The following is a 70,366-nucleotide window of genomic DNA, read 5'->3' as shown; positions in this document are numbered from 1 at the left end:
GCCCTCTAGAACATGACTCAGAGGACAGAAAAAAGCCGAAAGGGCTTTGGCAAAGTCAAAGCTATTGTCATCACCAACCGCACCCACCAAAGCCTCTGCTCCAAGCCAGGACTCATATCTGAGACGGAATTTTAACAAAGTGAGTCGTCTGATATCCCAGATCACAATGGATTAGAAGTAACGCACCGAGAAGGGGCAGAAATCAGAGGCAGCTGATAGTGGCAAGAAGTGACAGTTGACAGTGAGGGAAGAAATGGAAAAGCTACTAAAAGTAGCCCAAAGACTCAAAACCACAGCAATCTGGGGTCCCATGATCACAGGGGCAAGGCAGAAAGTATGCCGAGAGGGGTGAGGGCCACCAACGAGCCAGAGCACAGTTTCAATTAGCGTGGGACTGAGCTGGGTCTCCACTGCCCAAGGTTCCAGGGGTGAAATGACCTCCCCAAGAACACACAGCAAGTAGCGCACATGCAGGATGAGGGCAGAGCCTTGAGTCCCCAACCACTGGTCAGAGCACCCTGATCCTTTCCCCACCTCCTCTGCTTCCCCACACTCAGGGTCATGTTCAGACATGCAAATGGGCTGGGGCAGCCCCAGAGGGAGGAGCATGTGTGAGCTAGAGCTGACATTCCAACCAGATGCCCCTGGAGCCTGAGGGTCAGAGAAGTTCAGCAGAGGCTGAACATGACCCAGGCAACAGGGACCAGCCAGGACCCCTGCTCCTCTCACAGTCCTCGGCTCCACCCACAGCCTGACTCGGAGGCATTTCTCAACCCTCTAACCCCGCCACTCAGCTATCAAGTGAAGATTTTAGTCCCTGTCCAACCTCATGGGCAATCTCAATGATGACATTTGCTAACGTGTGAGAGAGCTTTAGAAACCGTAATTGCTGTGTGAGTAGACGGTGCAGCAGTGGGACAGGCCTGGACCTGGCTCGCAAAAGCAAGACCATGCTGTGTGTCGCACCTCAGCATCCTGCCAGCCTGTGGGTGTCCGCAAAGTGTGCTCAGTGAGAAACGGATGCTAGAACAGCTTTGTTCTAAAACAGAGCAAAAGGAAAACTACAAAGCAGACACTAGTCGGTTACTCTATCAAATAGGAAGTCTGGAGTTATCATTTTTGCCAAGCAAGTTTTATGATAAAATATATTATTTTTTCACCTTTTCCAAGAGTTGCAATCTTTATAAACATTGGGTGCGATTTTTACTTAGCTTATGTGCAACCCGCTGTGCCCTGTCGAAGTGCCTTTTGCTTTCACCCTGAGGAGGGCTGCCCGTGAACACTCCCCCATCTCTGTTACTTGGGTCAGCTGAAGACTAGGTGAGAAAATTGAGGTCCAAAAAGGTGAAGGTGATGCAGGGTCGGTGAGCCGAGCAGTGGAAAGAAAGATTTCTTAGACTCTCAAGATCTGGCAGTAGTGCTCTTTTATTTAGAGAATAGTGTGGAATAGCATGGGGACAGGGCCCATGGGCAGTCAGAGCTGCTGCTGCCCTGAGTTGAGGGTTAGGGCTAATTTTATAAGGCATGGGTATGTGAGTTATCTCTTTACAGAAAAAAGGAAAGAATATGAAAAAATGTTAAAATGGTATCAGTGCAGGTGGGGTCTGGTGATTGGGTGATCCCGTGACTTTTAGATAAGAATCAAATCGAACTAAGTAAAGGTCAGAAGCCACCACCCTAAATCAGTTACATGAGATTGCCAGACAGTAACCAACTTAAGTTCTTGCCTTCGCATTAAGAGTTTCTAGAGACAAGGTCATCTCCCTTTCTTCACAAACGCAAATGTCTCTCCAAGGGCAAGCAAATTCCAGTCCTGTGAGCCTGCTTCTCATCTGCAGTTTTTAAAATTAACCAGCCTAAAATCCTCATCAAAGGGACTTGCCCACCAGGCAACTGAGTGGCAGATGAGATTCAGACCCAACCGTGCATCCCTTCGCAGCCTTTGCAAGCACAATGGCGGCTCTAACAAGGCACAGGGGCTTGGAGAGGCCAGGCCGGGGCCGAAGACTTGGGCCTTCTCATTGCCACTGTCCATCTAAAGGGGGGTGAAAAATTTATCCTCCTAATGAGGACCTAGGTTTATTTAGGAAAGCATCTTGAGACATTTGGGGAGAAGAGGGGTCACATGAGTCCATGAGGGTAGAAGAAAGGGAGACCCAAGCTGCCATTCCTTGAAATTGCCCAAGAACACGCAGACAAGGGAGGAAGGGAAAGAGAAACGTAGACGAGACGGCCGAACGGGGGGCTCTAGAAATGGTAGGACGCGCTGTGTAAACCGCCTGCAGGGGGCGCCCCACAGACACATGCAGAGAGACCCGCTGCCTGTTCAAAGTCGTATGCAGCAGTCCAGCCCCGCCCCTCGCTCCTCCCACATCTTCAATCTTCACCAGGGAACGCCTGCCCCATTCGCAAACTGTCGTGCGTGCATGGGATTTTCATCAGGAGAGATTCAAGTTTTACGTCAGAGCCCCTTAAGTCCAAAGCAGAGAAAGCGGGGTGATCTATATGTTAAAGAAGCAGGAGCTCGGAAATAAAAGTCACCGTAAGGAGGAATCCCCCCGGGGACTCGCCGAGACTTTGGGGAGGGGTTTAGACTTCGACAGGGAACGGTGGAGATGGGGCTCCAAGTTCATATTGTCTCCATGATAAGGGACAAAGGACCCCTCTGGGCACAAGGTGTTCTGCAAAGAATGTGATCGTCAGCTCCGTGGTTTCGACGTGCAGTGGAGGAAGCAAACACACAAACCGCCCAGTCAGATGGTCCCTGAAGCATCCCCAACCCACACCAGCCTCGCCAGCCGACGGGACTCCTCTTCAATTCTGCACACACTGTCCGCTGAAGGAGCTCCCACCCTTGATTCCAGAGTGGCATTTGGGATGGATAGACATGCATCTCAGGAACCTTTGTTTTTGAGGAAGTTTAGCCCTGAGCTAACTACTGCCAATCCTCCTCTTTTTGCTGAGGAAGAATGGCCTGAGCTAACATCTGTGCCCATCTTCCTCTACTTTCTATGTGGGACGCCTACCGCAGCATGGCGTGCCAAGCGGTGCCATGTCCACACCCGGGATCCAAAGCGGCAAACCCCGGCCGACCGAAGCAGAACGTGTGCACTTAACCGCTGCACCACGGGCCGGCCCTCAGGAACCTATTTTAAAGCTAATTCTAAATAAATGTTACATCTGCAAGAGAAACAGGAATTTAAGAGTGGTGGCTCTGAGAACTGAGCATTATCCTTTGGTGAGTGACGGGAGGTCTCTTTAAGGAGGTGAGATGGGAGCAGGGCTGCGGAAGGCAGACAGATTTAGGAGAATCGCACGCTCGGCTCCATGGAAGGGCCCTGGGCCAGGCTCTCTGCGGCCTGGGCTCTGGTCCCGCCTCTGCCTCACCCCTGCTGAATGACCTTGGGAAAGTCGCTTTAGGCCTCAGTTTCCTCTTCTGTAAAATAGATACAATAACATCTCCTCTCCTTAATTCGAAGCAAATTCAGAAGTGAAGTTGCAGTGCAGAATGGCGATGTTTGAAGCGGTGACAAGGAGGCAGGCTTGCAAAGTGTGCCCGCCCTGCTCACCTCCAGCTTGGCAGATGAATGGAGGAAAGAGTCGGGGAAAGCCCTGGGCCTGTGTTCTGAACGCCCCTATGTGTCAAGGACAGACAGGGAGCAAGATGTGGAACACCACGCTCCAGGCCAAAGGGGGAACCTTTAAAGGAATAACGATGCTGGTGGCAGTTGTGATCACATAATTAAATGTGTGCAGCACACTCGCTGTTAAAGCCTGCTGCTTGTATTGTCTCCTTTACGCCTCCCGAAGATCCTAAAAGGCTGGTACTACGATTATTATCGCCGTTTTGCAGATGAGAAAACTGAGGCACTTGCTCAAAGTCATGCAGGTAGTAAGTGTCAGATCCAAGATCTGAACCCGGACGTCTGCCTCCAGCATCCATGCTCTTAGCTACTATGCTATAATAATTATTATTATAAGTGATAATATTGCTATTATAGTTATTAATATAATTATACTATCATAATACTATAATAATAATTATTATTATCCGCCATTGCATTTGGTTCTCCCCACAGCCCAATAAGGAGGGCATTTTATCCCCATTTTATCAAGGGGGAAACTGAGCTCAGAGAATCACTGAGAGTCCTAGGGGCAAAGCCAAGATGTGACCCCCTGAACAGATGCACTTCAGGAGGTGTGGTCAGCAGACACAAGCTCACAAAAGATTTTAAAATAATATAAAAATTACGAGCCTGGAGATACCGCCCAGCTCAGGGTGACCTGCCCTCAGCTGGGCCGAGTCTTGCAGGCTTGAAATCAAAATGTAGGAAGGCAGGTTCCTCCTGGCTTTCATGGCATATTTCTCCGTGACAGGAAGCACAAAACAGGATCTCTGACTCTCAGAACCCCGGTGGAGATGGAAGGGTTGAGAGGAAATTTAAAAGCACAAGCGAGCGATGAGAATAAAAGAAAGTTTAAGTCCAATGAGGAAAAATTAACATGATCTGAAGGGTGAGAAGCGAAGAATAAACAATATCTTCAGTTGTAAACATTTAAAACATTTTTTTAAATAGAAAAGATGCTGGCCAATTGTTTTCTCCAGGGACCCAAAGAAGTAAACAAAGGGAAAAGATTTCAGCTGGCCAAGAGGGACCGTGTCTTCCAGATGAGCTGATAAAATGCTAGGAAAGCAACCAAAGTAACAGCTAGATTTAAGCAGAGAACTGATACATTAAGAGGTTATTCGGTAGCTCACAGAATCTCCAGGAGGGTCAGAAAATCAGCTTTGCCCAGCTAGGATCATGTTTGTTTGAAATCATGCTTTGAAAACTGGTCCAATGCAAGTGCTCCTGCAGCTGCCACTGAGCACAGGCACTCCTGTTACACCCCAAAGCCACACAGGAGAGGGGACAGTGCTGAGAGAATCGCTGCCACTGGGAATGGGATGTGGCCATGGCCACTGCTGCCTGCCCTGCTCCTCCAGTTGCCAGCCTGCAAATCAAAGGTGCGGCTGCATCTGATTGGAGGGTCTCAGGTCATGTGCCCACCCCTTAGCTGCAAGGGAGGCTGGGGAGTGAGTGGCATAGAATGACCAACTCATCCTGATTCACCTGCAAAAGTTCCAGTTTTTAAACTGCCAGTCCCACGTCCTGGGGCTCCCTCAGCCCCAGGCAAACTAGGACGATTAATCATTTGAGGGAAATGGTGGTCTCTGGCCCATGAGGGAGGGAGGGCATGATGCTCTCAAATATAAGAAGTTCAGATTCTGAGTGGCCAGTCACAGAACCCCATTGCCCAGACCCGAGCCAGCCAATCAGGCCCTTCCCTGGGGTTTCCCGATTTGGAGCTGGGACAGGAGGAGCCCTGCCACTGGGCTCTTGGTGCTGGAAGGACTTAAAGCTAACACCCACACGGCCATCTCCTGGCTCTGTGGGGAAAGCCTGTTGGCAGGAGGAAGAAATGGAGCCCTCTGGAGACTGGCAGAGACCTGAGCAAGCTGGGGAGTGAGACAACGAGCATCCTAGCGGCATCAGCCCCCTGCTCTGATCCCTGAGGCCCTGGTTCCTGCAAACCTCTCCCCATCCCTTCCCAGCATGGGAGCCCACAAAGTCCCCTTGCTTCTGATAAAGTCCTTGGCTAACACGCAAACTAAAGGTATGGGAGTAATAAAGCTGCCCATCACCAATGGCTACCATAGGTGTGCTCTAGGAACTGCTCTGGGAATGTCCTCACTCACGTTGCTCCTCTTAACCTCTCTAAAACTGAGTCACCTCCGCTGTAAATGGTTGTGTGACTTCCGTGGAATAATGCGTGAGGAGTCCTTCCAGCTTACAGACCTGATGACTTTAGGTTATAATCCAGACTCTCGATGTGAGGTGGCGGAGGTCCAGAGACGTCGTCAGGGACCCTCTCAGGTTACACGGCTGGTAAGGACGGGCAGGCCTCTCAGCCTGGCTCCAGGTCCGGTGCTCCTTCTCCGCCAGCACAACCTCAAAGATGGAAGGAGATGCCCAGGTGGTCTGGCGCCGGTGGAGGAGGAAACTGATGAACTGACAAGGAACACAATTCAGGGAGCCATCATTTTGAAAGCCACCTGCTAAGGGTTGTTGCTTGCCTGACTCAACGAGTTCTTTGGCCAAACAGACAACCCAGGAGGATGCCCTGAGGAGCAGTGGGAGTGTCCCGACAGATCATGAAAGGACTCAGATCCCCAGGGTCACTCTTTTTGCAGTGACAGCAGCAGCAAAGCTCACTGTCTGCTTGAGAGATGCTTATTTAGGTTTCTCTCCAGCTACAGAGCGAGAAAAAATGAGAGGAAAAGGGGGAAACAGGGCAGGGGAGGAAGATTGACACACTGCGCAGCTGGCGCCGGACTTGAGACATCAGGCTCTCGAGACCCGCTCCTGCCGACACTGCAGACGGAATCTTCAGCCGGTTCGTTTCCCTGCAAATTAAACTGCCAGTGTTCCAAGTGCTCAGCCTCCGGCAACACCGTGAACTAATCAAGCATCACAAGCGAGAGGTACAGAGAGTTATGTGATAAGCGAGAGGTACAGAGAGTTACAGCCTCCAGTTTAAAAGCCAGGTTGAGCCGGGGAAAAACATTAACGATGCATAAGCAAGCAAACCTATCAGAGAGTTAACACCTATAGAAAGAGCTGGTACAAATCAGTAAAATGTGAAGATGAATGTGAAAAAGACAGGAGGAGGAGACTTCCCCAGGAGAGAATAGAAACAATAAAATAACATAGAAATGTTCAGCATCACCAACTACCAAAGAAAGGAAGTAGGAACCATGATGTGCCACATGATATCTATTAAATTAGCAAAAATAATAAATCACAATAATGCCCAATGATGGCAAGGTTGCAGGAAAGCTGGGAAGTTCAGATATTGCTAGTGGCAGAGTATTTGGGAAAGAAATTTGGAAGTGTTTCTTGAGGCATAAAATTACTGACATCCAATGATCACACTCCACGGAATATTTTCTGAAAGAATTTGAAAGCCCAGAGTCCAAAGATGGTGGGACCGCAGCATAATTTAGCGGTGCACCAAAAAAAGTTTTAAAATAACCTGAATGTCCACAGAATGGAAATAGTTCAACAAATTATAATATGTCCACTGAAGGAAATATTTTGCAGCCATTTACAATTATAATTGTGAGGATTATGTAACAACTGAAAATGTTTTTCGTATGCCCAGTGCAAAAAGAATCACATAGAGAGGCTAGCGTTACAATTAGGGAAAAAATATTTTCAGGGGGACGCGAATAAAAGAAGCCCAGAATGAGAAGTGCTGTTAACTCAGTTGTGTTGGGGAGTGGGTGATGTTCAGCCTCAGCTTCCTCATCAAGGAATTTGGGCCGTGTCCCCTCTCTCTCTCTGCAACTGAGGAGCAGGAAGGAGAGAACATACTGGAAGGTTCGGGTATGGTGTAGGCTCGGTCCATGCTCTTCTCCTCTCCCTTCAGCTCAGGGTTCCAGGAGGCTGTGACGCGCAGGGGTGGGTTGCTGCCTAAGGAGCCCGAGGTGAGAGCGAAAATTGCCTTATGGGAAGTCAGATGTGGGGGGCGCCTCGTGGCCAGCGCTGCTCACACCCCACATGCCTTCAAACCCGCTTTCCCAGCTGGGCCTGCACCCTCTCCCCAACTCTGTTCTGGTCAATGGGAGACCCAGGCTTTCAGCACCCAGAGATGTGTTCAGGGGAAAGGAGAGAGACCACTGGAGCCCCAGCAGGGGTGAAGGCTGAAAGTGAGGAGCTAACCCCACACTCTCTGAGGAGTACAGTTTACAAAGGCCCTCTGCGTCTTTCATCTTCTCTGAGACTAAACGAGAACCCTGGAGGAGGTAGAACGGAGAATATCATTTGAGAAAGAAACTGAAGCTCAGAGAGGTGAACCATCCTCCCCAGGGTTGCACAGCCTCTAAGTGGCAGAGACGGCAGAACCCAGGCCTGGTGACTCCAAAGCCCACGTCCTGTTGGCTAAATAGGGAGGTCACTGGCAGAAGCAGAGCTGCCTCCCCAAAAGCCCAACTCCCCTTGAAACCCTCATAACAAGGAGAAGAAATTTTTATCCACCAGAAGCCTCCCAAGGTAAAGAACACTGGTCATCTAGACCAGAGGTTCCCAAACTTGAGCGCATGTCAGAACCACCTGGAGGGCATTAAAACACGGATCACAGGATCCCACCCTGAGTTTCCAAGTCAGTGGGTCTGAGGGGAGGGCCCAAGAATTTGCGTGTCTGACAAGCTCCCAGGTGATGCTCATGCTGCTGGTCTGCGGACCACACTTTGAGAACCGCTGGTCTGGAAGTCTTGCTAAGTGCTTCAGCTTCAAGATGCACTTGGGGCAGAAGGGGAGAAATGGTCTATGTGAAAACCAGAGAGAAAAATGTGTCCTTTTGCTCCCAATAGGGAAGTGAAATGAGAAAAGAGGATGGAGCCGATGGGAGGAAGGCCGTGGGCTCTGAGCAGTAGCCTTGCCTGCAGCTCCACCGACAACTTCCATTAAAGCGATTAGAACGATGCGTGCTCAGGGTTAGTGGCTTGGACAGTGTGGAAATCGAGGGGGCGAGTGATTGAGTGTCTCATGGGAGTAGGGTGGGACACGTGGCCAACAACGGCCAGAGGGACAGGCTGGCGATCTGGATTCCTGCCATCTGAAAGTTGGTGGAAAGGGCTTTGGACGTCCAAGGCTGTGCTAGCAGGGGACTGAGGATATGTCAGAAGCTCCCGTGGGCAGAGCCGGCTGACATAAATCTGGTGAACTAATGATGAGAGCAGCCTCTTGCGGCTCTGTCATGCACTGGCATGATGTTATTATCATGCATTTATGAAGACGATATGAATGCCACGATCTCATTCAATGGCCATACCACCCTCCGAGGTGGGAGAGGCACCTGGGCACAGGGAGGCGAGGGTGCAGAACCTGGCCAGCACCCTAAACCGCAGAGGCCAGCACGACGCCTGAGGTTCCACCGCAGGAGATTAATTCCTTGAGGGAAGGCATTAGCATCTTCCAGAATCCTGCGTTAAAATGTCCTTGGAAAGTTGACTTACCCATTATCTCAAGAAACATTTACAGAGCACCTACCAGGTGCCGATGATATAAAACCTTTGGACAGTCGTGAGCTAAAGCTTTAGTGGGTTTTAATTGGCAACCGGCCTGTCTCATTTTAATTTCAAATTGTCCACAGAGTGAAGAAGCAGGGAGCTGAATTAACCTGGTGAACTGGGATTTTAATTCTAGCGGTTAGCAGACTGGTGCTGTTGTTATGAACGGGGGCACATCTCAGAGAGGCCAGCGTGGTCCAGAGCTGTCCATGGGCTCCTCCCCTCTGGGGAGCCAGAGCCCTCGTGCCAAATGTGCCGCCCAAGGATGGAGGAGTAATGGGGTGTGAAGATAGCGGGGTGGAGCCAGCAGGGGGCACGGGAAAGATGGGGACCCAGATGGCCTGGGTGCTCCCTCGTGCCAAATGTGCCGCCCAAGGATGGAGGAGTAATGGGGTGTGAAGATAGCGGGGTGGAGCCAGCAGGGGGCACGGGAAAGATGGGGACCCAGATGGCCTGGGTGCTCCGGCCTCGGAAAATGCTCACTCTGACAAGAGCAACAGAGAAGCACGTGTAGGACAAACCCCAGCCTGTCCTTGTTATAGGACCCCAAGGGGGTGGTGGAGAATGGGGCCAGTTCTTCTGGAAGCCCACCCAAGACATCCCAGAGGCCTCCGTTGTTAAGGAAAGCGTGTTTGCAGTTAGAGTAGTTGTGTTCTGCGTGACTCAGTGTGCTTGAAAGTTTTCAAAAGCCCAAATGGCGGGAGAAGGGGTGAGGAAGAACCCTTTACCACACAGCCCGGGGCAGAGGAAATGGAGGGCTGATCATCATTTCTACTGTAAATGGGGCTAATAATCATTTCCGTCTGACAGGATTCCTATAAGAATTCAATACAACAATATGCGTAAACCTAGGACAACTTCTGGCATTAGCGAGTGCTGTAGAAGTGTCCGTTTATTTAAAAGCTGACCCAGTAGGATATGTAATTGTCAAGCCCGTCACCTGCCACTACCTATGGAAGGGAAGCGCGTGATTTTTGAGGGAATTTGCTGCAGTGCAGGTACCCTGGCATCTCCCCGAGGGCGAGGGAAGAGGGGTCCTTCCTGTGCCTCCCAAGCCAAGCGGGGGGAGCCCAGGAGAACCATTTGGGCGGGCTGGGGAGGGCAGGCAGGATGAGGGCATGGGCGTCCCCACCTTGGCTGGATCTCTGCCGAGCTGCAGAATCTCAGAGGCCACCCTAAGTGCTAATGGAGTAGCACCCGACAGGAGGTCCCAAGAGTTGGGGGTTTGCAAGGACAGGCCTGGCGCTGGCCCTTCAGAGAAGCCTAAGGCGGCAGCTGGCAGGAGCAGCCTGCAATGGCAGAGCACGGAGAGCAGCCTGCATGTATGGAGAGCCCACTGCTCTGGACTGAACGGCATCTTCCCCCAAATTCATATGGTGAAGCCTTAACCCTCAGTGTGACTATTTGGAGTAAGGAAGTAACAAAGGTTAAATGAGGTCATAAGGGTGGCCCTGATCTAACAGGATTACTGTCCTTATCAGAGGAGACAGCAGAAAGCTCACTTTGTCTTCATGTGTAGGGATGCAGCAAGAAGGCAGCCATCTGCAAGCCAGGAAGACAACCCTCACCTGAAACCATATCAGCCTGCACCTTGACCTTGGACTTCCAGCCTCCACAACTGTGAGAAATGTGTCTGCTGTGTAAGCCACCCAGTCCATGGCACATTGTTAAGGCAGCTCAAACTAGGACACCCAGGATGCCTGCATGTCCCCAGGCACCAAGGGGACTCTGGAGGGCTGCCTGCCAGGGCGAGGGAGCCCCAGGGGTGTGCGCCAGGGCAGGACCCAAGATCAGGCAGAGAGTGCAGCTGGGAGGCCAGGGCAGAGGCCCCTATGGAACATTCTCCAGACAGCACAGTCAGGGCTTCCGCCGTCTGTCCACCCAGAAGGGACAGCCACAGACAGCACTAGCTTTGTAAAAGGGCCTTTGAGCTCTTCCCTGAACAGCCCATCTTCACTTCCAGGGTGTTGGTGGTGGGGTGACAGGGCACTTGGAAGCCAAACCGTGGCCCGGACTCTAGTCAGCCAGGGTCAGCCTCAACTGAGTAGAGGAGAGAAGCTTTGTGTTAGAAATGAAATTAAAGTTGCATTTACATTGGGCTTTCTTTCCTCTGTTGTTGTTTTGTTTGTATTTTTAATTGAGGTATAACACTTTGCTACCCACACTGTGGTCCCCAGATGGGGCATGGGCATCATCTGAGACCTGTCAGAAATGCAGACTCTCAACCCCCCCACCCCCCCAGACCTGCTGAGTCAGAGGCTGCATTTTAACGAGACCCTGGGTGATTTGCATGCCTGCAGAAGTTTAAGAAGCGCCGGTATCATATACACCCAGCTCAAAGAATGTTTACATATGGACACACCCAAGGAACCACCACCCACGTCTGTACCATCTCTCCAGCACCCCACAGGATAATTCCCCAAAGAGAACCAAAGGCTAGCGGCTCTGCCCAGGGCATCTACAGGAGGGCAGGGGTGACCCTGCAGAGACGTCAGAAGGTAGTGGTGCGGAGAAAAAGCCAGCCCTGGAATGCACCCAGCTGGTCCAGCTCCTGCAGAGACCGGCACCCTCCCCTCCAGCTCTGCCTCAGGCCCTGCACACCTGGCCTGGTGTCCAGGTTTACCTTCGCGGCCACCTGGACTCTGGACTCATACAAATGCACACGGTGGAGCTCCTGGGCTGGGGGAGTCTGGGCCGCTGGGGCCATTATGGCTGTGGCTCCAACAGCTGCTGTTCTCTTTCCATTCCGGACAAGGACACGCCATTTCCTTCTCATAACTTGTGATTCCTGGAGTTTGCCACTCTTGTCTGTGCCGTCAGGCAGCCAAGACAGAGCTGGTTCAGATGCTGCTTCTCTGAGGTTCTTTCCGGTTGACTTATTAACTCCTTGAAGATGCTGGCAGGTTCTCAACAAGAAATTGGTCTCCTCTGTTCCCAGCAGCCTTGCCGTGTGCTGTCAGTGAGTCTCCAGGGCTGGGTCTACTCTGGAGGGTCTGTCCTGGGGGATGCGACTCCCTCCTGCCAAAGAATCGTGCCAGGGTGACTGACTGCCTTTGTCTGAAGCAAGTTTCTGAGCTTCGACACTGTGGACTTTTGGGCCAGTTCTTCCTTTGCTGTGGGGAGCTGTGCTGTGCATTGTGGCATGTCCAGCAGCATCCCTGCCTCTGCCTACCAGATGCCAGGAGCACCCCCGTGACAATCAAAAGTGTCTCCAGACATTGCCAAAGTCCCCTGGGAATCAAAATTGCTCCTGGCTGAGAAGCACTGGACTCAATGGATAGCAGAGGCCCTGTGTGCTGGACGGGCTGGAGGAACTGGGAGGGCCTGTGACAGGCTTGCCCAGGAAGAAAGAATCCAGGTCCCCAAGTCAACAGTGAGAGGAGGTTCCAGCACACCTATGTCCCAAAGAAGGGTTAAATGCCAACGGGGCACTTCAAGGTGAATCCGTGGTCAGGCCCTGGGATAGGAGGGGGTCTGAGTTTGGGTTTCCCAGAAGGAGACACTGAAACAAGGATTTTAGTACAATAGCTTATGTGGGAGATGCAAGGAAGAGCGGTGGGGGTGTGGGGAAGCGATACAGCAAAAGACAGGTGCCAAGAGAGGGTGTGATACGGAGCCAGCTGCCACTGTGGGCAACTGGAGTGGGATTCTGCTGGGGACCTCTAGGAGGCAGTGTCGACACCCTCCTCCCAGTCACTGCTCCCCCTGCTCCAGAAGCTGAGGGAGCTGGGGTATTTATACACCACCTCCCGTCAGTCAATGCTTGCTGACAGGGCGCTAATTCCCCAAAGCAGGCTCCAGGGGCCAGGGAAAGCTCTCAGGCAAGAAAACTCGGGGGCCAGCAGTGGGGAGTCAGGTGTCAGTGTGGGAGGGGATGTGAGCACGACACCCATGGCGTCTGCTACCGTCAAATAGCTGTCAACTCTCCATGCCTGGCAGACTCAGCCACCTGGCACCTTGTGCATCTCCAGGTCTCGCCCACCAGGGACAGGGTACTCTCACTGCCCCGGCCTTCAGACTTTTTGTAGTTGCAACTCTTCCTTCAAACACACTCCTAAAAGAAAGCTCAATGTCAATTATATCTCAATAAAAATGGAAAACATAAAGTGGAAGCTCAAGAGGCCAAGAGACTTGGAAAGAAATAGCAGTCAGGGATCCAAGCTCGTTATGCTTAGCTGGAAAGCCGGCCCTCCTAACCGCTCCCCTAGCATGTTTGCAAATAAATGTGGCTTGCAAGCAAATTTCAGGAGCACAAACGTTTCATAAAGAGATTTCAAGATTTTAAAAATGCTTCTCTTATAGACCTAAAATTTAAGTTAGTTCATGCAAAATAAGAGCATTTTCTCCAGCACCATTTAGATTATATAGTGTATCATTCTTACAAAACGCATTATTTCTCCTTTGAAGCACAGTCTCTAGCATCATTGAGATTAGTAAAATAAATCAACAAGTTTGTCTTGGAAAAAAATAAAATCTTTTAAATCATTTAATGCCTGATTGGTTTTTTTCTCATTTTGACACCAGATTAATGAATTTACTTTTTCAACATTGAGGAAGCTAATCTAATGCAGCATAAAGGAGGGCCGCTCTGGTTGACTGAGGGGGCAGGGAGGAGGGTAGGAAGCAGCGGTGAAGGGCCAGAACCCCACAAAATGCTCCCCTCCCTCACCCCGTCCCCCTCCCCCAGACGCTGTTACACAACTTCTGGGTCTCTGCAGAAGACTATTCCCAGATACCAAGAGTGCAGCTCCATCACTCGTTAGCCCTGAGACCTTAGATGAGACACTTACCATCTCTGAATCCCAGTTTCCTCATCCAAGAAATGGGGCCATTTGTGGTCCACGCCTGAAGTGACTTAAATGAGGATTAAATGAGATTGATGAGGATCGAGGCTGCCCCGGGGAGAGAAGCCCAAGGCGTCCTGCCCTACATACAGATCCGTATCATCCTCCGGGAAGCACAGGACGTCCTGACGTGATCTGACCTGATTTGTATCCAAAGTTATAGGACCACCTGATAACCAGACCCCACCTGCCCTGATACCATTTTAATGATTTTTTTCACGATCTTTGTCTTGTAAAGAAATAACTCACATACCTGTGCCTTATAAATTTAGCCCTGCCCTCAACCCGGGTTTGCAGCCCTTGCCTGCCCACGGGTCCTGTCCCCATGCTGTTCTCTGAGTAAAGGAGCACTACTACCAGACCTTGAGAGTCCAAGAAATCTTTCTTTCGACTCCTCAGCTCCGCATCAAGATCACATGGGTGATCTCGGAGTGGGCAATGGACCCTGTTCAGATGTGCTTCCCTGCCTGCTCTCCGGCTGGGCTGCTTTAAAAATTAAAACGAGTGTCTCCACCGGCCACATTTTGAAGCTGAGTATTAATTTTTGCTTCTTAGCTCTGGAAAGAATCATTTCTGTTTTTGCTGTGTGGTTGGGAAATGTCTGCCAAGCTAATTCATCAACCTGCACGGCCTGCTGGGTCCCCTGTGGACCCTCCCAGGGTGTATGATAAGCTCCCTCATCTTTAATGCTTCCTCTCAGGTTTCTTTCAGACCGAATTCCTGCACCCCGCTTCCTGCACCACCGGCACCAAGCCTGGCCCTGGCTCCACCCCCGTCACTGGCGGGAGTTCTTCTCCCAAACAGGGTGGACCACCCATGGACCTTGAACATGTCCATCATCTCAACTTGTCCATCATGACCTGCTTGAGCCTGAACATGGCCGTCACCTGGAGACTCCAGCCACCCTGGCCACCCACCAGCTCAGACTCCGAGTACCACCCGTTGCCTGGAATGAGCCGATATGGCCTTTCTGTTGTTTCTCTTTCCCCTTCTTGTAATAAGAAAACCCCTATTTCCTGTGGGAAACCCATTCTACTGATTACAAGGAGACTGAATTCTTCTCTTTCCTCTTCCTGCCACAGGGGTCAGGTGAACCCAGGACCCAGGCCCTGCTGACAGGGTTTTCCTGGGGACCTTTGCGCCTTTCTGGGAGACAGGGGTGGGGTGGGAGATGTTCTCTTTCGGTTGGGGTTGGTGAGCTGATAATGTGATTCCTGCCCTGTGGAGAGATGGAGCAAGAGCCTGTCTGGGAGGCAAAGCCCAAGTGAATTCTCCTGACTCCTGGACCAAGGATGCCTGAAGCTGGGCCCATCCCTGGACTCTTCAGTTCCAGGAGCCAAGAAAGTCCACCACCTCCTTTCTTTTGTCCCTAAACCAGCTTGAGTTAGATTTTCTGTCATTTGCAACTGAAAGAGCACTGCTGACGTAGAACCCAAGCCCCTCTGAGATAGGATCACATCCATTCTACTCCCCCCTCTCAGGGAGGGAGGGTGGAAGACGCAAACCCACGAGAGCGAGTCTCAGCTTCTAATCCACTTCCCCTTAGAAGCAATTCAGGTGATAAGAGTGTATCACATTTTAATCCGCATCCAAGTATGCCCCCGCCCTGCTTGGATCCATACATTAATCTGAGTGTGTGACCCTGCTGAGTGGATTTACTGCCGATCACGAGGTGGGAAGAACGTGGGCTTGATTTACAGGAAGCCGGCCCTTCCATTTCTACCACATTGACCTTGGGTGGGGTGCGTTCACTCTCAGAGCCTTTATTTCTTGATCTGTGAAAGGAGACAAGAATACCTTCCACGTTTCTCTGGTATTGCCTGGTCTTGTGGATGCCAGCCCCCCAACCTCCATCCCGAAATTTCTGGGACTCCCCAGAGGAAATCTCACCTCTGTCCAAAAAAATGTTATCATCAACCAACACCTGGGCTCTGCAGGATTTGGTGGTTGTTGTGGTTGTTTAAAGTTCACCTCCGGCCTCCTGCCAGCCTGCTGTTCACCCCATGTCCCCTCCCTGGTGCAGGCTCACCACACAAGCTTCACTCCCAGGCTTGATGCACAGGCAGCTCGGACACAGCCTCCAGGCTCTCGCGTTGCTGACCCTGTTACAGGTTTCAGCTCCACCCACTAGGACCTCTCCCCAGCACTTCTGTCCTGCTGCACCCCAAGGTACCCCCTGTGACGCCACCTCCCCCAAAAGAGAGTCAGATTCAATAAGCAGAAAGTCTAGAGACTGCTCACGCCGTTAGACCCAGGACCTCTCATCTCAGACTCCAACGAGGACCCTCCAAGGATCCTCACAAAAATAGTCCGAGAATCCATATGTAGCATCTCTGCAAGGCTGGTCCCCACTCTCCACTGAAAGGCCATCTCAGGTTGCAAACCACAGGTCATCCTACTCTCTTTCAGGACCACCCTGTGGCCCAAGGGAAAGCTTTGGCATCGCTGAGTTCAAATCTCAGCACCGCTATGCAGCTGTGGGACCTCAGGCACATTACCGCACCTCTCTGAACCTCAGTAGCTCCCACTGTCTTCTGAGAGTTATGATGGAGATCCAGTGAGAGTGGCTACAGTGTCCCTAGCACAGCGCCTGGTATCTAGTCCTCACAGTGCACTCCTTCAACAAACATGTAACTAACAAATGTTACTCCTCCCTCTGCTTGAAAAAACATTACTACCATTGATTAACAACAATAAAAACGAATATATCAAGCTCGTGCCGTGTTGTGCACTGTTGTGCTTTCCATGCATTAATTCATGTGTTCACTCACTTAATCCTAGGAGTTAGGACATAACTCCCCCATTTACAGAGGAGGCAACTGAGACACGGTGACATTAAGTAGCCTGCTGAAGTCACACTGGAGACGCAGCACAGTCAGGATGCATCTGAAGTTATAGAGCCCAATTTACATCCCGTCTTTTCAAAAACACACGTCTCAAGATTTTCAGTGTTTAACAGAAGTATAATGGCCTTAAACGTCAATTCAAAAGTACTAGAAACCCAGCTGAGAACTGCTTGTATTTCTTGACCCAGCTCTGACATGAGTCATTCTGTGTGCATAGCAACAGCCACTCCTAATAGCTTCCAGAGAGCCAAGAGCGAGCAAACACAATGGCTTGATTTGCTGTCAGCTGCTTTCCTCCTGTTGGAGCAGACGTTCAACAGCAGAACCCAGGCACAGTCCTTGCCCCGTCTCCGTAGGAAACTAGTCAGGGATGCCAGGGTCCTAGACCCAGACAGCTCACATGAACACAGATAACATAGCAATTTTTTTCTATCACCTTCCATTCGAAGAATTTTCTGGCCGAGCATTTCTGCTCCTTTCCTCCTCCCAGACACAAATCAGTGTGGGATTACCTCCATTTATTCATTCCATAATATCTATAGATTGGGCGCCAGGCATTATTCTCCAAAAAACTAAATTCAAAGGAACAACTTATTCCCAGTTCTTGCTCATTTCCATGAATCAATTTCTTCCAGAAGTCCTTTTAGTTCTCAGAACATATGTTCAGAAACCTTGAGGGTACTGTAGGCTCAATAACTCCACAGAGAATCTAACTCCATCAAAGGAAAGACTGGCCTGTTCCAACCCCTTTAGGTAAGTCCACCCACTCTGCCAAGCCTGCCCTGGGGCGGCGCACGAGGCCACTGCTTGTCCCTCCACGTGGCCTCTCCTTTCCTGGTTCCATCCCCCTCTCTGTTTGAAAGCTTTCTTCCCTCATCTCCTTTGGTCTCCTTGCCGCAAGTCCAAAGCCGCTTTTTCCTCAGCACCTCCCCAGGGCGAGATCTAGTACCTGCCTCCAGTGTGTGGGGTTTTTTCACGCCACCAAGCAATTCTGTGACGCCAGCTGGGTGTCCTGCAATCCGACTCAATTCTGACACTGTCTACCCAGAGAAAGTATCAGATCCCACAGGGTGAGGTTCAGTCCCACAGGACTCTCTGCCCTGCCCCCTACAGACGCCAATCACAAGTCCAGGTTGTCACCTGTGCTTTAGATTGACCAGCTCTAAATCAGAGGTTCCCACGACCCCCACACAAGTTGATTGATTTGATAGAGCGGCTCATAGAACTCAGGAAGACATTTTACTTAATAAATCACTGGTTTATTATAAAAAGATAAAACAAATGAACAGCCAGAGATGCACAGGGCACGGTGTGGGGAAGGGGCGTGGAGTGTCCATGCCCTCTCCAGGCACCTCCCTCTCCCACATTGCTGTGTGCTCGCCAACCCAAAGCTCTCCAAAGCCCCCCTCTCCAGTTTGTACAGGGGCTTCATTAGATAGTCGTGATTAATTCAATCATTGGCCATTGGAGAGCTCAATGTCTAGCCCCTCAACCATCCAAGGAGGTAAGGGTGGGCGACGGGGGACTGAAAGTTCCAACCCTCTAATCGCATGGTTGACTCCCCTGGAAACCAGCCTCCGTCCTTAGGTGACGTAGGGGGTTTCCAAAAGTCACCTCATTAACATAACAAGAGATAACTTTTATCACTCTCTTCACTTGGGAAATTCCAAGAGTTTTAGGAACTCTGTGCCAAGAACCAGAAGACCAAATATATCTCTGTAATTATAAATCACAGTATCACCCTGCCACTTACTTCTTCCCCAACTTCCTTGGCTCCAGGGGACCAACCAACCAGACCTCTTTGCCTGGTCCACTAAATGGGGATAAAGTTAAGGTCTAGCAAAAGGGCATCCTATTTCCCCTAATAAGATTAATGCCTCCTACACAAATAAACAGTTGATGTAAATATGCATGTCAGCAAAAATTAAAACTTCTCCCAACAAACTGGACAACCTAGAAGAAACAGAAAAATTTCGAGAAACATATACAGTCTGAAAACTGTACGACATTGATGAAAGAAATTGAAGACAACACAAATAAATGGAAAGATATACCGTGTTCATGGATTGGAAGAATTAATATTGGTAAAATGTCCACACTACCCAAAGCAATCTACAGATCCCTATCAAAATGCCAATGGCATCTTTCACAAAACTAGAACAAATAATCCTAAAATTTGTATGGAACCACAAAAGACCCCGAATAGCCAAAGCAATCTTGAGAAAGAAGAATAAAACTGGAAGTATCACACTTCCTGATTTCAAACTACAGTACAAAGCCATAGTAATCAAAACAGTAAGGTATTGGCACAAAAACAGACACACAGACCAGTGGAATAGAATAGAGAGCCCAGAAATAAACCCATGCATATATGGTCAATTAATCTACAACAAAAGGGACATACACAATGGAGAAAGGACAGTCTCTTCAATAAATGATGCTGGGAAAGATGGACAGCCCAATGCAAAAGAATGAAACAAGATCTCTACCTTACACTATCTTACACCATATACAAAATCAACTCAAAAAGATTAAAGACTTGAATTTAAGACCTAAAACCAATAAAACTCCTAGAAGAAAACAGAGGCAGTCAGCTCTTTGACATCAGTTTTAGTGATATTTCTTTGGATCTGTCTCCTCAGGCAAGGGCAACAAAATTAAAAAATGAACAATAAAAAATAAAATTAACAATAGGGCAACAAAATAAAAAATAAACAAACGGGACAACATCAAACTAAAAAGCTTTTGCACAGAGAAGGAAACCATCAATGAAACAAAAAGGCAGCCTACTGAATGAGAAAAAATACTTGCAAATCATATATCCAATAAGGGGTCAATATCCGAAATATATAAAGAACTCATACAACTTAATATCAAAAAACAACTCAATTTAAAAATGGGCAGAGGACCTGAGGAGACATTTTTCCAAAAAAGATATACAGATGGACAACAGGCACATGAAAAGATGCTCAACATCACTAATCAGGGAAATGCAAATCACAATGAGCTCTCTTAATCCCCTTCACCTATTAGAGGGATATCAAATGCAAAACCACAATGCGATATCACCTCACACCTGTCAGAATGGCCATTATCAAAAAGACAAAAATCACCAGGATGTGGAGAAGGGGAACCCCCTTGCTCTGTTGGTGGGAATGTAAATTGGTGCCACCAATTTGATAGTGCCTCAGCCACTATCAAAAACAGTATTGGGATTCCTCAAAAAATTAAAAATAGAACTACTAGACAATCCAGCAATTCCACTTCTGACCATTTATGCGAAGAAGATGAAAACACTAATTTGAAAAGATCTGCGGCCCTATGTTCATCACAGCGTTATACACAATAGCCAAGATACGGAAACAACCTAAGTGTCCATTAATAGAGAAATGGATAAAGAAGATGTGATACACACACACACACCACGCACACACACTGGAATACTAATCAGCCATAAAAAAGAATGAAATCTTGCCATTTGCAACAGCATGGATAGACCTGGAGGGTATTACGCTAAGAGAACTAAGTCAGACAGAGAGAGACAAATACTGTATGTGGAATCTAAAAAACAAAACAAATGTACAAACAAAATAAAACAGGAACAGACTCATATATACAGAGAACAAACTGGTGTTGCCAGAGCAGAGTGGGGTGAGAGATGGGTGAAATAGGTAAAAGGGATTAAGAGGTACAGACTTTCAGTTACAAAATAAATAAGTCACAGGATGCAATGTACAGCATAGGGAATACAGTCAGTAATATTGTAACAACTTTGTAGGGTGACAGATGGTAACTAGACTTACAATAGTGAGCATTTTGTAATGTATATGAATATCAAATTGTTATATTGTACATCTGAAAATAAAATAGTCTATGTCAACTATATTTTAATTTAAAATAATTAAAACTTCTCTACAACCCATGCCAGCTCTACAGCATATTAAAATGAAATATTACAGTGATATGCTCACATATCTGAGCAAAACAAAGACCTCGTACATCTGAACAAAATAAAAACCAGTCGCAAACCCAAAAGTTCTATTTCACTAAGAATGGCTTTCGTTGCACAGGCAGAGGTGCCCAGTCCATCGATACACACAACCTCAGGATGCAGCCTCCCTTGCTGCCTCCTACTGAACGTCTCGAGTGTTTTTCCTGGGCTCATCAAGGACTCTTGTCGTCACCACACTCTATTAAACTGCTTGACAGTCGTTTCCTGCACATCCTACTATCTTCGGCTCCTTTGAGCTGTGGTTAAGTTTTAAGCTAAAGTTTATACCAAGCTTGAAGCTGTTGGGACATTTTCTTCCATTTCGGATCCTCAGCAGCTACCCCAGCATCTCTACTCCCGACACAGGCCACCTCCTCTGTAACCCCAAAGGCCATCTTCCTCATTTCCAGTCTGTCAAGCTCTTTTCTCATTATAAATATACATTCTGTAACTCTTCTTACCCGAGTTCTGAAAAGGGTTGTGCTGTTTCCTGTGAGAGACCGACCACAACTAAGCAATTTCACAAGAATATCAGCCTTTCCATCCTCAGTAAGTCAGCCGCTCTCCTCATTCACAGCAGCTGGGTTAGCCCGTGTCGTTTTCATCTTAAACTCGGCCCCTCCCTCCAAATTCCATGACAACAGGTACACTGGGAACATACGAAGCTTTAGGATGACAGTGAGGGGTCACGGGAGGAGTCGCACTCTACAGAAGATGGCACTCACCCCCAATCCCTACCATGAATTCCTCCTCGCACTCAGTCTCTCTCCCTGGCCTCAGTCACCAGGGGGCCCCTTGGCCCTGACCTCCCCCCACTGCCAGACTGCTGGTTGTTCTAAAACTGGGAATCCCTGAGAGGAGGAACTTTAAAAATTATCAATGCCAGGTTCTAACCTAGAGATAGTGCCATAATTGGTGTGGGGTGTGGCCTGAGCATTGGGATTCTTCACAGCCCATGAAGACGACAGCCCCAGGCTATGGCCCCTCAGCCCTCCTCACCAAGGCTAAGCCGGTCACCTCCATCCCCAAGCTTGAACACCCTACTCCACTCAGAGGCAGCAGAGCATGTGAACTCTGGTTTTCCACAGTCCCCACCACCCCTTATTGTCTCCCCACCCTGAGGCTGAGCATCCTTTGCTATCATCATTAATGTTTGCCCTGTCAGTTTCCCTATAGCTAAGAGGAATGGGTGTGTTTCTTGTCCCCGGGTCAATCAGAAGAGAGATGGTCACCAAGGCTCTGTGTTTCTTTCACCTGGCCTGCTTCAGTCACTTCCCTTGAGGGCATTTAAGTTTGTGACCCTGGCGTGGTCCTCATTTCACCCTATTATGATTATTCCTGCTTTACAGGCGAGAAAATGAAGGCTCGAGCTCATAGAGCTCGTGACGGGTAGATTCTCTCAGCCAATTTGACTCAGCAGCCCAAGCTCTAAAGATCTACAGGATTCCGCCTTCTCCGGGTGAGCGACCTTCACCCCCTCCCTACTCAGTTCCCAGAGAGCTCTGCTGTTGGACAGTCTCTCCTTACACAGAGTCCCCAATCTACTTTCCATCCGCAAACATAACATTCACGTAGAAAGAGAGGGAGGGGGGAGAGTCGGGGGTCTCAATGCCTTTGGGCTGCCCAGCAGCTTCTGCTCAGGGGGGCCAGCAGCGTCCTTGCGGTCTGGAAAGGCTGCTCCAGCAGGTGGCAGGTGGGGCCCCGGAACTCCCACAGGGCCAGACGCTGTGGCTCGAAAGGAATCTAGGTCAGAGGTTGAAGGGGGCGTGGAAGGCAGAGGGGAGGCAAGAGCCTGGAACCCAGCCCCTGGTTTGGAGCAGAGGTCGAAGAGAAGGGCCACCAACCAAGGACTCCATGTGGTCTCTAGAAGCTAGAGAAAGTGGGGAAACGGGCTGTCCCCCGGAGCCTCCAGGGGGAAGGCTGGCCTGCCGACACCTTGAGTTTAGGTCTTCTGGCCTCCAGGACCGTAAGAGAATAAATTTTTGTGCTATTTTAAAATAAACTGTGGGCATTTGTTACAGCAGCAAAGGGAAGCTACTGCAGTTAGAAGTCTGGTCCCTCCATCGTGAACTAGTTTGCTAAGGCTCCTGTAACAAAGTCACAAACCGAGGGACTTAAACAACAGACGTTTGTCGTCCTACAGTTCTGGGGACCACAAGCCTGAGGTCAGGGGTCTGCAAGGCCACACTCCCTCTGAAGCCTGCAGGGAAGGACCTGGTCCAGACCACTCCCCTGACTTCTGGTGGCTCCTTGGCTTGTAGCACCATAACTGCAACCTTCCACGGCGTTCTCCCTGTGCGCGCATCTGTTTCTGCATCCAAATGACCCCTTTTCCCAAGGACACAGTCACGCAGGATGAGAGCCCACCCCAACGACTTCATCTTAACGTGATCATCGGCAAAGACCCTATTTCTAAATACGGTCACGTTTGCGGGAACTGGGGGCCGGGACTGCAACATCTTTTGTGGGGGACACAGTTCAACCCATACACAACACTGCTCCTAAAAGTTGCCCTCCTTTGCAAAACCTGGGAGAGGAGGGCAATGACTCCTTACTTGAAAAAACAGACGATCCCAGCTTCGCCCGGCAGCTCCGGCCTGGCTCGCAGCAACTGCCCAAGAAGGAAGGGCCCGAAGCTTGGGGACAGCGTCCAGCCACTCACTCACTGGAACTTCACCACACTCTGCGGGCCTGTGGGTGCTCCCGGGCCTCTCTCATCCTCTGCATCGGTCCCCCCTCCTGTGGTCTCCTTCCAGTGGTCACCGGCTGCCTGCCACGTGCAGGCACGATGCCCGGCCCTCCGTGGATCGTTGTCCTTTCTCGTCTGCCTCCCCAGCAGAACTGTGCCCTCTGCCAGGTTGGGGTCCAGGTCTTCTTCTCTATTGTCCCCCCAGCACCTGCCACGTGCCACACACTCAGCAAGTGGTTGTTGAAATAATTCATTATTCATCTTTGTTTCCCACCTGCTGAGCCCAGCAAAGTCACCAGCACCAAGTCAATGCGCGTTGAATGAAAAAATGGCCCTGGGAAAGCTTCCCTTGGAAGCTGAGCTGAGCTCAGTCTGTTTTCAAACAAGGTGTTGTTTGTGAAGTGGGGGTCTCTCTGAATTAGTGATAGACGTCTCTGTGAATTAATGATTGATGTCTCTGTGAATTAGTGGAGGCATCCTGATGCAGAAGCTCCAGCTGTTGTCGGAGATCAAGGCCTGCTCTGGGTCTGAAAGAAAGCAGCAGACACTGCTCCCCTGCACAGGCACACACACTCAGCCCTTCCCCTGAGCCCGCGCCGCGTGGTTTCTGAACAGCGTCTCGCTGTGGATCCTGGAGGCTGGCAAAGCTTCCGTCTCTTGTCTCTCACCTGGGATGCAAGCGGATCCCCCTGAGCAATGGCAGGGGCCAGTCTCCCTGTTTTGGCAACTACCCCTGCAGGAAATACGGCCACGTGGATTCATTTACTCGCCCTCACTCTGATGGAAACAGAAGGATGGATTCAAGGAACGCCACTGAGGTGTGCGGCTCATGGCAGAGCTGTTCTCCCCTGGTGGGAGGAGACAGTAGGAGAGCAAACCTGGAGGCTCAAACACGGGCAGAGGCAGGCCAGACTCGACTCAGGGGCAGTGCCTTCCCGAGGTGGCCCTGATCGCTATCTCAGGTCGCGGAAGCAGTGTCTGCAAACCCCAGCCTGTGGGCCAAAATCTGGCCACCACCTATTTCTATAAATAAAGTTTTATGGGAATGTAACGCCCCCATCTGCCCTTGATTTACGTCCTGTCTGTGGCTGCTTTTGTGGGACAATGGCAGAGTTGAATCGCTGTGACAGAGACTGTGGCCACAGAGCTAAAAGCAGGGTCAGCTTCACGGGCCTGCAACCCGCAAGATCCGGGGCTCAGAAGACGCCCCGAGCTTGGTTTAGCGCTCTGCTGCCACCGTCTCGAAATTCTTAATCATTTTTCACAAGGAACTCCCATTTTTGTTTTTCTCCTGGCCCTGTAAATTACGTAACCAGTCCTGCCTGAAATATTCACTATCTGGACCCAAAGTCCGCCCGTCCCTCTGCTTTTCCAATCTTCGACTCCTTCTCACTCTCTGCCTTAACAGCTCTGGCCTCAGGAAGCTCGCCCCTTTCTGAAGCAGCCTATTACACTTCTGGAAAACTGAGTCAGCTCTTCCTGCTCCCCTTCACAGAAACCCTAACCCTAACCCTAACCGTCATTATCAAGGGGGCCTACTGTGAGCCAAGCACGGGCTGAATGAAGCCAAAGCCACCAGCCCTTGGGACCATCCAGAATGAATCTCACCCCTTCAGCCTTCAGAGATTTGAGCAAAGTTCTTCCTCCTTCCCCACGAAGTCTCCTTGTCTCCAACCCAACATTGCTGTTTCTCACAAGACGTGTTTCAAACTCCTGCACCATCTTGCTCACCCTCCCTAGATAGGATCTAGTTTTCCAAGACCCCTCTTAAAGCATGGAGCCCAAACAAGGCTCCAAGTGTAGTCTGACCAGCAGGGAGTTGAGTACAACAGTCACCTCCATCATTCTAGATAGTATATCTCTATTAATACATCCTGAGATCACATTGCCCTTTTTGGAAAACCATTCCAAAAATTTCCAAAATCTCTGGTAGGAATCAGGTACCAAAATCTGGTAAGAAGAGATAGTTTTCTTAACCTCTTTACATAGATGAATAAACTGAAGTTTGGAGGGGAGTGACCTGCTGATTGGCACACAGCTAATTACTCCTGGTTCTTCTGTCTCCAAATCCCAAGCTCTCCCTTCTACCAACCAAGACCCTTAGGTCTCTCAGTTTCTTCATCTGTAAATCTAGAAACTGGGTCTTGTCCGGCTCTGGAGTGCTGTGACTTTTCTTCTAAATGCGACTCTAAGAGCCAAGGGAGGTCAGGACACGGGATCCTCTGCCTGGATCTGAACACCGAGGGAAAACAGAAAGCCTCCTTCCCACTCCTCGCCTGCCGTCCCTGTCTCGGGAGCTCGAGCATCAGTAATGAACCTGGCTGGTTCACGGTGGCGCTGACTTTGACAGATCTCAGGGCTACAGCTTGCTTGGCATCTCCATCCTCTTTCCTGTTGCTGCCCGTCCTCCTACCCCACGGACTCACGTCCTCCTGCACATCTCACTTTCAAAGACTTTTTCTCCCTCTCTCTTAGCACGCCCAACAACAACAGCAAAATGCCTTTAAAGTAAGAACGCAGAGTCCCGCATAAAACCCCAGGCAGAAAATGGGCTTCAGAAAGCCTCTCTCCCTCCTCGACCGCTTTCTCCTGTCAGGAGCATCGCCCCAGCCTTGCCCTGAAAGCTTCCTCTTTCAGTGTGTTCTTCGTCGCATTTTCTCCCCGGGTACACAGGTCCCTGGGGCCCATGAGCTTTTCCCCCGGGATGTGAGGTACAGAGTCGTGGCGTGAGGACCGTGGCAGGTTTCGCCATCCACGTTTGACAGGTGAGGACACTCGGCACAGAGAAGGCAAATAGCTGACCCAAGGTCGCAAAGTTGGTTAGTGATGGGGCCAAGAAAGGACCTCAGGAGGAGCGGCTCCCGAGTCAAATGCTCTTTCCACGACATCGTCTTTGGAAACAGGATTGTCACGATGAAATGAGAGACAGCTCTCTGCCTCTGGCATCGGGCAATTTCCACTCTGCCTCTCTGATTCCAGTGATCCTTCTGGTCCAGCTGAAGGGTCGCCACCTCCAGAAACCACTCCGTGGTCACCTCGGGCCGCAGCATTTCCTTCCTCTGAAATCCAAAATGTGTCTTAGCTGCCCCACAACCTCGGCCCTCAGCATCAAGATCCCCAGCTCAAGGCCCCTTTACATGACAAATGAGCCAATTTACGGGCACCGAGGGTGCCTCAGCACGGCGCCAGCACAGAGTGGACCTCGACAATCAGTAGCTGGTTACTGCCGTTATCACTCATTGTTCCAGTTACGATGACTGTGAAACAGGCTATCCCAAAATTTAGTGACATAAAAGAAAGTATTATGCTCCTGGAGTCACTGGTTTTGATACTCAGACAGGGCACTGAGAAAACAGCTTGTCCCTGTTCCATGATGTCTGGGCTTCACCTAGAAGGCGCGACGATTTAGGGGCGACTTGAAGACTGGGGACTGGAGTCCTCTGAAGCCTTGTTCACACATGTCACGCTGGCTGACAGCTCGGGGCCTCAGTCCCTTGGCAGGTGGTCTTGCCACATGGGCTGGTGGGCACTACCTCGCCCCACGGCATCTGGGCTCCAAAGGCAAGGATCCCGAGAGGAGACAGCCAGGAAGCTGTACCCTCCTTATGGCCTGGCCCAAAGCTCACCCAGCCCGGGTTCTGCTGCACCCTGTGAATGAGAACCATCCAAAGCCCTGCCCAGATGAAGGGAGCAACGCAGACCCAGCTCCTGGTGGAAGGAGGGTCAGTCCCATCATGAGAGCACAGACGCGGCCACCTTTGGAAAAGGCAACCTTCCAGGGTCATTACCATTCTCTGTTCCCATCACTTCTCCTTGATGAGTCTCTTCTAGGCAGCTCCTCCACCCCTTGTGACAATACTGCCGGCCCAGCTGCCCCAGCTTTCACCAGATGCACCTGGTGCTGCGGTGGACAATGCTCAAGCTCAGGCTCAGACGCCCGCTGCATCCCACATGGAGGCAGGCAGCAACACGTCTTCTTCGTCCCAGTCTCTTTGCAGGAGGAGGGACATGTCCCCAGGACCTGGGACCTGGGACCCAGGCAAGGAGATAAAAAAACAAACAAACAGGTAATTCCTAAGAGATTTAGTGACAGAGTTTTCTTGTTGCCTACCATTTAACCCTAGTGACACAGTGAGGGCCGACCACGAGCCCAGCTAAAAATCTACATTTCCTAGCATCCTTTACCAAGAGGGGTGGCCAAAGAGAGCAAACAGTAATTGTCAAGTGGGACTTCTGGGAAAACTGTCTAACAGAGCTAACTCACCTGGCAGATGCCTTTTCCTGCCTTCACCCTTTCCTCTTTCTTCTTGTCTAGACTCAGATACGATGGCTGGAAGAGCAGCAGCCATCTTTTGCCTATGAGGTGGCTCTCAGAAGAGCAGAACAGAGAGATGGAAGTCTGGGTGCCTGATGACATCACAAACTACCTATTTGTGTTATGTGACAGAGAGAAAAAAATCCCCAGCTTTTACAAGCCACTATCATTTTGCATCTTTTTTATTAGTAGCCAAGTACAATTACTGATACAGCCCCTATTTTATTATTTATTTATTTTTGATAAGGAAGATTGGCCCTGAGCTAAGATCTGTTGCCAATCGTCCTCCTTTTGCTTGAGGAAGATTGGTGCTGAGCTAACATCTGTGCCAATCTTCCTCTACTTTTTACGTGGGTTGCTGCCACAGCATGGCTTGATGAGCGGTGTGTAGGTCCACACCCAGGATCTGAAACTGCAAACCCTGGACTCCAGAAGGGGAGCACGCAACATAACCACTACACTACTGGTCCAGCCCCAGAGCCCTTATTTTATTGCCACCAGCTTTTCAATTAGTCTTCCTGCCTCAAACCTTGCCCAGCTCCAATCCACCAGTGGTCTTCCTCACATGCAAATCTGATAGAGACCTTCTGCGGCTTTGAAGTCTTCAATGGCTTCCCAGGACCTCTAGATAAAATCCACACTGTTTAGTGGCATTCGGGATCCTTCACACCCATGCCTGAGCTGGGCCATATCTCCTGCCTCACCCCCCACACAGCCAGAGCCCCAGCCACGGCACACTTCTCAGCATTCTGGTTCTCACCAGTCCCCTGGTTGCTATAGTCTTGCTACCTGAAACGTTCTATGTGGCGAACTCCTGCTTGTCTTTCAACACCTAACTCTAAAGCCACCTCTTCCAGGAAGCCTTCCCTGATGCCTTCAGAGTAAGCTGTCGCCTCCTATGAGCTTCTAAGGCAAGTTCTTTGAGAAATATCTCTAATCTGTGGCACTTGCCATGCTGTACTATAACTACTTATTTTTTGATCAGTCTGTCCTGTTAGACGGCGAGCTCCTCAAGGTAGGGACCAAGCCTAATTTGTCTGTTTATCTCCAGGTGGTTGTAAATCCTGAATGAATGAGTGGGTGGATGGACGAATGGATGAACAGACGCTGGCACCCAGGGACTCAGAGTCTCCGTCCTTCGTGCTGTGGAGGCCTTGAGTGACGGTGAGCTGGAAGAAGACACAGGAAAACTGAGCAAGCCCGCAAGAGAGATGCTCCCCACTGACACCCCCGCTGTGTCTGGGGCCCATGGATACGCTGGAAGCTGTCACTAGAGGCAGGGCGAAAGGCAGCAAAAATGTGGATTCTGCGTCCCCTCCACGTGGCAACAAGAAAGCAGAGGAGGTGGGCAACCCCATCAGTGGTCTCCTCCCCTGTCTCACCCCCAGGCCCCCCCGCCAGCCCATCAGCTCCCCTTCCAGGGGAAAACCCCAGAAACAGGAAAACCTCAGCCCTGCTCAGGGCCACCAAACAGCAGGGCCGGGACTAACGACTCCAAGGAGAATCCCTAGCACGGCCTTTCCCACACAGGAGCTCGTCTCCTGCTCTCTGCAAGGACAGGCAGAGCCTGATGGTTATCAGACGGTCCCGTCTTACAGGTAGGGAAGTGGTGGCCCAGAGAGGGGAGGTGTGCCCACACTCACACAGCCAGCAAGAGCCAGGGCTGGGGACCAACCCCACCACCCCTGGGTGGCAGCCTGACCGCTGATGGCGGTGAGCAAATACCAGCGCCCTGCCCACCAACAGCAGAGCCCCTGGGCAGCCCGCAGCGGGGGCCAGGCCCTCCGCCCTCTGCAGGGCCAGCGCCGTGGCAGCCCCCTTTAAGGAGTGCCCGCCTCCAGCAGGGCTCCAGGCTTAATTTTAGCTTGGAGGCCTGCCACCCAAGGCTTTAGCGAGAGCAGGCCGGAGTTATGTGGGACAGCTGTCAGCCGGCACGCAGGGTGGGGCCTGCTTAGCCGGCAGGGGCACAAGTCTGGGGACACTGAACGGGTGTCCCTGCCCCAAGTCCTCAGCCCCGCCGGCCACGCAGCTCCGGTCTCCTCCCGCGGGTCCCCCCAGCTCTGCGATGATGGCCGAGGAGCACACAGACCTGGAGGCCCAGATCGTCAAGGACATTCACTTCAAGGAGATCGACTTGGTGAACCGGGACCCCAAGAACATTAACGAGGACATAGTGAAGGTAGGCTGGGGGCCCCCAGGGGCTCTGCTCCCCGTTCCATCAGCTTCCCTGAAAAGGGACCTGTTCCCCGGGCTCCTCCAAGTCCCCCCCTCAAAACCCAGCTGGTACAAGCCCCAAAGGACCTTTGGCACAAACCAGAGCCGAAAGGGAGCTGGCCAGACAGGGCCCAGGTGTTGACGGGTTGGGAGGAAAGCCCTCCCGACTGTTCCCACGCTCTTCCCATGGGCTCCTGGCCTCGTCCCAGGCCAGCGATGAGGTGGCCAAGCTGGGCTCTTTTCCGGGCCAGGGCCATTTCTGCGGGCTCCACAGTGGGCACAGGTTAATCCCAGGCACGGCTTCCTGCAGGGCTGGCGGTTATCGCAGGTGCACCCTGTCCCCTGACACTGCCCATGTCCCCTGCCCACAGTGGGACCATGCCACGCTCACCCGGCTCCCGCGACCCCAGGCCCAGTGGCCGGCCAGGGCAGAGGCCTCTCGCAGGGTGCCCGGGCCGCAAGGGGTGGCTCAGAGGAGAGCTGTGTCCCCCGGCTGCTGCCGGAGTCAGGCCTATGTCCTCGCCGGGTGCCCTGGCTGCCTGTGCCTCCAGGCCCACACCCTCCCTCCAACCTCCACCCGTAGCCACAGGGATCTTTCTACAGCAGAATCCCCTCCAGGGATCAAGGGAGCAGGGCGCCCACCCGCCCGCAGCAGAGTCCCTGCAAAGGGCTGCAGAAAAGGCAGGAGCCAGGGGCCTCCCGGGTCCTATGGGCTGCGTCGGACTCTCACACCAGCACCGCCCAATAAAAATACAACGCAACCCCTCACACACTCCCCCCACGGAACCATAAATTTTCTAGCAGCCACAATTTTGAAAAGGAAAAACAAACAGGTGAAATTAATTTTCATGATGTTTAACCCAACATATCCAAAACAGTATCATTTCCTTGTGTAGTCAATATAAAACGCTTATTAATGAACCAGTGTACAGCCTTGCTACACCTTCAAAATCCAGTGTGTGTCTTAGACCAAGGCTGCCTCTCGGTTCAGACTCCACATTTCCATCCAAAATCCTTGTTGTGTGTTGAGATTTCCTAAAATGTACAGTCAAAGAACGATTCACATGCACTTATGGTTCCAAATATTCTTAAATGTTTTCCACTCATAGAATGGAGAACCAGTTTCTACATTTTAATTAAAATTAAGCAAGATTTCGAATTCTTCAGGTGCACTGGCCACAGGTCAAGTACTCAAAGCTCACAGCCACTGGATCAGATGCGTGGCGAAGGGCTTGCTCTGAAACTCAGCCCCTACCCTGTCCCCCTTCAGTGGGACACCTCCCGTGCTGGATGAAGTCTAACTTCTCCCCACGGCTTTCAAATCCCACCACAACCCAGCCCCAACCTGCTTCTTCTGCCCAGTTTGTTCCCAGCTTCCAGCCCCAACAACAGGAGTCGGCCACACCAACCAGAACACACTCCTGTGTCTTTGCCAGGAGCCCCTGCCTCCTCTCCTCCACGTGGTGAAGGCCCCACTCAGCCTACAAGACCCAACTCAAACATCACCTCCTCCAGGAAGCCTTCCCCAACTCCTCCAGGCAATTGGTAGCTCCCTCCTCTGTGCCCCCACTTCACCCCGGGCATTTGTCATAACAGCTCATCTTATGCTATTAGTGAATTTATAAATATCATCAGTGATGGAAATAGGTTAATTACAGCACAGGTGAAAAGTGCTGCAATGGGGAAAATGAGGAAGCGAATTTTGCAAACCAAAAAGCACTATATAAACCTAAAATAATGTTTGTCGTGATTTGTGCAATATGCTCTAGCGGGAATAGTCCTGGACATGATGCTACCAGATCTAGTTTCAAATCTAGACTCTTCTAACCTAAAAAAGATGAGCGTGATATCATTCACCCCCACCGGGTCAATGAGTCTCAGAGCAGCGCTGAACAATAGAACGGCAACGTGAGGATTGAAGGGAGATAAAGGGTTTGAAAGTGCCTAATACGGTCCCTGGCACACAGCAAGGGTGTGACAAATGTGAGCTGATTAGGAGCTGAAATGTGAGCCTGGAGGAGCTTGCAGGACGAGAGGACTCTGCCACAGGCCAGCTCTCACGCCCGTGCTCCCCCTGGTGGTCCCTAGCCAGCTGCTGGGGATGGAGGAGGGGACCCCAAGAGAATGTGGTTTCTGAGGGACACTCACACTAGGCGACAAGTAGAGAGAGGCTCTCGGGTCCTGCTGAGCCAGGAGGGAGCCGGCCAGGCTCCAGGCCCAGACGGTAATCCAAGGAAGGGACGGGGGCGGCCACAGAGACGCAGCTGCTCACGCAGCCCCCCTGAGCCCCAGAGAATCATCACTCAAGGCTGAGCAAAGGCCCACAAACAATCTGGTCCGGGGGGGTTATTATTCGGTATATTTATTGGACATTCCCTGGTTTAGGGAGTTATTTGACTTTTTCTTTTGTTCTTAAGGAGTGAGAAATGAAAAAGTTTTCGATTTAGAACGGGGATCATACAACGGAGTCAGATAAATACCACAAACAGGTAGACTTCAGGTCGGTGTGATGGGCTGAGAAAGAATGAAGAAAGGAGAGAAGGGAGCACGGCAGGGAAGGGGGTGGGCAGTCTGCCCGAAGGTCAGCCTTCGGATCAGCTGGGCTTCTGTCACCGACTGGGGAAAAGACAAGATGGAAGGAGGAGGAAGAGCAAGGAGTGAGGGGCGAGGGAGACAGAGAGAAACAAGGCAGAGGCTGAGATGAAGGCTCAGACGGCACCTGTCAGAGGTGGCTTCACACGTGGCCACAGGCTCCTCATGGGCTAGGATGGTGACAAAGGAAGATGCTGGGATAAGACTGAGCTACAGAGACCTGAGTTCTGGTCCTAGCCCTGACACTAACTTGCTGTGTGACTCTAAGCAAATCTCTTTCCCTCTCTGGGCCCAAGCCCCTGGTGTAGGTACAGGCTTGGTGGAGAGGAGGGAGACCCATCCCCTCTGCCGCCAGGTGCTGAGGTTTCGCACAGAAAAGCCACAGATGAAGAGTAGGAGATAGACCCACCGTGTCTGTGGATTTGACCCCAGCAGAGGGGAGACGCTCCCTTTGGACTTTCCAGAGTAAAAACTTCCCCAAACCTCCCCCAAGCAATCCTGGTGCTGCCCTTGAACCCAGTCTGGAAAATGAGTGCCAAAGGCAGAGCGGAGCTCTGTACAGCCCAGAAGACTCACACTATGGTCTCCAGGGCTCTGGGCTGGGCCTAGGGCAGATGGGAGGCTCCTGGGGGCCCAGAGCTGAGCAGCTGGGGAGAGCACACCCCAGTCCCGCCGCCCCCAGAATCTCCACCATTCGTGGAACACTGAGTCCACAAATCATTACTGGGTGCCCACTGGGTGCCAGGCACTGTGCTGTCTCAGAGGAGACGGTGATGAGCAGGACAGACCCCCTGTGTGTAAGCCCCAGGCCAGGCTGGGGGGATGTGAATGCATGCCGAGGGCCGCCCGGGCTCTCCAGCTTGCCAGTGAGGACCCACGTTGTAAGCCTCCAGCCCTCTTCCCCAGGCGTTCCTGCTGGACCCCAGCCCTGCTCCAGAGCGCCCTGCGTTACTTCTGGGAGGGCTCAGGGCTGTCTCATCAACAGCCCTCTCTGCCCAACTCCCCTGAGGCAGCGGGCCCTAAAGCAGGGACGACTGAGCCCAAAGCGTCGTGCAGGCCCTTCAGCTTCTGGCTCCCACTGCTCCCTCCTCAGGCACTCACCGTCAGCCCTTCAAACAGGGCGGGGGACAGACATGATCCCAACCTGTCACATTGGCTCCCAGCCACCTCCAACCCACAGCTGCCGCTAAACGCCCTCCTCCTTCAGAAAAACAGACACCACCACCCGCTGCCTGTCAGCTCAGGCTACTAAACACCCGAGGATCCAGTAGCCCACCAGTCCGACAAACTCTGCTCCCAGTTCGGGCCCATCTGGATGCCCTGTTGCAGAAAGATGAAACTGACCTGGTACTTCCTCTTGAGAAGAATCCAACCCGACAGAGAAAATGAGACTAAAATAATGAGAATATACGGGAGAAGGGGCTAAACACCACAAGTCAGTGCCAGGTGAAGCATCACACGAGCTGAAGGGAGGAAGACATTAATTTCACCTGGAAAATCGGGGGCCGGCTTCACGGGGCCGAGGTATCCAAGGTGCATTTAAAAAATGGGAAAAAATTAAAATGTGGAAAGGGGGAATAGGCTTTTCAAGAAGAAAAGAACAAGAAAAGCACAGGCCACAACATTGGGAAGAATGTTGGGCAGAGCTGGCAAACGTGAGGGATGGGTATGACCGCTCCCCCACCTATGTCCATGGCAGACATTACTAATAGATCCCAGCACTTTCCAGGACCATCAGCGAGGCAGAGTTGACACACAGATGAAACCCCTTTACTACACTATTCCGGAGAACAGTGGAACTGAGACAGAGCATCTGAAAGGGAATTTGTAGGAGACAGGGCAGAAGGGGCAGCCTGAGGCTGAGTTATGGAAGGTCGTCCAAGCTGCCAGTCATTCCACACTGGCAATTCCTTCCTTTTGGAAACGTCTTGCTCCCTGTCGAGTAACCCTGAGGAGGGCCACCTTGGGCTAACTCCCACTGAGGTATTTATAACTTGTGTTATTGGGACTCCTGGGCATCAACTAGTTTAGAGTTTTTCAAAACATGGTCCACTTTCTTGGGGAGCTCTTTAAAATGCAGATTTCTGGACCCTGCCACCAGAAATTCTCCCTGGGCAAGGGCTAGTGAATGCTTTGCACTTTCAAGCACAAACAAGTCCCCCCTCTCCTACAGAAGCTAAACTGGAGTCCAGGCTTATCACCAGCTTTCCCTGAAGACACTGTATCAGTTATCCACTGCTGTGTAACAAATCATCCCCAAACTCGACAGTTCAAGGCAACAGCCATCTGAAGGTCTCTCACAGTTCTGCGGGTCGACTAGACTCAGCTGGGCAGTTCTGCTGGTCCCACTGGTGGCCTCGAATGCAGCTGCAGTCAGATGGCAGCCAGGCTGCGACCACCTGGGGCCTCCACTGAGCTGGAACATCCAAGATGGCTCACTCATATGCTGGTGCCTTGGCAGGGATGGTGGGAGGCCGGACTCAGCTGGGATGCTGGGAGGGCTGGGCCTCTATCTCCGGGTAGTGTTGGGCCTCTCCAGCAGTCTCTAGAACAGGGTGTAGTGACGGACCTCTAACTGCACTGGTCTCCAGAGCAGGGTATAAAAGTGGACTTCCAACACGGCGGCTCAGGGCGCCCAGAAGCGGAAGCTGCCAGGCTTTCTGGAGGCTTAGTTCTGGAACTGGTACAGCCTCCCTTCTACCGCCTCCTGGTGGTTAAAGCGAGTCACAGGGCAAGCCCAGACTTGACATGGGACGAGACTATGCAAGGACATAAACGCTGAGAGGAATGACTGATTGGGGGTCATCTCTGGAGACTAGCAAACCACCCACCACAAGCTGGTGCACAGCCAAGCCTGGAACTCAACCCAGGGCTGGTCCCCCTGCTTGCATTGCACCTGCACCAGCTTTCCTGAAGGCCGAGACTGACAGAGAGGACAGAAGGAGATGGGCAGGAGGGAAAGGACCCCATCACCCAGGTCTGACCAGGTTCTTCTGGTGGGATCCTTTCTCTCACCTTGAAGCCCCCTGTTATCTCCATCCCTTCCTAGATCGTTTACAGGAACCCAAGGCCCTTCAAGCCCCAGCCCAGTGTCCCAGGTTCCCCTGTAAGGTGGCCTGGACCCCAAGCTCCAGCTAACCCCTAGCCTCCTCCTCCCGCCCTCAGCACCAGCCTCTGCTGCGTGCTGTGCCTCAGCTCCCGCTGGGGGACCAGGTCCTGCCATGACCCTGATCCTGGAGACAGCAGAGGAAATTCAGGGCCAGGCTTTGATGTCAGGCCAGCACCGGCTGCACCCCTGCTTGTCACTTACAGGCCGGGTGAAGCACTAGATATAAGATACACGGTCAGAAACCGACACCTACAGAGGCCACATTGTGGGCTTTACTCTGGGGATCCCAGATTGTAGAGAATTCTATTATTGTTACTACCAGTTACAACACAAAAAGCAAAGCTCTGCCATTTATCAGCTGTTCTGCAGCCACTTCCACTTTACAGGCCAGTGATTCTCAAACTATTTGGCGAAAGGGCCAGTTGTATTAGGATTATTCCAATACTTTTGTAAAATGTAATAAAAGTTAATTACTAGAGAAATGAAATGAAAAACAGACATCAAAAATATAAGCTCCCATTTTTATTATTATCAGATTTAATAGACATAAAATTACTGTGTCAAAATTCTGCAAATATTTCTAGATGCTTACTCTCAGCTTCTGTACTTACCTTGTTGGGGAGGGGGCACCGAATGTGGACCACCCTTTAAATAGCAAGGTAACAAGTGAGCAGAGTAAGACCCAGCCCAGCTAAGCCACCCCCTCGGGTCTTCTGACTCCAAAACTAACACCGTTTCACTAGGGATCTTAGCCCAGTCATCTTGGTGTCGAGTTAAAAAACAAAAACCAAACAATCGAAAAAACCCTCAGAGGCTCAGAGAGGGAAAGCAGCATGCCCAAAGTCACACAGTAACTCAGTGGCCAAGGGGAGACTAGAACCAGATGTCTATCCTCCTGCCCAGCGCTGTTTCCCCCACCCACAGATACGCTGTGGGAATTGTCCAGGACCCCAGATGCCCAAGGACTGAGTCATGCAGGATTCCGGGGGAGGTATTTTTGACAGGGGTGGCTGCTGGCCTCCCCTGCACCCTCTGCTGTCCGGCACCTTCCCCGCCCTTTGGAGACCGCAGGGGCTGCGCTGGCTGGTTCCGATTCATCAACTGGCTCTCTTCCTGTTCCAAAAATAAATATGCCAGAGGAGGGGACACCAGCTGAAGGAGCAGCCACCTTCCCACTCCACCCCAGACCCGCCCTCCAACTGCACACGGAGCCCTGTGGCTCCGGTGGATCCAGCCCCTACCCCACCGCCCACCCAGAAAAAGGCATCTCCCTCTGCTTCCGGAATCGAATTAAGAAATGAAGTCACTGTGTGCTTCTGACGCACTGGCAGGACTGTCTCGAGCTGCGTGAGCCGGGTCTTATAAATATCTGCCCAAACCAGCGCTGGGACCAAACTGTGTCCACGCTCAGTCCAGTCAGGGGCCAGCCGCCTCCTCCAGCACAGCCCATCCTCTGAGGGCACATTTGCTGATTTGGAAAACTAGGAGTTGCCCATGCACGGTGCCCGAAGGCGATCGCTGGAAACAGTTCCAGCATCAGCACCAGTGGCTTCTGCACAAAACTGATAATTAAAAGACATGACAGAGAGATTCCAGGGGTAGGATCGTTAGTGTAAGCAGAAAATGGGAGAGAAGAGGACTCTGGCCCTCTTGCCAGCGCAGGCTGAGGTCTGAGTGCACACCCGCATTTACGACGAGGCAGGCTGGAGCCATAGGAGCTTTCGACCTGGGGTCCCGACAGATTTTCTGAGATAGATCTTCATGGGAACTTCAGAGCAAGGGGACAAATAATTACTGTCACAGAGCACCTACCACGTGCCTGGTATTATGCTCAGCACCGCCCAATAGCTGGTGTACAGACAACCTGGTTACATCCACTTCCCCCGAAAGAACTTAGGCTGGAAAGAGAAGCAGCAAAGCGATAGCGTCTTTAGTGCTAGAGAAATACAAACTGGAGATGCGTTTGCTCTCTTCTTGCTGTTCCTTTAATTTCTACAATGTGGCTATGTTATTTTACAATGAAAAGTAATTTTAATAATAACTCTGCTCATAGAGGAGAGGAGCTTCTCTCAGCCCACCAACAAAGGTGGGGAAAGGGCTCGTCCTGGAAGGTTGAACTGTGAGCTCTGGCCCCACCGGCCCCCACAGGGGCCCCTCCCATCAGTCTGATTAGTTTGTGCATTCATTCAACCAACGTTTATTAAAATGGCCCAGGAACACTGGAAGATGGTCACTGCCCCTCTTTTATAGACAAGACAGCCAAGACTTAGTGGCATTGAATGACATCATATACGGAAAGCAGCTATGACAGTGCATAACACGTAGCAGGGACCCCAGAAAGGTTGGTTAAGCAACTTGGCTGAAAGTAATCTTTTTTTTTTCAAGTCCATTGATTATTTTTTCCCACTTTCTGAATGGGACCTCAGTCACTATTTCAGTGGGATGTGGGAACCGGATTCTCTGAGCGCCCACGTTCCTTCCAGCTGCGAAGGAGGGACGGGGTGGGCAGTGGGGAGAGGAAAGTCTGGGGTCGCTGCGGGACCAGGGCAAGGAAGACAACTCCTGTCTCCCCACCGGCGCCTCAGCCGGCTCAGCCACGCTCAGACTCCAGACCCTTTGCTAGACACGATGGCATGGCCCTCACTCTGCCACGTGCCAGATCCTAAAATAGCTCACATCTATGCGCCTCTAACCCACCACCATCACCCCAACCCAGGCCGCCGGCAGGTCCTGCCTGGAATACTGCGACCCCTCCCAACGCGTCCCCCACATGCGTCCTCACCACCACCCCAACCACGGCAGCCACGGTGAGCTGCTCACAACTCAGCTCAAAGACGCAGAGAACACACTGGTGGTTGCCAGAGGCTGAGGGTGGGAGGCAGGTGAAATGGGTGAAGGGGATCAAAAGGTACAAACTTCCAGTGATGAAATAAATAAGTCCTGGGGATGGTGACTATAGTTAATAACACCGTGTTACATATTTGACAGTTGCTAAGAGAGTAGATCTTGTAAGTTCTCATCACACACACGCACATTTGTAACTGTGCGTGGTGACAGATGTTAACTCAGTGTGGTGATCATTTCCTAATCTTTACGTATGTCAAATCGTTATGTTGTACACCTGAAACTAATACTATGTTATATGTCAATTATACATCAATTAAAAAAATAATAATATCCGGCCGAGCTGCTCCCTGTGCAAAAGCCTTCAGAGGCTGCTCTGGCCTGGTGTCCGTCCTGCCTCGCCTCTCCAGCCTCTGCCGCTTCCCTCCAGCCTCTGGGCTTGCGCTCGGCCTTCCAGAAGCACTGCCTGTCTCCGAGACCACAGACTGTCTGTCCCTCTGGGTCCCAGCAGTTAGTGCCCAAACGCTCTTCCAGCCCAGACCCCTGCCTCCACCTGGCTACCTTCAGGTATCACCTTAGCTATGTCTCTCCTCCTCCAGGCAGCCTTCTGTCACCACCAGGCTGAGTGAAATGCCCCCTGTGGGAGCAAAGCCCCCTATCCTTCCCTTCCCGCGCACTTATCCCTGTGGTATGACTGCCAATAAGCTCTGGGAGGGCAGGAGCCTTTGCCAGTTCACCATCTATCAGCAGCACCCAGTAAATCTCTGGGGGGTGAGTATGACCATCCAACTCCCTAAGATCATAAAATAACAGAATTTGAGAGCCGCGCCTCCAGGCCTGCCTCTGACTTACTGCTGGCCTTGAGCAAGTCACCCAACTCCTCAGGGCTGCCTACCACCCGTAAGATGAGGGCTTGGACCAGCTCTTGTCCCTCCCTGCTCTAGCGCAGCATCAGCATCACCTGGGAGCTTGTCAGAAATGCAGAGTCCCAGGCCCCGCCCCGGATGTGCCAGGTCAGAGTCCCTGGCGGGGGGCGGTCCCAGCCATCGAGTTTACCCAGCCTCCAGGGGGCTCTGACAAAAGCTTCAGAAGTGGGGGGACGCTGTGACTTGAGGATTCCCCTCCCGCCCCCGCAGGTGGATTTCGAAGACGTGATCGCGGAGCCCGTGGGCACCTACAGCTTCGACGGCGTGTGGAAGGTGAGCTACACCACCTTCACCGTCTCCAAGTACTGGTGCTACCGCCTGCTGTCCACGCTGCTCGGCGTCCCGCTGGCCCTGCTCTGGGGCTTCCTGTTCGCCTGCATCTCCTTCTGCCACATCTGGGCGGTCGTGCCGTGCATTAAGAGCTACCTGATCGAGATCCAGTGCATCAGCCACATCTACTCCCTCTGCATCCGCACCTTCTGCAACCCGCTCTTCGCCGCGCTGGGCCAGATGTGCAGCAACATCAAGGTGATGCTGCGGAAGGAGGTGTAAAGCCGGGAGGGGCGACGGGGGCGGCCGCGCGGGGGATGTCAGCCCAGGCCGGCCCCACAGGACTGCTCCACGCGGGCTGCCGGCGAGCTTTTTCTCCTTAGGGACTGCTATTTCCCCCCAAGACAGGAGCACACACTTCAGGGAAGCCAGAAAGAGAAGACGACCCCCGCGCGCGGAAGCACAGAGGCCCTTCACTCTGCCCCGCCCCCCACGATGCCCCCTCGACCCGGCGTGAGGGAAGATGGTTTGCTAAGAGGCAGCTACTGCAAGTCTTTGCGTTCACCTGTACTGTAACAGCGTCCACCAGCACTCGGTTCCCACCCGGGCTCAACCCGTCCACACACGCCGCCCGGGAAAGCCACCGGTGACTGTCGGCGTTGGGAGGGTGGCTCCAATAAAGGGTTTCGGCCGCATTCGGGGAACGCTGTGTTTTGTGTGTGTCCACAGGTGGGTGCATGTGCTGATCAGCTCCAGAAATAGATGTCCATGCCCTGAGAAACAAGTGGGGCAAGTCGCGTGGCCCTACTCTCGGCCAAATCCAAGAACCAGACAGGGTTTGGTTTCTCGAGACTGTTCCTGTTTGCGGGCTATCTGCGCCCCCACCTTCTTTGGGACGCTATTTCCCACTGACTTCTGTTGCCCCTGGGCCAGCCAGTGGTCACCAACAGGAGAAAGTGGCCCTTGGGCTGCAAGGGGAGTGACCCTCCCTGGGCACCACTGAGGGCAGGGCCTGGGCTCAAACGAGTCCCCAGGCGCCTGGCATTGCCACTTGGCAGGTGTACTCCTTCAGCCCTAACAGGTGTGATGAGGGCATAAGGGCCAATGTGTGCACCTGTGGGCTCACTAGGGAAATAAGAAGGAGTAGAAAGGGCAAGTCCCACCTCCTCCCACCTACCCCCACTGCAAAAAAAAAAAAAAAAGGCAATTTTACATTCTTTAGGGATGCTTTTCCCAAATGTGTTATCCAGAACTTTATACTAAAAAAGAGGGGAGTGGCTTATGTGGTTAAATTTGTTTGGAAAATGCTATATCTTTCTCTCAGAGATGTTTTATAGACATTAGTACATTAAAGGCTCTGACAAGTCCTGCAGTTTGGGTCTGTATCTCCCAAACCTATTTGACCTTTTTTTTTTCATGCAACAGCCACTTAAGTAAAATCAAGGTTCTACAGCACTCTTCAGGTTTTCAGGGGCATGCCCGCACTGGTGCCTGGCCATGAGCCCAAGGGGTCCTGGAGGGCAATGTGGTGGAGTGGACCACACATGGATTGGGAGGCAGGGCACAGGCAGCCTTGGTTCTCCTCCTGCCTCTCCTTCTAGTTGGCTTTTCTGGCCTCAATTTTATCATCCATAAAATGATCTCTAATGTTCATTTCACCTCTAAAATTTTACCTACTTTTGTTTTCCCTAGTGTCTTATTATGCAATTTTTAAACCCAAAGGAAAGTTGAAAGTGTTTGTCGTGAAGACCTATACACCCACCATTGGGCTCTAGAATCTACGTTTTACTGCTCCTGCTTTGTCACATCTCTATCCACCCAGCAAGCTCACCTTTCTCCATGCGTTTTTAAATAAGCTGCAGGTAGCAGTGTATTTCCTCCGGAACACTTCCTCATTCATCCCTTAGTTTTTTTTCAGATGAGAAAGTTACAGCCCAGAGAGGTCAGCAGCTCTTGGCTCTGCCCGGGGGCTCCTCACATCCGCCAGGGGACTCAGTGAGCCCAGGCTCCTCCTGCCGGGAAGGCATAAAGCCAATGTTCCTTACATCCTCCTGGAAGGGCCTGCCCTTTCAAACAGCCCTTGAGATCATCAGGCCATCAGTTTCAGACTTGGAATCTTGGGTCATGCAGAGACTTCCCACCACTGTGGCATTTGCTGTAACCTGATTTGACCATGACTCCAATTTTTCAAGCTCGCTCTCTTTCTCTAGGGCAGACTATGGCAGGTGCTCCATTACCCATGGAGTTCAAAGAACCAGAGAAAGGACACATTTAGATGCATGCATGTCTGAGGAGTTCTGTTCCTTCCAGAAATCCCCTTGAACAGCACACTGAGGGTGTAACGAGAACGGGCCAGTGGAGGAGGTGGGGTTCTCAGACGCTACATCCAATCGCCAGGGACTCTTGTTCAAGATGCAGGTTCGGGCCCCGGCTGCACAGTGTGATTCAGCAGGGGAGCCCAGGAATGAACACAAACCCATCTGGGATTCTGCAGGTGGCCCCCCATCCCACTTGGAGAAATATGTGTTAGAGTCCCTTCAGGTGACAACCAAGAATCCCATTATCTCCAGAGTATGACTGTGGCACACAGTGGGTGTGACTATCATACAAGAGGCTTGTTCCTGGGTCTTAGAGCATCTTCTGACAGAACTCTGACACATGAGAGTACAATGGGACCAGGTCCCCTCCTCCCATCGCTCCCCTCCCCCAACAGCCCCGATGCACCTCTGTCATAATCAGGCAGATAACTCCACAGCCCCACAAGGAAACTCAAGTCTGCAAGCCACCAGACATGGTCACTGTTCTCAGGAGGGAGAAAAAAGGCAAAGCAGTGTATAAAAAAAAAAAGACGTTTATTAGGTGCACCTTTTATAAAGCAGCTAATGAAGCAGACATCTCATTATTGGCCACATCATTCACCAACTGGCAGAGCACACGAGGGGACCACAGGAGTCACCACCAAATCGAGGAATTCACATTTTGCATTTAGTGGCGTTTCATTGCAATCAAATACAAAAGGGCAAGCGCTTTGAGACCAGGATCTTGGTAAAAGGGAGCCTCCTGCCAGCACAACACACAGACCCACCCCAAAAAGAGACCCAAGTGTGGGACAGACTTTCTTTCCAGGGCCTAAAAGTAAGGCTCAGAGTCTTCAAGTGTTCATTTTTCACTTTTGACCATTAGCACAATGAAAGATTCCAGAAGAAAATCTGCATATTACAATTGGCTGGCACCTTGGGCTATTTGTTAGGCTTATGAACGGGTCCCAAACTGGGACCAGATGGACTGCAGACCTCAGGCACATGGTCAGGGGACGGAACACAGAAACGACTGAGCTCGAGGCAGCGTTCTGGACCCCGCACTCCTTCTTCCACGCTTTGGGCGGAGAAAGACTAAGAGACAGTGAAAATATTCTCCAGAACAAGAGGAGAGGGGAGGGGCTGCTGAAATCAAATGTCACTGCTTTGCTATAAAACGCAGATTCCTGCACCATAGTGAGACCCAAGGCCCATCCAGAGCTTTCACAGGGAGAGAATGAGGAAAGCGTCTTAGTGGGTTCTGGTGCCCAAGCGCCTTGCAGCTCCAGGGTTCTCGGGAAGTTGTGCCCCCGGTCAGAAAAAGCTACTGTGAGTCGCTGCCTCCTTGATCCCCAGTGGCCTCTGCTGGCTGCTCGGATGGCAACTCCCCTGGGAACAGCAGAGCCCGGGGCATCTCTGGCTGGTGAACAGAGCGGCTCAAGTGCCAGCAGACTCCATCATCTCTGTTTGCACCCAGAGGGTCCCAGCAGTCCTGTACGTGGGCACTGGGACCCCAACCCAGCACCCCGTCAGCTTCCCAAAGAGCAAGGACTTGCTGGTGTTGACAGGCTAAGTGCACATCACAGCGACACTGCAATGCCTCTGGGTGCAACTATGACACTGTGCTCAGTCTCCAGTTAGCACTGGAGATCTTGTGCTAAACGTGATGACTTTGAACACTGGCATTTCAGTGCCTGTCTCTCTTCTCCCTAAACACCTACCCGCTCCTAGCTCATTCTACTGTGTGCATGCGTGTGTGTATGTGTGTGTGTGTGCCCGCACACGTGTGTGTATCATGCAGTGTGGAGGGAGAAGAGGAAAGTGTGTATGGAGAGAGCGGATCAGTGGCTTTGGGAAGTGCTCTTGCTGTATCCCAGTGAGTCCAAAAATATGTGTGAAAATAAAAAAGTGCCCCAGAGTGCCATCGAGCTGGCCAGTACCAGTCGGAAAACCTCTGATCTATGATGTCCCGTATTTAACGGCTAAAGGGATTTCCTGGACACGGTCATGTGCTACCTCAAGGCTGACAGGACAGTGGAGAACATGTTTATCAGGTAAGTAAAACCTTTGAGACCCTTGGTGGATTGCTCTTCTAAATAAAACACAACAGTCTGCGGCCACAAGACATCCCTTGACCTTTACTGGACCACAATGGGTGTATGATCACTGGTGGTACTTCTAGCCACACTGGAAACACCATCTCTTGCAGAAAAACTGAGTAAGAAAATCATGGGATTCCTCTGAAATGGTGGGTCACCTAGGGAAACACAGCTCTGGAAGGGAGAAGATGCCGAGGAATTCATCCTTCAAGCTGGCCGCCTCTGAATTCAGCTGGTAAACATTTTTTAGTTTTTAAAGTATTCAATTTAGTGGTTGTTAGCATATTCTCAAAATCATGCACCATCATCACTTATTTCAGAAAATTTTCATCACCCAAAAAGGAAACGCCGTATCTGTTAGCAGTCACTCCACATTCACCCCAGCCTCCCGCCCCTGGAAACCACTATTCTATAATCTGTCTCTACAGATTTGCCCATTCTGGACATTTTCTATGAACAGAATCATATCATCTGTGGCTTTTTGCAATGGATTCTTTCACTTAGCGTAATGTTTTCAAGGTTCATCCATGCTGTAGCATGAATCAGTTCTTTACTTCTTTTTATAGCTAGATAATACGCCACTGTATAGATTTACCACATTTTCTTTATCCGTTCATCAGTTGATAGACATTTGGGTTATTTCCATTTTTTGGCTATTATAAATTATGGTGCCGTGAACATTTATGGACGAGTTTTTGTGCATATGTGCACTTTCACTTCTCTTGAGTAAATACTTAGGAGTGGCATTTCTGGCTCATACAGTAATTCTATGTTTAACTTTTTGAGAAACTGCCAGACTATTTTCCAAAGTGGCTGCACCATTTTGCATTCCCACAAGCAAGGTACGAGAGTTCTAATTTCTCTACATCTGTGCCAACACCTGTTATTGCCCGTCTTTGTGATTATAGCCATCTTAGTGGGTGTGATGTGCTATTTCACTGTGGTTCTGATTTGCATTTCCCGAACAAATAATAATGCTGAGCATCTTTTCATGTGTTTATGAGCCATTTGTATATCTTCTTTGGAGAAGATATAAAAAATTGCCTATTCAAATATTTTGCCCATTTTTTAAATTGGGTTGTCTCATTATGAAGTTGTAAGAGTTCTTGATATATTCTGGATACAAGTATATGATTTGCAAATATTTTCTTCCATTCTGTGAGTTGTCTTTTCACTTTCTGGATAATGTCCTTTGACGCACAAAAGTTTTCATCTTTGATGAGGTCTAAGTGTATCTATTTTTCCTTTGCTTATGCTTTTGGGTGTCCTATCTAAGAAACCACGACCTACCCCAAGGTCATGAAGGGTTACACCCGTGTTTCCTTTGAAGAGTTTTATAGTTTTAGTGCTTACGTTTAGGTCTGATGCATTTTGAGTTAATTTTTGTATCCAGTGTGACGTAGGGATCTAACTTCGTTCTTTCGCATGTGGAAATCCAGTTGTCCCAGCACCACAACTTGAAAAGACTATTCTTCCCTATTGAATTCTCTCGTCACACTTCTCAAAAAGCAACTGGTCATAAATGTAAGAGTTTATGTCCGTACTCGCTAATCTATTCCTTTGGTCTCTATGTCTATCCTTATGCCAGTACCACACTCTTGACGACCGGAGCTTTATAGGGAGTTTTGAAACCAGGAAGTCTGAATTCACCAACTTTGTTCTCCTTTTTCAAGGTTTACTTGGCTATTCTGAGTCCCTTGCATTTCCATATGAATTTTAGGATCAGCTTATCAATTTATGCAAAGAAGCCAGCTAGCATTTTGATAGGATTGCTCTGAATCTGTACATCAATTTGGATAGTACTGTCATCTTAACAGTATTTAAGTCTCTGATCCATGAACACAGAATGTATTTCTATTTATTGAAGTCTTCTTCAATTTCAATTTCTTCAATTTCTTCAAAATATTTTGTATTTTTTAGGCTATAAGTCTTGCACTTCTTTCATGAAATTTATTCCTATTTTATTCTTTCTGAAACTATTCTGAATGGAATTATGCCTTAATTTCCTTCTCATATTGTTCATTGATGGTGAGAAGAAATGCAGTTGAGTTTTGTATATCGACCTTGTCCTCCGCAACCTTGCTGAACTCATTTATTAGTTCTAATGGGTTTGTGTGTGCGCACGTGTATACACGAATTCCTCAGAATTTTCTATATACAAAATCGTGTCATCTGCAGAGAATTTTACTTCTTTTCCAATTTGGATGCCTTTCATTTCTTTTTCTTCACCAATTGCTTCTTAAATATTAGCTTCCTAGACATTTTCAACCCAAGTTTTAGTCGGCTGCCTGTGCCAAATGGTCTCATAACGGAAGCCCCTGCTCCTAGGGCCCCTTCTGACAAGCTGGCACCCAGGTTCAGTCCCCTCAAAGGCAGAGGCCCCCTGAGGTCAGGAGGACATTAGCACCACCCTCCCCCTCTGAGGTCCCATTCCCACTCCTGACTCAACGCTCAGAACACTAGGGTTCCACACCCAACTGGTCACCAATCCTTTACTTACCACCTTTCACAAGATCCCAGAATAAAGGAGTAAAAATGTACTGGAGTGAAATTAGAGGTCCAGGAGGAAAAAAAAAAAAAAAAAAAAGCAACCCACCCACTAGGGGCAGCAGTGGGGCCAGGGTAGCAGGAGTGCCTGTGGGAGCTCAGGGGAGGCCCAAGGGTGGTCTGACGATGAGTCACCCTATCACCTTCCACCGTGGAGGCCACTGCCCCCTCCCAGGTCAGAATTCCCCACCCGGCTCAAGCTACCCCAGGTGTGGAGGGGTACAAACTGCAAGGTACCTTATACACATACATACATGGCCACCGAGGGGCGGACTGTCTGTGTCAGCACAACCCCAGCCCAGGGAGGCAGTCCTGACCCAGGCTGGTCACACAGTGGCTGGCTGCAAGCAGCTCTTCTGGCTGGAGCTGTGCCCGCTCAGGACAAAGGTGGACGAGTTGCTCTTCTTGCTGGCGCTCGTCTCCCCGGGCCGGCTGCCCTTCAGGTAGCCGGAGGAGCAGCAGAGGAAGCGCTGCACGAGTTCGTGGAAGAGGTGGCCCGTGAACAGCATGTAGATCCAGGGGTTGCAGCAGCTGTTGAGGCTGGCCAGGAGCATGGCTATGATGAAAGCCGAGGCTGGAAGGAGGGCAGGGGTGCGGGGAGAAAGGAGAAGAAAGCATCACTGCTGGAGCATTAACCATCATTTCCTGAGCCCAGCCTTTTCCAGGTGCCCGGTGCAGGGCCACAAGACGTAGTAGTAAAGAGACAAAGTCGGTCTTCCTTCCATATCCTTGCTCTGGCCGTGCACTCAGCCTGGCCCCCGAGACTTCCCAGGCTCAGCCCAGCCCTGGGATGCTCCCTGTCCTTTCTCCCCTCAAAAGCTCACCCACGGCGTGCCTCCACCAGCAGGAGCTGTACTCATCATGGCCACCTGTTCATTCATCACTCACCCAGCAAGTGTTGAGTGCCTACTATTCAGAGTGTCGAAGAGCAGAGTCCGGGACCTGCCAGACCTAGTTTGTATTCTAGCCCCGAGAGCCACAAATGACTTTAACTCCCCAAGAAACTGTCGTTTCCTAACCTTTAATGGGGATAACAAGAGCACCCAAACCTCGCGGGAATGCTGCAAGGATTAAAGGGTGCCTGGTACATAGTAAGTGCCCATACATGGTGGCTGCCATCACAACCATGTGCCAGGCACCAGGCGAGGCACTGGGACACAAAAACAAAATGAGCAGAACCATGAGATGGGCACGAGGTGAGTCAGGTGGGTACACTGAGGAGGGTACAGCTCTGAGAGCTAATCACGGCCAGCCCCACGGAAGCCAGCACTGGAGCTGACCCTGGAGGATGTTTCTGTTTCCCAGGCAGAGAAGCGAGGAAGAGTGTGCAGGCAGAAGGAATAGCCCAGGCAAAGGCTTGGTGGCAAGAAAATGTATGCTGTCTTCACAGGCGAGAATGCTAAGAGCATTTCTGCGAAGCTGCCCCTGGGAGCACAGCTTCGGCACGACAACAAGACACACAAGAACTGTGTCGAAGCTGTTATACTGAGGGTTTACTGAGTTCAGGCAGAATTAATGATCAGAAATCACCTTTGAGACATTGCTTGTTACAAATTTAAGCTTCAAGGAGGGAGAAAAATTCCTAAGTGCTTCCAAGTAGAGGGGAGGGAAAATCTGGGTTTCTTTCCATGGACGTAAACCTGACAAATGGTAGACTTCTCCCTCCAACAGAGCAGGACAGGCTGCCCCATGAGAAACCCGCGCAGCAGACGAGGGACCCGAGAATTCTGTCCCCAGCCTTACCCTTATGAGTGAGGGTAACTGCAAGAAGGCTGGGGAAATCCACTAGTCTTCAGTCTTTTCAGCGAAAAGTTTTCAAAAAATAACTCCAGAATTCGAGAGCTAAATTCAGGAAAAGATTTCTCACGGGGCCGCTGGAGTTGCAAGATCCAGACGCCACCATGGATGCAGAGCAGAGAGGTGTCCGTCAGTGAAGTCTGCGTGCACCAAAGGGAGGAGGGAGGTTGTGTGGAAGAGAATTCAGTGGTTCCCAGAGTGGGGTCCCTGGAACACCTGGGAGCTTGTTAGAAATGCCAGTCCTCAGGCCCAACCCCAGAACTCTGCCTCAGACTCCTGGGGGCAAGGCTCAGCAGTCCGTTGCAACAAGCCCTCCCGGGGATTCTGATGCACATGCAAGTCTTCGAACCTCTGCCCTAGTTACTTGTGCACCTGTTGAAAGCAAAGCACGCTACAACAGACCAACACCCAAAAATCGTGCAAAAGAGAATGTTTAGAAAGCAAAGGAGGGGAACCCAATTCTTAGACTAAAATAGTAAACAACAGAAAAGTGAAAGGAAAAAAAGCCAATGCCACAGCATTCCTCACTTTCTATAAAAGGGAATGAAAATAAACACTTGCTTTGATTTGGATGGGTAAGAAGAAGACGAATTTAAGTTTAGAAATTCTAGTGAAATATCACCAAAATTAAAAATAGAATGTCTTCGACATCATCATTAAACATCTAAAATGAAAGAGGCAAAATCTTACAAAAGTCTAAATTAAAAAAGGCACGAGAAGTCAACTACCACACACAAAGGGCAGACTACAGGTGTACAAAGCTAGAAAATGGGGCAAAGGAAGATTCGAGAATGAAGCTCACGCTGGGACAGAAAGGGACCACCTCTCCCCAGCTGTCCAGAGTTACTGTGCAGAAGCTTAGCTGGTCTTTTAAGCTTCTCGCCTCACTCTTTACATTTGGATCTTTTAACTTATTTATCCTGTTTAAAAAAATGAACAAACAAACCTAAAGAACATCAAAAACAAAAAAGTAAACGGTTATTGAAGTCCCGAGCAGCCACGTGACTTTTTCTACCTCCAAGCGGCCAGCCTGGGTGGGAGGAGTTTGGATGACAGCCAGCACCTCTGCCCCACCTGGTGGCCACAGACGCGAATGACCCGCCTGGTTCCTGGGGGATGGATGACTCGCTAAGCCGAACCTGCTCGTGTCAAGTTGCCAAATGCTAAGGGCACACCCGGACTTTTTAAAATTTAGCAATCTCGTAATCATTCAAAGATATGAGTCCCCACTGGTAGAATTTCAAGCCATCAGCATGGAGGAGAGCTCTTTGGAAGTAAAAAATGGGCTCTGGAGGGGGTCTCAGAGGAAGGAAGCAACAGGAATACAGGCACATAAGTGAGAAAGTGCAAGAGCATCCAGGCACTGCCAGAGTTGGGGAGTGGAGTTTCACAGAAGAGACTGGAAAGAGCCAGGCTGGGGAGGACCTTGAATCCAGGCTGAGTCTGAACTTTAATCTATAGGCAGTGGGGAGCCATTGATGGTTTCTGAGCGGGTGAGTGACTTACTGCACCTCACCGGCTATCGGCACTTACTGGATCTTGTTTAGGCCACAACATCGCCCTTTCTGGTGGCTGGAAAGGCTTCACAGGGTTGCAGAGGAACAGGAACAGCACAAAGCATGGAAAACATCGTCCCTGCATTTCACGGTGATGTTTCCACGGGAGCACGCGACAATGCAGCAACGTTGACCATCAGACTCACCGCTCAAGCTTACACAGAACAGTACAGTTTTCAAAGCAGCCTTATCCCCATGTTATAGATGAGGAAAGTGAAGCTCAGAGAAGGGAAGCGCCTTCCCCAAGGACACACAGCAAGTCACCCTGTGTTCCCACCTGAAAGTAGTGAAGTCTGATTCCATTTAAAACGAGGTCAGCATTCCCACGTGTCGGTTGGCTAACAGAATCCTCTCAGTCCCAAAGAAAGGACACAGGCTGGCTGGGCTATCACACCAAGAGGGACAGAGTCGCAGAGCAAGTTCCTGTTCCCTAAACAGATGGAGGCCCCCTCGGAGGCTAAGCGTTGCCCACTCCCCAGCAACAGGCTTTTAAAATCCAAGTGCACGTGGGAGGGAAAATGCATTGCCTCCTATCAGATCACCCTCCTTCTGGGCAGAAATGTCTCCTGGTCTAGGCCAGGGGCCAGCAAACTACAGCCCATGGGCCAAAGCCTGCCTGCTGCTTGTGTTTATCAATAAAGTTTTACTGGAACACAACCATGCCCATTCATTCACATATTTTCTATGGCAGCTTTTGCACCACAAAGGCAAAGTTGAGCAGCTGTTACAGAGACCTCATGTCCCACAAGCTTATAATATTTACTGCCTGGCCTTTTACACAAAAAGTTGGTCAGTCCTTGACCTAGATGCTGTAGGAGGCGCAGATGCTAAAACGTGGTGGGAAAGGGCTCAGAAAGGGGAGGGGCCGACCGCAGGGCCAGCTCAGCCCACTGCTCCCCACACCACCAGGAGCAGAACTGGATGGTGGCTCTGCTTCCGAGTTACCCGGACCTGGCACAAATCCTGGCTCTGCCACTTTGCACCTGTGTGTTCTAGGCCAAGTCCCTGAACCTCGGTTTCTCCAAGTGTGAAATGAGAAAAACAGAAAGAGCTTCTTGACAGAATCATTGCAAAGTTCAATTAGATGGGATGCCAAGTGCTCACCACGATTTCCAGCAGTCAACAACAGTAAACAGTTAATCAAGCTTAGCTATTGTTATTACCACAATGATGTGCACGTGCTCTGTAAATGTCACTTTTCTTATCAATAACATAGTTAGCACCAACACGTTTGAACCAATGGAGAGAGGCTGCTCCCTGGGCGGGGCTGTGTCCTGGAATCTGAGGCAGCCTAGAGTGGGGCAGAGGACATAGGACCCACTGGCTGAGCTTCTGGAAGCTGCACAGCCATTTGGCAGTGTCTGTCCAATGTGGCTCTTGAGCCAGAGTGCATGGCCAAGGGTTCAGCTTCTACGTAGATTCTTGTGCTGGCTCACAAGGCCCCACCACCAGTGTAGCCTTTGGAACTGGTCTGCCCTCTCACCCAGCTTGAAATTTCCTGATGGGTTTAAGACTGAAAGGATGGGCCATCTTTGGGGAGGGCAAGGGGGATGCCTGGGTTCCACAAAGTCAAGGTGGCTGAAACAATCACAGAGCATCGGATAGGAACGCTCTTGTCTCATTCCGTCTTCCTTGGGGTGCTGGCAATATCTGATCTTGCCCTGCAGATTTCAGGGCTAAGATCCTGAATTAGCTCACAGCCGAGCCTGGACATCCCAGCTGGGAGAGGCTGCTGTCTCTCTACTCTGTAAAATCGTCCACTCTCCTCCCTGCTCACCTGCATTCCAGCTCGAAGTTCTAGGCTCACGCCACCCTCCTGGTCTCCTTCTACACTGAAATCCTTACCTTATTGATTGTCTTCTTTCAAAACACAGCCACCCCTGGGTAGCTGCCCGGCAGACACTGACTGGAAAAGTGAGTTGGGGGACACTGCCTCAAGCTGAGCCGGCAGCTTTGCTCAGATGCTGGTGCACACGCTCAGGCCCAGCTCTAGGATCGTCCCTCGGCCCCACTGGCCAGAGAGCTGGGGGAGAAGGCTCGCAGCTGCATTCATCCCAGGGCATCACTTTGGCCAGAGGGTAACACCCCGTCCCAGGGGAGCCCATGTCTCATGACTGCTCCACGCAAATGTGCAAAGATCTGACCGTTTGCCTTCATTCAGGCTTCTCCGAAGGGCCATCCCAGCTCCCAAGCTCCCTGTGAGACTGGCCCCCGCCATACTTTCCACAAAGCGGAGCGACCATGAAGTCAGTGCGGAGAAAAGGAGGACCTGGAAGTCACAGTCCACCAGACTCCTCGCAGGAAGGTGTGGTCTGCAGCCAGCTCCTCCTCTGAGGCCAGGCGGGCAACAGAGCCATTCAGGGAGGTGACCTGGGAGCCCCGGCTCAGAGAGGGGAGGGAGGAGCCAGGAACACAGGATTCAGAGGCAAACTCCTGGGGTCTGAATCCCCCTCCCACCTAATCATTCTCTGAGTCACATCTATTATCTGAGCCTTAATATCCTTTACTGTAAAGTGGAGGTGACACTCAAAAGGACTTTGAGAAAATTGGGGGAAAAGGTAGCATAAAAGGTCTTTGTGAATGGGAAAATGTTTATTCGATTATTATTATTAATGGATATGAGATATGATCAACTGCATAATTTTTTAAAGCCCAAGGTATAGGGACTCCTGATCCCAGGTTGATTACAGAAATGGTCCTTTGCCCCTTTTTTTCATGACTTCAAAAGTTAAAAAAGACAAAACAAAGCCCAGAGCCCTGGGATTGGATTACATGACACCAAAGGAACTCTAAAGAGTCCAGTTTGGAAAAACTTACTCTGTCAGTGACGTAGGAAACCCAGAAGGGAAGGTGGTTGCCACCTCGGGAGGGAGCAGGATCTCAGGGTCTCCGCTGGGAGAGCCAGTTCTGGTCATGCCTCCTCCACTCGCCTCCCACAGAAGTAACACCTTTCCCCCAGGACGGAGGCCAGCGTGGGAGCACACTGCTCCCCCTGGTCCTTGCCAAGCAGCGCGGGCGGGCAGAGGCCCTGGTCCAGGGATCAACCCTCACACCTGCCCGGCCTCGAGTGCAGGGCATTCTGGGAGGAGGAGCGGGAGATGACAATCAGATGTTCCCGCATCCTTTCCTCGACTCGGTGCCAGCCACTGAGCTGGCCCTGGGGACCTGCCCTCAGGGATTTACGAACTCAGATGGGAAAGAGAGAAGTACAAGACAGACATGCTATTAAACGGGGCGTGGCAGCATTTAGGAGAGGCGCTGGCGGGCCCGAGGCTGGGGCTGGGGACGAGGGGTCATCTTCCAGTGGGGCCTCCTACGGGCGAAGCAGAGACATGAGCAGAAATGGCCACAAGTCAAAAGCAAACATCCCCCGCTGGGCAATTTTACCCCCTGGAGACAGAAACAAGGCTCCATTTCCACACAGCACGGTGATTCATGGAGGGGTGGGTGGCCGAGGGCCACCCGAGGACGAGGACGGTATGCCCTGAGCATGCTGTCCGCCCACGGGCCTGCTTTACTCAAGCCCCAAGAACTCCCCGTTCGGATTTCCCGGCACTCCCTCTGCCTGTCCCCGTCCCCGTCACCGAAGGCCCAAATTAGCCCAGAACAGCTGATGGGCAGCTGGCCATGGTCTCTCGGACTGTGTTGTTCCCAAGGCAACTAGTGCGTTTCACATGCAATTCAAAGACTTATGGCCGCCTGACATCTTTCATCTGAACCAAATCAACAGCTATAGGAGGCCCTCCCTCGAGAAACCATCACTGGTTCAAGGCCCACCCCACCCCCTCACCACCCCAATCAGGCCTGCTTCCCTGGGGCTCAGGAATTCCAGCCTAAGTCCTTTATTCCTACAGAGCTGTGTAGGAATTTGGGAGTTGTGGTCTATGGAAGGCCTTTTTAAAATGATTTTTGAATGTACACTTATATAAAGATTGAATACTAACATGTATTACAGAGCGCCTTCTTTGAAAAGACCACAATTTTACAACATTGGCATTGTTCTAAAAATCAGACGTGTGACTGCCCCATGTATCATAATTATGGTCAGGATTAGGAGCCAAATGTGTGGGCTACAGACCTTGAGATGGGCTCCTATTATGGCACTACTCAACCCTGATGCCGTGTCGTGCTCCTAAGGAACAACCACATTCTGGAAGCAGACGAGCTGGGGCCTTTTTGCGAACGACCAGCCCTTCTCTACCCTGTGGGGAACAAGAGGGCCCTGCAGCCAATCTGGGCCATACGGATAAAGGCAAACTGCACGTTTTGGTAAAAGAGATAAGATATTAAAGACTTCCTGCTCCAAGGGTAGTCAGTGGGCCAGCTGCATGGGCACTGCACAGGCCGCACCTGGATGCTTGTTAAAAATGCAGACTCTCGGGCGCCCACCAAGACCCACTGAATCAGAATCCACATTTTAACAAGATCCCTCCACATGATTTGTGTGCACATTGAAGTTTGAGAAGTATCCGTCCAGGAGGAGGAAAGATAATAAAATAACTGCCAATAATCTCAACATGGAATGTGCATCTGCTTCTTTGCATAGCCAGCTCCTACTCATCCTTCAAAACCCTTTTCAAATGTTGCTTCCTCTCTGACACCCTCCTGATTTTTTCCGCAGGGAGAGGGAATCAACTAATGCCTCCTGGGGCACTCACAGTACTTGATAAATAAATCTCTCTCTTACAGCATCATTCCTTCCTATTATTTTAATTTATGTTTACAATCTGTGGCTGGGGACTGTGTCCCCTTTGTGGCTCTGTCCTTGGCTGCTAGCAGAGACTGGAAAATAGAAACAGTTCAATAAGGGATCCAATTGAACTGAAGCATGAAATTAGCAGACAGGAAGTCCTGATAAATCAGCCAGCGCCACCAGCACACTGGAAAGGGAGAGAGACAATTTCCCTGCTTAACGGGAGGAGATGGGCTCCTAACAAGATGACTGGACCCAAATGAAATTCCCTCTAGGAAAATTAAGTCCGCACTCAGATACCAAGGTCAGGCGGGGAGAAAGAGAGAGAAACAGAATGAGCAAGAGTGACCGTTACGGTGCAAGCATGGGCTGTGGAGGGCAGAGGCCCATGGTCCTGGAGCACCTGGAATCAGGAGTGCCAGCTCCTGGCGGAGCACACAGGAGGCCTGGCAGAGGCTGTTCCTCAGTGGCCAGGAATCAGGGGCTGGGACGCTGGAAACCACCAGGTCACACCCCGGTCCTGCCCACCCCTCATACAAGGGTCCCCCTGGGTTGCCAACACCCAGGGCTAGGACCTCCCACCTTGCCTCTTGATGCCTCCTCCAGGAGAGGCCCTAATTCCTCTTTACCTCCCACCACTCCTATTGCCAGTACCCTGGGCTCGCCACCACCCCTCACCTGAAACTGCGCCCTCTGCTAAAATGCTGCTCCTCCACTGCACTGACTTACCCCAGGACCCTGGCACGTCTCGACATTGCTCCCTCTTTTTTTAAAGCCAACATTTATTGAGCGCTTACTCTGTGTTAGGCACTGTGCCCCCAGCACACTCCACCCTCCCCACAACCTAAACCCCATTCTTAACCCCAGGAAAGTGAGCTCGAGGCAGGTTGGGTCAACTGCCCAGGTCACTCCATCTGGCTACACCTTGGGTCGTAAGACGCCAATGCCAGACTGGCAGAAACTGGGGGTGTCCTCCCTGAGGTCTGTGGGTGTACCCAGAACTCTGTGACCAGCCTTGGCTTGACTGTCCCACGTTGGTGCATATGCCACCTGTTGGCCACAGGAGGGCGGGCGGGTGGGCCAGGGACTAGGAGGGCTCCTTGCAAACTCTCCTTGCTGGAGGATTGACAGATCAAAGCAGGAGCTGTGTGGACAGGACACTCGGGAGGCACTGGGTAACTGCTTGTAGAACGAATGCATTGGCGGTCAGAGGAGAAAGGAGACCTCCAGCTGGGGGAACAGGGATGGCTTCAGGAAAGTGGGCATGGAAGAGGCTGCCATGTCCAGCTGTTCAGGTTGTGCCCTGCACAGCTCCCGGAAGCATCATTCTCACAGATCCCTGAGGGTCTGCACAGAGCAGCCCACACACTGGACTTAGATTTGAAGGATGGCGCCCACGGAGGAGCCTGGGGTGGGCATTCCTGTGGTGGGAACAGTGTCAGCATGGCTGCAAAGCAAAAGGATGCAGTGGGAAGTGGCAGTCTTCAGGCCTGGCTGGGGTGCACCAGGCAGAATGGCCAGAGCCCAGGGAAGAGGTGACAAGGGTGACGCATCTGTTGTATGTGGTGGGGGCCAGGCCTACACCACGGGTCTAGACCAGCACTTCTCAACCAGGCTCGACTTTGCCCCTTCAGGGACATTGGGCAGTGTCTGGAGACAGTTTTGTGGTCACAGCTGAGGGGGGTGCTAGAGGCATCTAGTGGGCAGAAGCCAGGGATGCTGTTAAACATCCTACAGCACACAGGATGGACAGCCCTCCCCCCACCACACTCAAAACAACGATTTCCTGGCCCCAAATGCCACTAGTGCTGAGGCCGAGGAAGCTCTGCTCAAACCAGGAAGGAGGTGATGAAAAAGGAAGGGATCGACATGAGAGGCAGGGGGCAGGGGATGGTGGATCAGAGAACTCCAAGGGGGCGGGCGAGAGTCAAGGGACACGGGACCCAGAGTACTGAGGGGGCAGTGCCATCAGCAGACGGGAAGCCGGGTGGCTGCATGCCGGGTGTTGTGGGAAAGAGAGCCCAGGAGTGGGGATGTTTAGGCCACAGAGAGGGTGCAAGGCCCTGGGGTGGGGTCAGGAACCAGCTTCTTAACAAGTGCCCAGGAGATTCCGATGTCGAGAGGGGCAGGTCACCTTGAAAATGCCAGCCTGGTGAGGGGCCGTGCAGGAGGGCAGTCTCTGGCAGGAGACGACCTGGGTTCAAATCCCAGCTCCACCACTCACTCAACAGGGCTCTTGAGCAGGTCACGCCTCTCTGAGACTCAGTTTCCTCATCTGTAAGCAGGGAGAACGCCCCCTGACCTGGCTGTGCTGGGTGAGGAGGAGAGACGGCTGGGCGCTCGACAAGCGGTGGTGATGGTGCAACCCATCACCTCCCTGAAGCTGAGCCCAGAGCGGGGCTGTATTCCACCCTCAGGTGCTAGCCCATTGCTCAGATGGAAAGGACAGAGGCCCACAGACTTGTCCCAAACCACACAGATGGCAGATGATGAGGAAACTGAGTCTCAGAGAGGTGTGACCTGCTCAAGAGCCCTGTTGAGTGAGTGGTGGAGCTGGGATTTGAACCCAGGTCGTCTCCTGCCAGAGACTGCCCTCCTGCACGGCCCCTCACCAGGCCGGCATTTTCAAGGTGACCTGCCCCTCTCGACATCGGAATCTCCTGTGACGGGAACTCTCACCACCTCCCAGTACATCTCCCCGGGGCTTGATGTTGGGGGCCTGCCAGAGCACAGTTCAGCCCCCACCCTGCCCCAGCCCCTGGGAGAGAGCTTGAGGGGTTCCCTCCACTTCCAACAGTTTGCAGTGCAAGGTGGTGGGGTCAGCCCCTCAGGCAGCTGACAGACAGCCCAGGCCCAGCCCCGCCTCCCAGGGAGCAGGACGCTGCCAGGGGCAGGCCTTTTCCACGCTGCTCTGCTCCAGACCCAAGGCCTCCCCACACCCCTTGTCCCACCTCCCCACCCAGCCAGATATCCATCAGATGGGGAAAAGCATGTAGCAAAGCCTCACTCAACAGATTTTTTTGTGCTGTTATTAACCAAAACTTTGGGTGGGGACAAAAAAAGTAAAGTCACCTTGGGGCAGAAACTCAACGGGAAAACATTACATGAGCCAAGAACATAAAAGAACTCCCAATTGCTCAATCAGACAAGAGTACGGTGGTTGGTTAACTGTCGGCCTAATTGCAATTTATACCCAGAAAGGCCAAGCTTGAGAGCTTTTCCTGGCCAAGAACGTCTGCTCAATCTTCTCAGGCGCACCTGCCCCCACAGCTCTCCATATCAATGGGTCACCAGAAGAGCAGGCCCCTCCAAGGTGCCCGGCCCGCCCAAACCTTGGGCATGGGGTCCTTGGAAAGGCAAGGTGGGTAGACCACACTGGAGAGGCCATAGTTCCAAAGAAACTGGGAGGGACTGCGGAGCTCATTTTCAGATGAGGAAATACTTAAAACTAGGCTTGCAATGTGTTTCAACCTTCCTCCTGCTACAACACCCCCACAGATGTTTGATTGCCCCCAGTGATGGGGTGCTCACTTCTTCACCAAATCCCATGTATTTGTTCAACAAGCATTGGTTGAGCTCCTAATGGGTGCCCGGCCCTGGGGTAGGCCCGGGCACATGCCAGTGAACAAGAGAGGTGGCGTCCCTGTTCTGACAAGGCTCATCTGCCTCCCTGGCTTAACGAGTTTCCCCTCCATACACTCACCTCCCCGGACACACTGCCCATTGTCCAGCAGGCTCCCCTTCCACCTCATCCCCCGGCACCCAGGCTCTCGAGAGAAAAATGTCCACCTCCTCCCTCAGGAATAACTGCCAAGATGCTCAAAGTCAACCCCAAGAATGCAAACAGAACTTTTAACAAGCAGAAGGGGGCGGGGGAGGGGAAGAGTGACATTAGTCACGTGGCCCCTAGGTGCCACAGGTCACACCATGTCATCCTCACCTGCTCCCTCAGAAGCACCCCAGGGTCGGAGTCCTTGGGACCAGCAGCAAAGCGAATCCCACCGAGTTCCAGGGGAGGCTGGTGCCGAGGCTGTGGCTGCGGACTCTGGTTCTGAAGGATACGTTCGGGGCTCGTCAAAACCTGCCAGGGCGTCTGCCCTCGGTCTCCAGTCCCACCAAACCAGGCTCAGCAGCTTGGGGCTGCTCCTGAGGGGGAGCTCCTTAAATTACCACGACCTCGTCTTCCCCTTCTCTTCTCTCATTGTTTTTTCTTCTGAACAATGGAAATAATGAAATCGAGAGCTTTCCTCTTTGGCTCTGATGAAAAGGAAGCCCCACGTGCGGCTCACCTCTGCACCCAGTGCCTTTGTTATCACTGTTACGATAATATTCTAATTTCCCTATCCTTTCCCCTCATCCCTTTCCTTACAGCCCCTTTATCGTGCCACAGTAGCTGAATCTCGGTGCCCCACCTCAAAGTGTTCTGGATCAAGGTGAGCCCTAAATCCATAAGGCGGCGCTTGATGAGTGCAGCTGTGCGGGCGGAAGAGGTCGGTCAAGGAGAGAGATGGAAAAGGAGCATGTGGCTTTCGAGAGAACGTCAGAGAGAGGGAACCTTAATGGAGGCAGGGACTCAGAGTCCAGGGGGGGCCACGAGGCCACTAGCCAAGGCAAGGAGACGCCTCCATCCACACGTCAGCCCAGATCTGTAGCCCGTGGCTAAGTAGCTCCTTGTCTTCCAGAGGTTTCACCAGGAAGCTACAGGCAGGAACAGACCACACGGCTGCCCCAATCCTGCCTCTACCTGAGCCTTTCTGCCCCTGGGCTTCCCTGAAGAATGTCACGCTGTTCCCAAAGGGCTCCTTGAACTTCCAGGCTCTGCTCCACAGGAGATGAGCAGAGCAAGGGGCCCTGATCTAGAAATTTTGCATCTCTCGTGAATTCCCCTTCTCTGGGAGAGGAAAGCCAGGGCTGTGCATTAATTCCACTTCGATGATCAAAACCTCTCAGTCGCTGGAGCATGTCTCTCTTTTCTTCCTTCCTAGCCTCTAGATTGAGTCATGTCTCCTGGGTGATCGTAAACACCATTGTTTCTGATGGCCCAGGCTGCTTCTTGCAATTATCCAAATTAATGCCAAGCAGGCACAGGGTGTGTGTTCTGGCTGAGCCCACGTCCGCTTGGACCCCCGCAGCCCTGAGGCATGACTTGGCCAGGCTGGTGGCCCGAGCCCATGTCCTCTGTGCTCGATGGGCCTCTCACGTGGACTGGGCACGGCTCCTGGAAGCACGAGGGGGAGGAGGGTGCTGGCAGCAGTGGGTCACAAGGCCCCTTATGTCTGCATCTGCACTCAGAACACCCAGGACAGAACGTCCAGGAGAACCAGGTGACCTGGGTGTTCAAGCAACACCCACCTTTTCCTCTAACCGGGAAAGAAGCAAAGGGAATATGGGACCTGAGGCTCTTTCCCCGCTCCCAGAGCCCGAGCAGGAGCCGGTCTCCACAAACCCTCACCCGGGAAATCCTCTCACCCTGGGAAAGCCACACGTACCCAAAGGCCTTGGGCCCCACTTTAGGTGGGAGCTGCCTCTCGCTCACTCTCTTCCTGTGTCTTATTTTTAAGACGTAAAAATCAATGTTTGATGTACTTTTAAAGCGTGGAAAAGATCAAAACTTCACTCGGTGATTACACCGTGTGAGTTGATCATAGGTGCTCGTTCTTTGTTCTTTAGGGAGCAAAGTGAGAAGGAGGAGAGCAGACAAGGGGGTGGACAACAGGAAGTCATACGAGGAGGGGTGGGGGAAGGGAGGAGGGAGAAAAATCACCAGAGAAAAATGAATGGGAGGGGCGTGGGGATAGCAGGGGGCAAGGAGTCAGAAGAGCTGCAGGATGGATGAGCTGAACACTCTGATGTCCTCGTTCTAGAAGTACGGCACAGAGGGTCAAGGGGGAGAAGGGGACCCCTCACCCAAAGTCCCACAGCTAGTAAGGGCCGGATGGAGAACTACATCCCAGGTCCCCCCAGTATCTGCTCTAAGGGGGTGTCGGTCTCACTTCCTCAAGGGCTGGCGTTTGAGCACCTCAATACCTGGTCCAGTATCTCTTAGGATCCTGCCCAGGAAACCGGTGTGGCCTGATGGAGCAGGAAGAAACAGCTGTGGGGGAGAGTAGGCAGGGCAGGAAACCCCAGCTCTAGGCAGCCTCCAATTTGCTGTGTGATCTAGAGCAAGTGCCTTACCCTCTCTGAACCCCTGAACCGCCCCCCCTGCAAAGTGTGACTAGTGGCTGCACCAGGAAGCCAGGCTGGCTATCCTTGAGTCTTCACAGCGATCCTCACGCCGAATGACCCCACCAGGGCCAGCACACCACAGGTGCTCAATAAATGTGGAATGATAATCGCCCAGGCCACTAAGGCAAATACTAGACTAATTGGGAGGGCAGGATAAAGCCAGGAGTCTGCGGTTTCTGGAAGAGAGCAAAGCAAAGTTACCCAGCTGAACGAAGGCGATTTCAGCCTCCAGGGGACGGTGGTGGTTGAGACTGTTGGGAGCAGTAGCGATGACATCCATAAAGGGAGATTTGTGCTGTCTCGGGGCAGGAAGGGAAAAGCAAACCCCTGGCCTTTTCTTACAAGCATCCGAGTCGCTTGCACCCCACTGCAGTGCTCCGTGCTCGCGGCAACCCAGAGGTGTCCGTCATTCACCACCGCGGATCGGCCCTCCCGCTCTTTGCAAGGGAGCTGCTGGAATTGTGGGCAATGGAGGCGAATCGGCCTGGAGCTCCCAGCCCCGGGCTGGCCACAAGCGCCGGAGCCCAAGGCGCTCTCTGCTCCCTCAAGCTCCCTCCTCACAGATCGCCCCTTCTGTCCTCTTCCCCTGGTCTCCCGACTCTGACAACTGGCCCCTGGCCATCCTCACCCTGACTCCGCAGTCCTTCCATCTGGAGGCCGCGTCCCCCGCCCACAGAAATCCCCCAGCCTCCCGCGGCAAAGCGGAAAGTTTGCATCTCGCCTCCCTTCCCTTACCGGCCCCTACCCCCCACCCCTCCGCAGGAGCGACGTCTCCGGTCCCGGGGCACCCCCAGCCCCCGCGCCTGCCCGCCACCACCTGGGGCACTCACCTCTCCACTAGGCGAGCGGGTTCGGAGACTGTCTTCATATCCCCAGGGCGCCCCTCCCAGCACCTTCTCAGCTCTTGGTTAGACAATGGAATCGCCCACCTCCCGCTGCCCCTATCCAAACCAGACCCCGCGGGTTCAGGCCGACTTGAACTTAAAGCGGAAGGAGCTGAGCTGGGGCCCGGGTTTGAAAGGTACGCCCACTACTCGCGAACCACGGAGACGGCGAGTCACTTGAACTTGTTTCCCGTCCATAGTAAAGAATCACACACCCCATGTAGCCCAAGGACTGTGCTAATACTTTCCGTGCGTTTTCTCATTTGGTTCCCCTACCGCCTGGTGAGAACTGATACTTTTATCATTATTGCCACTTTACAAGAGGAATTGGAGGCTCAGGGAGGTGACGCTCAAAATCACTTAGCCGGGGGGATGATGGAGCCAAGACTCCAACCCAGCCCTGCAGGACTCCAAAGCCCGCTTCTCCCCCGGAAGGCCCCCAGATCCGCAGACGTGCGGCGGCAGCAGGACCCGGGCGTCTCCCCGCCCCCTCCCTCCTCGGGGGTTCCCCGCCAGCACTACCTTCCTTGGGCGCGTTGGGGTCCCAGACGCTCCACATCTGCACGAAGAAGAATGGCGTCCAGCACACGATGAAGGCCAGCACGATGATGAAGGTCATCTTGACCGTGCGGATCTTGGCCTTGGAGATGAGCTTGACGCTGCTGACGCGGGCCATAGCCGCGTGCCCCCCGCTGCCAGCCGACGCGCCCTCGGGCCCCTCAGCGGCCGCCGCCGCCGTCTTGAGCCGCAAGTTCTGCCAGATCTTGAAGCTGATGAGGCCGTAGCAGGCGGCGAGCACGATGACCGGCACGATGTAGACGGACAGCGTGATCCACGTGACGTAGGCCTTGGGCCCCCAGGGCTGGATGAAGACAGCCCAGCAGTCAAAGACGCCCTCGGCCACCTCGCGCAGCGAGAAGATGTGCACCTGCGGTGCGCTGGCCACCAGGCAGCCCAGCCACGTGGCGAGCACGGCCAGGCGGTCCACGCGGCGGCGCAGCACGCGCAGCGGCTGGCAGATGGCCAGGCAGCGGTCGAGGGACATGAGCAGCAGCAGGTAGGTGGAGGCGAACATGCCCACCACCTGCAGGTACTTGACCAGGCGGCACAGCAGGTCGGGCCCGTAGAAGCGGAAGGTGATGTCCCACAGCAGCTGCGGCAGCACCTGGAACACGGCCACCACCAGGTCGGCGATGCTCAAGTGCTTCATGAAGAAGAAGAGGCGCGAGTGCTTGTGGCGCGTGGTGCGCAGCGCCAGCAGCACACACGCGTTGCCGCTCAGCGCCAGGAAGAGGATGAGGCACAGCACGGCCACCTCCACGCGCGCCAGGGCCTCGTTGCGCTGCGGCGGCCCGGCGGTGCGGTTGCCCTCGGCCCCCGGCGGCGCCGCGCTCCCGTTGGCCGCCTCGGCGCTCCAGTTGGCCGCGAGCGCGCCCTCCATGACCGCGGCCGGCGCTGTGCGCCCCTGGCCTCGGAGAACCTTTAAGGCGGGGCGCGGCGGGGCGGGGCTCCTCGGGTTACACTCCCGGCGACTCCGCGGACGGACCTGCGGGGTCGGGCCCTGAAACAAACCCCGAGGGTCCTGAGAAGACCTGGCGTTTCTCTCCCGACGCACGTGCGGCTCTGTGGTCCCCTTCCCAGGAACCCCAAATCTTGTAGGACTAGGGGCTCAGCCGCCACCCCGGAAAGCCCCGTTTGAGGTACCTCCTTCAGAGCCGCTGGAAATGAGCGGGAAGCTCCCGGACCGCCGGTTCCTCGAGATACTCAGTCGCTTCCACTGAAGGAGAGGGGAGGGTCATAATCGGCCACTTTCCTCCGGGACTGGGACTCCTAAGCCAGACACCTCCCCCAGGCATCCCCAAAGTAACTCTCCGCCCCCCGGACCCTCAGCACAGCCACCTCCCGCGAGGCCTCCAAACCAGCCACCTCTCCTAGTAAACCTTACTCCGACTACTTCCTCCGGAGATCCCCAAACAGCCGCTTGCCTGGGAAACCCTAGCCCAGGGTCATCGCCCTCCAACCTCCTGTTTCTAAAATGCATAGCTGCCCCCCACCCCGAACTTCCACAACAGCTGCTCTCCTGGAGCCCCAGTCCGGCGGTCCCTCCTGGAGGCCGACCTCGACCGCTGTTCCCCGTATCTTCCCGCGGGGGTCCTCCCCAGCCCAGCAGCCCCGACGCGCGTCTTGGCCCCGACAGTCAAGGGCTCCGCATCTTGTTCCTGAGCAGCCACTCTACAGTCTCTCGGAGCACCAATCGCGCCTCCAGGAACCACGAGAGCGAGGCCCCCCACCGTCTCTCAGGGGCTCCACCAGCCCCAGCCATGCCGTCCACCCTCGCGCAGGACCCAGCTCCCTGCACCGAGCCCCGCAGGCTGACCTAAACTCGGCTCCCTGGGGAAGTTGCACCGTCGCGGACGGCTGCAAAGACGCGTGCGCTCCCGGCCCAGGTCGGGGTGGCCCCAGGCGGCACCCAGCCTACTATGCTGAGGTCTCCAACTCTGGAGCCTTGGTGGCTGGACTCCCCTCGCTCACAGCCTGACTGGTCGCTGGATGGGGACACAAGGCGAGCAGGGGTGCCGCTGAGGCTGTGCAGCCGACAGCGTGCGGACGCGGCGCTGTCTCCTGGTGGCCCGCTTTTCTGCGGCGGGTGGCCGGGGCCGCACCACCTCTCGCGTCCGCTAGGGGACGCGGAAGGCCGACCCGCCGGGCCCCGCAGAGCCGGTCGCCTCGCCCGGCGATGGCCCGGAGCGGTGACAAGCAGGCTCGGTGCACAGCGGCTTAAAACTGCGAGAGGGAGGCGCTCGTAAATAACCCGCTTGCTTTCTTCCTTTCTTGGTTTAGAAGCTCTGGACTCTCGGGCAAAAGGGAGGCTTAAAGAGCAGTATTTCCCCCTGAGTAGTTGGTGATGAAGTTACAAAAGCATTTCGGGGATATTTCCCAAACAACGGGTTAATTTCAGCGCTTTTTTTTTTCTCCCAGGAGCTTGAAGTAGTGGATTTAGCGTTGAGTCAAGTTAGTCCTTGCTTTGGGATAGTTCCTCTTCCCATTCGTGAGGAATTAGAAATGCCTTCTGTTCTAATCAGCACCGGGGGAGGTCTTCATTTTTTAGGCACTTTTTAGGAGAAGACCTCAAGGAAAAAGAGAAATCTGTCTTCATTTTAACGTGATGCTGCTCCTCTGCCGCCCGAAGCCATTTCTGCCTCCTTGCCATGCTTGAAAATTAAAATCCTAAATGATGCCAAAGAAAGGGGGAATGTTAAAGGCGCTTCTTTCACTCCTGGCTCCTTTTCTCTTCTAAAATCGTTTTTTGAAATAATTTACAGTGGCCAAGAATTAAGGCAGGAAAGCAAAGTGAGGATTCAAAAATGGACAGGGCTCTTTAAGTTTTATCAAGTGCATGTTTCCTCCTGACGTTTCATTTCTACCTCTTTTAATTATGTGGAGAGAACTGAGTTAGCCCAGGACCGGGTTTCCTGAATCCACAATTACAGCCCTTTGCCAAGACATCCCAGGGGCAGACCATCACCTCCGCCCTGGTCCCAGGGTTCAAGGTGAGCGGGCATTCCAGGATGGGCCTGGGAATTCTGGTAATGCTGGGAAGGGGAGAGAGGCAAGAGTTGTCTTCTTCTTGCCCTTGGGAGTTGTGCCGTAATAGTGTTAAAAAAGAAAATTCACTGAATAAATTGTAAAATTTTATTGGCTTTATTTAACAATTCATGAGTCAGGCAGCATCCAATCTAGCAGGCAGAAAGGAGCCCTGAGGAGCTGTACAAAATGAAAGACTCTTATACACAGAGGGGAGTGGGAACAAGGAAGTCATGCTAGGAAGAAAAGCAGGTTGCTCATTGCGGGGTCACTTCCCTTGACAGGGGGCAGGGGTCCGTCAGGCCACTTACCTGACTCATGCTGACAGGCGGTTCCTGATTGACTGGTTTAAGCTTCCATTTCTGGGAGAGCCGAAACTGTAATTAAGTCAAGTTTCCATTTGGTGATGTGGGGCTTAGCATAAGTGACTCCATTTTGGGCCTTTTGTCTTGTTTTTAATAATATTAATTAATAGTATCTGTCACACAAATTACAGATTAAAGTTACAGACCGCTCAGGTGGATTAGGTGAACTTGAACTTCTCCCTGGGCCTCAGTTTCCCTGTTGTAAAATGAGAGGGCTGGTCAAGAGAGCTCATCTCTGAGATCTCATTCCTCTGGTTTTCTGGCATTTGAATTCGCCATCTGCGAGCTTGATTCTAGGGGGTGAAACACATCTGCCTGACTCTGTGGTGGGATGAGGAGGGGGCGCCCCTGATGGGTAACATCGGGAAGAAGACCACCTGGCCTGCAGGGCCCGGCCTGCCCCCCTTTCCCCCGGAGGGGAGCTGCTTCAGGGAGCAGGTTCCTGGGTGCCTTCTCCAGGGCTGGGCTCTTCCCGTCACGGGGGAGCCTGCCCGGTCCCGAGTGGCCTGTGCAGGGCAGGTCAGACTGCCGAATTCTGGATTCACTGAGCAGGACCATTTGGTCTCACGCAAAAGCTAAGTTCTCATTTAGCCATCATCTGAAAAATAAAAAAAGTGGACCGTTTGTTCTCCATTTCTTCTCTTTTGTTTTATTCCTCAGCATGTGCAGAGGTCAGGCAGGGGAGAGAGATGCTATTTCCTGAGGGGTCCCCTTGAAGAGTCCTCACAGGAATAAAACGTGCTCCCACCCCTTGACCTCTAACCTCTGGGGAGACAAGCACTCACATATTTGCAGTGTGACAATGATAAATGCCCACACGGGCCTGGCACAGTGCGGGCAAGCACCTGGTGGACAGTCGCCACAAAGAAGGCAGCCGGATTTTGAGGCTCAAGAGCGAGTTCTCCAGGAAGCAAAGAGAAGAGGCATTCTTCTCAGAGGTGTTCCAGGTGTACCTGGCGTTTGGGGAACTAACTATTCCATGTGGCTGGGAGAGTAGCCAGAAAGCGATGCCAAGAAGAATGGATTTTATCCTGTAAACCAACATTCCCCCAAATGTGGGACGGAATACTTTCTCTGATGGCATTCAAGGTGTGGATTTTGTATGGAGAGATACTGAATAACACGGTGGGGAAGTTAGTTCTTTCCCAGTTATACTTCATTCCTGTTGGTTTCAGCCAGGAGAAAGTCTAATAGACCACAAATCATGAAGGCAGTGCTGGGAGGCCTAAGGTTCGGGAGACAGTGGTGGGAAGACGATGCCCATGGAAGGATTGTAAGCAGAAGGACGTGCTCAGTCACAGGCGTTACGGAGAGACCCCTGGTGGCCACAGGGAAGATGGGAAAAGAGATACTGGCATTAGGAGACCCTTGAGGGGTTCAGGCAAGAGATGCTGTAGTCATGGACCCGGGGGAGTGGGGGATGGGACATTGGAGGGTGTATTAGTCAGGGTTATCCAGAAGATATATAGATATAGACATAGGCATAGATATAGATTTATCTTAAGGAACAGGCTCAGGTAATTATGGAGGCTGGCAGGTCCAAAATCTACAGGGTGGAGCTGCAGGCTGGAGAGCCAGAGAAGAGCAGATGCTTCAGTTTAAGTCTGAAAGCTGTCTGCTTCAGAATTCCTTCTTCCTCAGGGGAAGTCAATTTTTGCTTCTATTTGGGCCTTCAACTGATTGGACGAGGCCCACCCACATTAGACAGAGCAGGCTGCTTTACTCAAAGTCCATTGGTTTAAACGTTACTCTCATCCAAAAACACCCTCATAGGAACATCTAGAGTAACATTTGACCACATATCTGGGCACCGCGGCCCAGCCAAGTTGACATAAAATTAACCATCACAGAGTGAGTTTCGGAAACCACTGTTTTACAAACTTCCCAGTCTCCCCAAGCAGCCAAGGGTCTTGAAGGCAGGGCCAGTGTTGTATCTGCGTGTACTTCAGAAAGCCCAGGATGCTGCCCATGGGCACTCCACAGGCATTATTAAGTAGAGGAGGATGGAAGGGGGAGTAAGAAAGATAAGACATAAACGTCCCCATGGCCAGTTTCTCTGTCCTGAGAGCAGGTCTAGGACACTGGAGGAAGGTTTCCTGCCCACGATGACCTGTCCAGCTCCCACTCCCACCTCCGGGAGCTGGGTCCTGAGTTTCAGCATCCTGGGAATTTTCCAGCTCTGCTGCATTTATCTCGATGTGGATCCCAGCCCAGGTGACCTCACTGGTCAGGGTGGAAACGAGCCATAAACACATCCAGTCCACTCCCTCCCCACCACCTCCCCGGATACTCCCCCGACCACATGATTTCTGTCTCTGCTTGGGCCTCTGGCTCAGGAGGGCATCAGTGACGCTCTCAGGCACAAGGACTAAGTCGTTTGAGCAATAATTTTCTGCCGGCAAACTTGACCCCTAGCCTTCTTGCATTCAGCTATGCTGTCCAGATGCAGGAACGGCAGGGCGTGTGGGATGACCTGGGACATTCACGAGGCTGTACTAGGGTGTTGTGTCAGGACGCCAGCTTCTCCTCATAGCTCTTGCATACTTCGTCCAGCCTGAGTCATTTTGGGCCACTTCTCAGCCTATGCTTCATTCCTGTGTCCCATGGTGGGTGGAGGGAGAGAAAAAAACATGTTCAACTGTTGGAAAGCACTCTGAACTGCACTCGTGAGTGCCGGCTTCTGAGTTTTACCACCTCCTACCCGTGTGGCCTGTGTGTCTCTGAGACTTAGTTTCCCCAGGTGCTGACCTCATGGGACTGTGCGAATAATTCACAGGCGGGATACTTTGAAAACGGTTGAGTATTGTACATCTGCGTCTGTTTTCTCATGTTGACAAGCCTCACCCCAGGACCATGTTCTGAAAATATTTTCTCATCCACTCAACCTCCATCTTCTTTTTTTTTGAGGAAGATTATCCCTGAGGTAACATCTGCTGCCAATTCTCCTCCTTTTGCTGAGGAAGACTGGCCCTGAGCTAACATCCGTGCCCATCTTCCTCTATTTTATATGTGGGACGCCTGCCACAGCACGGCTTGTTGAGCAGTGCGTAGGTCTGCACCCGGGATCCAAAACTGTGAACCCTGGGCTGCTGAAGTGGAACGTGCGAACTTAACTGCTGCGCCACCAGGCTGGCCCCCAACCTCCATCTTTTAAGCTTTCCAGATCAAGCTCACGTGTCTTCTTAATTCGCTTAGACAAACGGTGCGTGCGTGTGCGTGTGTGCATGTTGTGTGTCTGTGTGTACGTGGTGTGTGTGTGTGTGTCATTGTGCCGGGGAAGGAAAGTAACTCCTTTGAACCCTAACTGGTGTGATGAGAATTCTAAATCTTTGCCTCTCCAGCGAAGCCTTCTCTGGCCCTCTCGGCCACTGAGAATCCCCGTGTTCTGCACCTCTGCCGCACGACCACAGACCTCACGTGCGGTGTGACGGTGCTCAGTCTCCCAGTTCAGCTGTGAGTGCCTAGAAGGCGCCTTGTGGATCATAGTCCTTATCTGCTTGCCCATCATCTTTCCTATCATACATACCCATCAATGAAGACGTGTTGAGAAAACGATCGGTGGGTTACCCGAGAACATCCCTCAGCAAGTTAATCCCTCGGGTCAGACCCTTTCTTCCTGGAACAGTATTTCTGTGGAAATCCGGCTGAAGGAGGGCTCTCTGTGAGAAGGCACGTTGTTCATACGTGTGTGCCATCCTCCCCAGAGGGAGCGATGGCAGAGATAAAGGACGATGCCTCTCGTTCCACAAACATGGTGTCAGTTGACAATGAACACAACAACACAACCCCTATTAAGGAAATGGCTTAAATAAACGCATTCTCCGTTTGTAGACGCTGTTGGCCTAGGTTAAGACATAACTAGAGAGAAAAAGCATTCTTCTGGAATAAGAGAGCTTGGAATAAAAGCAGGCTGTTCTTTTGCAGAAGAAAAGGTTCATTGAGAATCAGGATCTGTGGAATGTGTGACTTTGGGAGCAGCAGGGCCTCCAGGAGCAGAAAGACATGTAGAAGTGGTTCTTATCCTCACTCGGAACAAGCAGACTGGTTGGGATTCTCATGATGTCTGTCTTACAGAGGAGGAAACTGAGGTTCAGAGAGGGGAAGGGGCTTGCCCGAGGCCACACAGCTGGTTAAAGAAGGCCGGCGTGGCTGGAAGGAAGCACGAGACAAACCTGGAGAGGTCACCGGAAGAGACCACCCAACCTGGAGAGGTCAGGGATTTTGCTGTGTCTCAGAGCGCCAGGAAGCTCTGGCGGGTAACTGAAGGAGAGGTGGATAAGTGACAACGTGCTTGCATGGGGAGAGGGGGCCCAGATTGAAGTGGGCAAGTAGCAGAAGGCAAATCGGATAAGAGGCCGTTGAGAATCGAGCTAGCCTGCATAGGGCAGTGTCCAGGTCAACATAGCAAGGACAAGTGATTCGCCCAAGGTCCCACCACCATCAGAAATGAAGCCGAACCAAAACTCCGGTTTTTCCATGGACCCAGCCACCTCCTGGTCACGAAAGGCCCAAGCATTGAAAAGCTTCTGGAGATACAAGCTGGAAAGACTTTCTGGTGAA

The 70,366-nt window shown here is 52.0% G+C and overlaps 2 protein-coding genes across 3 annotated transcripts; one reads left to right on the top strand and one right to left on the bottom strand.

Moving 5' to 3' along the window:
• The first annotated feature begins 29,323 nt into the window (after positions 1 to 29,323).
• CAV3 (caveolin 3) lies at positions 29,324 to 40,450 on the top strand. Its single transcript, XM_001491693.6, has 2 exons — positions 29,324 to 29,979; positions 39,696 to 40,450. Exons 1-2 carry the CDS (start codon positions 29,866 to 29,868, stop codon positions 40,035 to 40,037), a joined length of 456 nt encoding a protein of 151 aa, XP_001491743.2. The 5' UTR covers positions 29,324 to 29,865; the 3' UTR covers positions 40,038 to 40,450.
• A 2,138-nt stretch (positions 40,451 to 42,588) lies between these two features.
• On the bottom strand, positions 42,589 to 64,473 carry OXTR (oxytocin receptor). 2 transcript variants are annotated; one of them, XM_023620040.2, is made up of 4 exons: positions 64,234 to 64,447; positions 63,561 to 63,633; positions 62,379 to 63,417; positions 42,589 to 47,272 (listed from the first exon to the last, which is right to left on the bottom strand). In XM_023620040.2, the coding sequence occupies exons 3-4, from the start codon at positions 63,295 to 63,297 to the stop codon at positions 47,025 to 47,027; spliced, it is 1,167 nt and encodes a 388-aa protein (XP_023475808.1). In that variant the 5' UTR covers positions 63,298 to 63,417; positions 63,561 to 63,633; positions 64,234 to 64,447; the 3' UTR covers positions 42,589 to 47,024. The 2 variants fall into 2 exon arrangements, with proteins under 2 accessions (XP_023475808.1, XP_023475809.1); XM_023620041.2 differs by having other exon boundaries at positions 62,379 to 63,633; positions 64,234 to 64,473.
• Positions 64,474 to 70,366: the final 5,893 nt, after the last annotated feature.

This window comes from Equus caballus, chromosome 16 (genome assembly GCF_041296265.1).
Source record: "Equus caballus isolate H_3958 breed thoroughbred chromosome 16, TB-T2T, whole genome shotgun sequence".
NCBI classification, from domain to species: domain Eukaryota; kingdom Metazoa; phylum Chordata; class Mammalia; order Perissodactyla; family Equidae; genus Equus; species Equus caballus.
Note: the sequence above shows the minus strand (reverse complement) of the source record. Positions and strands in the feature narration are given on the sequence as shown.

Bases quoted from the DNA above. Each gene is read 5' to 3' on its own strand.
- CAV3 (XM_001491693.6), top strand. From the start codon at position 29,866: ATGATGGCCGAGGAGCACACAGACCTGGAGGCCCAGATCGTCAAGGAC. The intron at 29,980-39,695 runs GTAGGCTGGGGG...CCGCCCCCGCAG, and splicing joins TTAACGAGGACATAGTGAAG to GTGGATTTCGAAGACGTGAT.
- OXTR (XM_023620041.2), bottom strand. From the start codon at position 63,297: ATGGAGGGCGCGCTCGCGGCCAACTGGAGCGCCGAGGCGGCCAACGGG. The intron at 47,273-62,378 runs GTAGTGCTGGCG...CCCTCCTTCCAG, and splicing joins CCCCAACGCGCCCAAGGAAG to CCTCGGCTTTCATCATAGCC.